Source organism: Cheilinus undulatus, linkage group 18 (genome assembly GCF_018320785.1).
Source record: "Cheilinus undulatus linkage group 18, ASM1832078v1, whole genome shotgun sequence".
Lineage (NCBI taxonomy): Eukaryota > Metazoa > Chordata > Actinopteri > Labriformes > Labridae > Cheilinus > Cheilinus undulatus.
Genome location: NC_054882.1, coordinates 36,386,143 through 36,454,812, shown reverse-complemented (window position 1 = coordinate 36,454,812; position 68,670 = coordinate 36,386,143). Strand labels below are relative to the sequence as shown.

General features: G+C 44.0%; 45 non-coding genes across 45 annotated transcripts; all 45 read right to left on the bottom strand.

The window, feature by feature from the left end:
* Positions 1-22,912: 22,912 nt before the first annotated feature.
* trnas-uga lies at positions 22,913-22,994 on the bottom strand. The gene has a single exon. It is a non-coding gene; the product is annotated as a tRNA-Ser (tRNA).
* Positions 22,995-24,065: 1,071 nt separating this feature from the next.
* trnag-ucc lies at positions 24,066-24,137 on the bottom strand. The gene has a single exon. It is a non-coding gene; the product is annotated as a tRNA-Gly (tRNA).
* A 6,462-nt stretch (positions 24,138-30,599) lies between these two features.
* Positions 30,600-30,671, bottom strand: trnag-ucc. The gene has a single exon. It is a non-coding gene; the product is annotated as a tRNA-Gly (tRNA).
* Positions 30,672-31,335: 664 nt separating this feature from the next.
* Positions 31,336-31,417, bottom strand: trnas-uga. Its single transcript has one exon. It is a non-coding gene; the product is annotated as a tRNA-Ser (tRNA).
* Positions 31,418-31,646: 229 nt separating this feature from the next.
* Positions 31,647-31,732, bottom strand: trnaa-ugc. Its single transcript has one exon. It is a non-coding gene; the product is annotated as a tRNA-Ala (tRNA).
* An 809-nt stretch (positions 31,733-32,541) lies between these two features.
* Positions 32,542-32,613, bottom strand: trnag-ucc. Its single transcript has one exon. It is a non-coding gene; the product is annotated as a tRNA-Gly (tRNA).
* A 664-nt stretch (positions 32,614-33,277) lies between these two features.
* On the bottom strand, positions 33,278-33,359 carry trnas-uga. Its single transcript has one exon. It is a non-coding gene; the product is annotated as a tRNA-Ser (tRNA).
* Positions 33,360-33,588: 229 nt separating this feature from the next.
* trnaa-ugc lies at positions 33,589-33,674 on the bottom strand. Its single transcript has one exon. It is a non-coding gene; the product is annotated as a tRNA-Ala (tRNA).
* Positions 33,675-35,216: 1,542 nt separating this feature from the next.
* Positions 35,217-35,298, bottom strand: trnas-uga. Its single transcript has one exon. It is a non-coding gene; the product is annotated as a tRNA-Ser (tRNA).
* Positions 35,299-35,527: 229 nt separating this feature from the next.
* trnaa-ugc lies at positions 35,528-35,613 on the bottom strand. The gene has a single exon. It is a non-coding gene; the product is annotated as a tRNA-Ala (tRNA).
* Positions 35,614-36,421: 808 nt separating this feature from the next.
* Positions 36,422-36,493, bottom strand: trnag-ucc. The gene has a single exon. It is a non-coding gene; the product is annotated as a tRNA-Gly (tRNA).
* A 665-nt stretch (positions 36,494-37,158) lies between these two features.
* On the bottom strand, positions 37,159-37,238 carry trnas-aga. The gene has a single exon. It is a non-coding gene; the product is annotated as a tRNA-Ser (tRNA).
* Positions 37,239-37,467: 229 nt separating this feature from the next.
* On the bottom strand, positions 37,468-37,537 carry trnaa-ugc. The gene has a single exon. It is a non-coding gene; the product is annotated as a tRNA-Ala (tRNA).
* Positions 37,538-39,076: 1,539 nt separating this feature from the next.
* Positions 39,077-39,155, bottom strand: trnas-aga. Its single transcript has one exon. It is a non-coding gene; the product is annotated as a tRNA-Ser (tRNA).
* A 229-nt stretch (positions 39,156-39,384) lies between these two features.
* On the bottom strand, positions 39,385-39,456 carry trnaa-ugc. Its single transcript has one exon. It is a non-coding gene; the product is annotated as a tRNA-Ala (tRNA).
* An 809-nt stretch (positions 39,457-40,265) lies between these two features.
* Positions 40,266-40,337, bottom strand: trnag-ucc. Its single transcript has one exon. It is a non-coding gene; the product is annotated as a tRNA-Gly (tRNA).
* A 666-nt stretch (positions 40,338-41,003) lies between these two features.
* trnas-aga lies at positions 41,004-41,085 on the bottom strand. Its single transcript has one exon. It is a non-coding gene; the product is annotated as a tRNA-Ser (tRNA).
* A 229-nt stretch (positions 41,086-41,314) lies between these two features.
* Positions 41,315-41,385, bottom strand: trnaa-ugc. The gene has a single exon. It is a non-coding gene; the product is annotated as a tRNA-Ala (tRNA).
* Positions 41,386-42,923: 1,538 nt separating this feature from the next.
* Positions 42,924-43,002, bottom strand: trnas-aga. The gene has a single exon. It is a non-coding gene; the product is annotated as a tRNA-Ser (tRNA).
* A 229-nt stretch (positions 43,003-43,231) lies between these two features.
* trnaa-ugc lies at positions 43,232-43,302 on the bottom strand. The gene has a single exon. It is a non-coding gene; the product is annotated as a tRNA-Ala (tRNA).
* Positions 43,303-44,111: 809 nt separating this feature from the next.
* Positions 44,112-44,183, bottom strand: trnag-ucc. The gene has a single exon. It is a non-coding gene; the product is annotated as a tRNA-Gly (tRNA).
* A 666-nt stretch (positions 44,184-44,849) lies between these two features.
* trnas-aga lies at positions 44,850-44,931 on the bottom strand. Its single transcript has one exon. It is a non-coding gene; the product is annotated as a tRNA-Ser (tRNA).
* Positions 44,932-45,160: 229 nt separating this feature from the next.
* On the bottom strand, positions 45,161-45,231 carry trnaa-ugc. The gene has a single exon. It is a non-coding gene; the product is annotated as a tRNA-Ala (tRNA).
* An 807-nt stretch (positions 45,232-46,038) lies between these two features.
* Positions 46,039-46,110, bottom strand: trnag-ucc. Its single transcript has one exon. It is a non-coding gene; the product is annotated as a tRNA-Gly (tRNA).
* A 664-nt stretch (positions 46,111-46,774) lies between these two features.
* On the bottom strand, positions 46,775-46,856 carry trnas-aga. The gene has a single exon. It is a non-coding gene; the product is annotated as a tRNA-Ser (tRNA).
* A 229-nt stretch (positions 46,857-47,085) lies between these two features.
* trnaa-ugc lies at positions 47,086-47,157 on the bottom strand. Its single transcript has one exon. It is a non-coding gene; the product is annotated as a tRNA-Ala (tRNA).
* An 807-nt stretch (positions 47,158-47,964) lies between these two features.
* trnag-ucc lies at positions 47,965-48,036 on the bottom strand. The gene has a single exon. It is a non-coding gene; the product is annotated as a tRNA-Gly (tRNA).
* A 664-nt stretch (positions 48,037-48,700) lies between these two features.
* Positions 48,701-48,782, bottom strand: trnas-aga. Its single transcript has one exon. It is a non-coding gene; the product is annotated as a tRNA-Ser (tRNA).
* Positions 48,783-49,011: 229 nt separating this feature from the next.
* trnaa-ugc lies at positions 49,012-49,083 on the bottom strand. Its single transcript has one exon. It is a non-coding gene; the product is annotated as a tRNA-Ala (tRNA).
* Positions 49,084-50,629: 1,546 nt separating this feature from the next.
* trnas-aga lies at positions 50,630-50,711 on the bottom strand. The gene has a single exon. It is a non-coding gene; the product is annotated as a tRNA-Ser (tRNA).
* Positions 50,712-50,940: 229 nt separating this feature from the next.
* trnaa-ugc lies at positions 50,941-51,012 on the bottom strand. The gene has a single exon. It is a non-coding gene; the product is annotated as a tRNA-Ala (tRNA).
* An 804-nt stretch (positions 51,013-51,816) lies between these two features.
* trnag-ucc lies at positions 51,817-51,887 on the bottom strand. The gene has a single exon. It is a non-coding gene; the product is annotated as a tRNA-Gly (tRNA).
* Positions 51,888-52,552: 665 nt separating this feature from the next.
* trnas-aga lies at positions 52,553-52,632 on the bottom strand. The gene has a single exon. It is a non-coding gene; the product is annotated as a tRNA-Ser (tRNA).
* Positions 52,633-52,863: 231 nt separating this feature from the next.
* trnaa-ugc lies at positions 52,864-52,934 on the bottom strand. Its single transcript has one exon. It is a non-coding gene; the product is annotated as a tRNA-Ala (tRNA).
* An 809-nt stretch (positions 52,935-53,743) lies between these two features.
* On the bottom strand, positions 53,744-53,815 carry trnag-ucc. The gene has a single exon. It is a non-coding gene; the product is annotated as a tRNA-Gly (tRNA).
* A 663-nt stretch (positions 53,816-54,478) lies between these two features.
* Positions 54,479-54,560, bottom strand: trnas-aga. The gene has a single exon. It is a non-coding gene; the product is annotated as a tRNA-Ser (tRNA).
* Positions 54,561-54,789: 229 nt separating this feature from the next.
* On the bottom strand, positions 54,790-54,861 carry trnaa-ugc. The gene has a single exon. It is a non-coding gene; the product is annotated as a tRNA-Ala (tRNA).
* Positions 54,862-55,667: 806 nt separating this feature from the next.
* Positions 55,668-55,738, bottom strand: trnag-ucc. The gene has a single exon. It is a non-coding gene; the product is annotated as a tRNA-Gly (tRNA).
* Positions 55,739-56,401: 663 nt separating this feature from the next.
* On the bottom strand, positions 56,402-56,483 carry trnas-aga. The gene has a single exon. It is a non-coding gene; the product is annotated as a tRNA-Ser (tRNA).
* Positions 56,484-56,712: 229 nt separating this feature from the next.
* trnaa-ugc lies at positions 56,713-56,784 on the bottom strand. Its single transcript has one exon. It is a non-coding gene; the product is annotated as a tRNA-Ala (tRNA).
* An 809-nt stretch (positions 56,785-57,593) lies between these two features.
* On the bottom strand, positions 57,594-57,665 carry trnag-ucc. The gene has a single exon. It is a non-coding gene; the product is annotated as a tRNA-Gly (tRNA).
* A 666-nt stretch (positions 57,666-58,331) lies between these two features.
* On the bottom strand, positions 58,332-58,413 carry trnas-aga. Its single transcript has one exon. It is a non-coding gene; the product is annotated as a tRNA-Ser (tRNA).
* Positions 58,414-58,642: 229 nt separating this feature from the next.
* trnaa-ugc lies at positions 58,643-58,713 on the bottom strand. Its single transcript has one exon. It is a non-coding gene; the product is annotated as a tRNA-Ala (tRNA).
* Positions 58,714-59,522: 809 nt separating this feature from the next.
* trnag-ucc lies at positions 59,523-59,594 on the bottom strand. Its single transcript has one exon. It is a non-coding gene; the product is annotated as a tRNA-Gly (tRNA).
* A 721-nt stretch (positions 59,595-60,315) lies between these two features.
* On the bottom strand, positions 60,316-60,387 carry trnag-ucc. The gene has a single exon. It is a non-coding gene; the product is annotated as a tRNA-Gly (tRNA).
* Positions 60,388-68,670: the final 8,283 nt, after the last annotated feature.

Below are 68,670 nucleotides of genomic sequence, written 5' to 3'. Positions count from 1 at the left end.
CTGGAAATCACTTCAGTCTTCTGTTTTTGGACTTTGAGTTTTATCCCAGTGTCCTTGTTTTTATCTCTACCAGTTATCCCTGCTGGCTAGCACTGAGCCAGCTAGTCACAGGTCTGCCAGCAACCATATTATTTTCCAGCCCCCTGACACCTACACGACTAGCCTCAAGGTCCATAGCAATCAGACTGTTGCCAAGGTCTGGCCCAGGCCTGCATCCAGTTGCCTGCTTGAGGATCTGTTGACACAAGCAACTGGTTCACCAGTTTGCAGTTCAGCCAAGCTTCTGGTCCCCCATCTTCACCTAGCCAACCCCTGATCCTGGTTCCCCCTCTACCACAGCTGAATCCTGATTCTAGTCTATTGTCTGTAGCCCAGCCTAACCCTGGTCCTGGTTCCCCATCAGCTCCCTGACCTACATCAGCTCCTGGTTCTCAGTCTGTGGATTGGCCTACATCAACTCCTGATTTCAAGGCTTGGACCACTCTGTTTTGTTGTAATCCTGGAAATCTGACACACTTCTGTTTTTGGACTTTGAGTTTTACCCCAGTGCCCTTGTTTCTCTCTCCAACAGTTGCTATCCCTGCTGGCTAGCACTGAGCCAGCTAGTCACAAGAGGCCATCCTGATTCACCCTGTCTGTATGGTTGGCTTCCTGGCCAGGGGTATTTGCCCTGACCCCCTGGTCATTCTTATGAGGACCCTTACCCCAAATTTCCATATACAGCGTGGAACACCGGCGAATTGAACTGCGGAGCACTTCGCTCCCCCTCTAGTCTATTAGAGCGTTTCCATAGCCAGTGCTCCAGACTGGCAGCAGCCTGTGCCTGGAGCGGCAGCAGCACTCCGCTTCATTTCAGATACGCTGCAGGTCTATTTCAGCGCCGGCTGCTGCCAAAACCTTGTAAATTCACTGTCGTTCACAAAACACCAACCATGGAAGTCACAAGTGTAGAACGTCCGGTTCTTTCAAAATAAAACACAATGCACGAACTCCCGATCGTAAATCATCACTATATCAACATTATGTCTCATCCTCCTGTGAGAGCAAAGGGTCACCGAGAGGTCAGTGGGTTACAGAGCTACAATGGTGCCATTGATGAGGAAAAGTTAACTTGTGGATATTTAGCCAAATAATTTTGCATAACACCACAGATCCTTTAAGCAAACATTAACTTTTTAACTTCCTAATGTACTCACTCAATGGCGGAAGCAATAACATCATGAACTTATACTGGAAAGGATGATAAATTAACCCCAAAAGGTAAAATAGTCCGCTGTTGACATGCTTTCCTGCATGAACTCGCAGTTCTCCTGTGATCTCTTCCGGCTGACCAGGGCTTGCGCGCTGCGGCGCAGCGCTCCAGACTCTCGACCAGCGGGCGAAGTCGCTGGCCTTTCAGTCGGAGCAAACCCGCGGCAAGCATGCTGTATATGGAAATTTGGGGTTACAATGTCTCTGTCCTCCCCTGTTTGTCCACCAGGGGTCGCTAGCTCAGGTCAGTCCTGCCTGCCGTGTGCCTAGATGAAGACCTGCACTGAGCCTCTGGTCTGCTCTAGAGACTCTGAAGAAGCTGAAGAGTCTGGTACTGTTTGTGTGACGTGGGATTTCTCTGCTACAACTAGAGTGAGTTATTCTGTTTTCCTGCTTTGGATCCCTTTGGCTCAGAGACTTTTAGCGTTTTCACACTCTCTACTTTGTGCTTATTTGTTGAAGTGCTGGTTTATACCTCCACTGTTATTCCTGTTTCCTAGTTGGGTCCTCTTTGCCCTTACTCCCTACCTAGTCCAAGGACTCTTGCTTCCATATCACTCAATCGAACTGTTTGTCTGTTTTTCCCCCTGTACTGACTGCTTTAAGTAAAGTTTATTGTCTGCAATCTATGCTCTCTGATGTGCTGCATTTGGCTTCAGTTCCTCCCATTACAAAATTAGATATTTAAGGTCTGTGTTTTACATTCAAAGATTACTATAGAGAAACCTATTTTACATAATAGAGATCGTTTAAAAGACAACATAACCTCTTACCAAAGTTTGTTGTGCTTATCATATTAGATAAATGGTTATCTAAAACGTAGCAGTTGCATGCACTGTATATAATTCTAATTCCCAATGATGACAGCTCTGGTAAGTGGCACAGTCGGTCTTTCTCTACCATAGAGATCCCCAATTTATGTGAAAATGCAGGGTGTAGTCAAGGGAGAGGGTTGTGATGTTCAGGTTAAGTTAGAATTCAGTCATAATTTACTCAAACTATAGTTCAACTTTGTTCCATCAGTGGGGTGTCCTTGCTTTGAAATGGTCTCAAGAAACAAAGAAGTGACCTAAAAATATTGATCTGTTTAGAGAAATAAACCAAAGAGATTATTTTCCAAGTACTTTATTACACTCTATGTAAATTAGACTGTTTTTACTAAGGAATATTTGATTCAAAATAGTGCTATTACTCGACTACATACTAAAAGTGGTCTTAGCTGATTGGTGCTTGAGTTAAAAAGCTATGATTCGGTCATCATCTATTTTATATCCCTCAAATATAAACACATATTCACACTGTATTTATTGAAGTTTCTCATCAAACATGAAACTTTCCTGATTTTTCGTGACAAAGGAACGCATCAAAACATACAGAATACAGTTGTCTAATTTACTGAGGTTACCTGAATGCATCATATTTTCCGTCTTCAGCTTGTAAAGTTTGCTAATTAAATTTAATTTTGCCAATTCCCAACACTAGATTAATATGTTAACAAACAGGACTTGCACTCTTCAGCATTTATCTGAGCAGCTGAAGAAGAAAACCGTCCTGAAGCAGCTGTAGAGAGTGGTATGACCATGGCTTGATCCCGTGTTGTTGTTAGTGTCTTTGCTAACATTAGCAAAGATGTGCTTTGCCTGAAGGTGGAACTTAAGACTCGTTGTGCTTCGGTGTAAAGACAGTTCATCACTGCAGTATGTACCCACAGTTTTGGTTTATCTTAACATTCTCCAGCTTTTCAAAAAGAAAATTGCCATTAAGCAGACCTGGGTCTGTCTCCTCACTCCTCACTGCTGGCTGTGTCTGACCCTCTCACCTCTTCGCCCCCAGGCATGAAAACATCTGCGCTGGAAGACTACGGGAGCAAGTTGTGGTCAAACTTAGTCATATGATAAAATTGCGTTTTTATTTTTTTAACCCATTAAGGTTTCAAAATGAATCATAAGCGTTAACGGTTTAATGTTAACAGCCCTAATTTAAAATAGTGTTGCCCAACATTATTTTTACTTCAATTGATTTTGTTGCTCTTGTCTAATTAAACACACACAAAGGCATTTCATCTCATTATGATGGCATACATTTTTTCTCACGATGAAACTTGGTAAAAACAACATATTTTAAGTTGCTGTGTATCTGAAAGTAGTTATCAAAATAGAGCCAAATTGAAAGAGTCAAACTAAACCTTAACAAAGGAGATAAGAGCAAACTGAGTCTCACCGCTCCTTTCAGGATATATTCTCTACATATAAAGCTCAAGTATTTGAAGGTACAGAATGTTATAAGACCCACACAAAGTATTTCTTCTCTATTTCTTATCCGTGACCTTGACCATCAGTAGCCAAAACAATATAGCTGTGGTTACTATGGATACTCAAACAAGAACTAAAGCAGGATTCCCATTCACTGACTGATCAGAGGCCTTGGTGGAAAGGATGGATTGTGTGATTTTTTGTTCTGTGGTGCTTTGCACATACATTCACTCCTCATAAACACTCAACAACAGAGGCAAACTTTTCAACCATGAAATAAAAAATTTAAAAAAAGACATTTGACTTTCTTTGCAGAACTTGTCACAATAGTACTTCATTAGAAGGACCAAGCTTGGATCATATTTTTTTGTTCTCAAATGCTAATTTTTGTTTGATACTGAAAAAAGTTTTGTTTGAATCTTTTTGACACAAATCTCATTCCATAATTTTCAGGTAAATGAAAAACACAAAACTAAGTTCGCACGTACGGTGGCCGAGAAGTCTCACACGAATGCAAATTCAAAACGCTTTGCAAAAAGAAAAAAACATGACATTTGAGAAAAGCACAAAAACTAAAGTTTACAATACAAATACAAAAACTTGCTGCAGCGCATGAATACAAACACTCAGCGCTGTGCATGGATGCGTAAACTCGGCACAGCGTGGAGGCAAACAGATTCCACAACAGCACAAAAATACAACAACTTGGTCGCCACTGTTTAATTAAACCCCCATGGTTTTCACGTCAGCATTCCCATCCAGCATAACTTGTACTGTCCCATGGATACACAGCCTGTTCAATGCGCTGATGCTACACTGTTACCCCGCCTCCCTCTCTCCTTCTGGATGTACAGTGAAGCTCGGCGTTTGACACCGTAGGCCAGTGATAGCCTACTCAGCCCGTGGCTCTCGAGCTGCATGTAGCTCTTTAGTGACCAGTTGCGGCTCGTTTAAGGCTTACTATTAAAAAATCCTCCCGAAATCCTCTATAAATATGAAAACTGTCAGCAGTAAAGACTCATTGCAATAAGTCATATCAATAAATCTAAGTCCACAGACAGAAGACAGACTTTAACTTCCAAATTCAAATGAAAACTTGTGTATTATTATTGTCAGATACGCGCTGGACGGAGAAACGTGTGTAAAAGAGCTCAGAGGAAGTCCGCTGACGGCGCGTCTTTTCATGAAGTTCATTCATGGAGGTGTGCTGTCTTGTGTGTAAAGTGGAGCTTCTTATGCCCTCGTTTTAACACATTTCTTCAATCACTTCCTGCTGATGCTCTCCCATACGCGTGTTTGATGATGACTTTTGTGATGCGCATCATCATCAACAAGCCAAACACACACAGATCACATCTTGAAATAATGTAAAATTGAGTAAAACTTGTCCAAACGTGGGTGTTTCATTTGATCTTAAAGGCACTAATAATAAATACTGTCAAAGGGCAGAAACAGAAAAATGAAAGCAACAAACAGGACAGAACGATCTGTGAGGGGGAGCTGCAGGTGTGAGACAGCGCCGGTTTTAGCCATTTGGAGGCCCAGGGCAAAGACCAATATGGTGACCCTCCCCCTTTAGCTAAAAGCAATAATAATGAGAGGAAAAAAAATAGAAAGCATAACTTTAAGTTAACAGAGTCACAGAACTACAGTTAATGTCCAAAATAAGAACTATAAATACCCAGACTCCCATGATTCATCAGCTCTTTGTAAAGCTTCTCATAGCTCTGTTGGCACATTCTGATATTTTAAAAAGACTTAATCCAGGTGGAACTTACATAAATAAAAACATATGCGTACAGACATTTTTATGTGGCCAATTTCATCCCATTTATCAACAGAATAATCCCTCAATTCACTGTTTCATTTCAACAATGGATAGATTGATCATCACATCCCCAGTTTTGGATGGTGGCTCTCGCAGAAGTATTTTTAACCCTTTGATGCGCAACATGGGTCAAAAGTGACCCGGGTGAGTTTCCTTACTTTATGAACAATCAGACCTTTTGTATTTCTACATCAAGTTTACACACACGGGTCAGAAATGACCTGCACACATAAAAGTACATAGTGGGATACTGAAATGTGTTTCAGACACTTCACAGCTCAACACAGCTGCCCTTGCACATCTGGTAGATGTAAGAATTTGTTTTTTGTTGTTGTTTACAATTATTACAACCTTACCTCTGAAAAAAAATAAAATGACAGTTCTGAAAGATTACTGTAAATAATGTGATAATTTTAGGTGACCTTAGGAGAGAGAATACATTCCTTGTCAGAGGGTGACAGTTACAACTATTAGCTAGCTAGCTAGCTAGCTAGCTGTTGACATAGGTAATCCATTTCATTTATGCTTTATTTTCTTATTTTGTTGATAACCTTTTTAGTTAGCAGGCTACTTAGAAAAGTAGCTAGCTAAGATATTTTAGCCAAACAGTGAGCTAATCCATAGTTAGCTCATTCTAATTTAGTTTCTAACATTTGCAGTTAGCTATCTACTTAGCTAAGTTTATTGCTAGACAGTTTAGAAAAGTACTGTAGTTAGCTAAGCTATTTTAGCTGGTCAGTGCGCTAATCTATCTTAGTCAAGTGGTTAGCTAGACTATTTCAAACAGTTAATCTATCATATACAGGGTTGCCAACTCTGATGCTTCTGGCGTGTGACTCACGCTTTCACCTCCTGTCTCACGCTCACACGCCACTCAATTCTCACGCTTGAATCAAACGCTTTGGCGCTCTCAGATTACTCTCTGATTGGTGGGCAATGTTTATCCCGGTGTTGACTGGACGGCTGCTCAAGCTAACGGCCCTAGGCCTGTAAATAACTAGCCAATCACAGCACAGTTGGGCGGGAGTTGACGTCCAGCCACTTCAGAACAGCGGCAGATCGCAGCAGCAATTATACCAAGGTAAACAATTAGTCGGCGTCTTATGTCATGGTTTAATTATACAGCGGAACCCAGGGCTTAACAAACTATATAATAATTGTTTTGAATAAATCAGTGGTACTCAACCCGTGGCTCTCGAGCCGCATGTGGCTCTTTAGTGACCAGCTGCAGCTCTTTTAAGGCTTCCTTTAAGAAAATCCCCCTGAAATCCGCCATAAATATAAAAACTGTCAGCAGTAAAGACTCATTTCAATAAGTCATATCAATAAATCTAAGTCCACAGACAGAAGACAGACTTTAACTTCCAAATTCAAATGAAAACTTGTGTTTTATTACCGCCGGGTGCACCCGGGACGGCGGACCGTGCGTAAAAGAGCGCAGAGGAAGTCCGCTGGTGGCGCGTCTCTTCCGTCGGTTAGTAGAGGTGTGCTGTTCTGTCTTGTGTTCAAGGTAAAGCTTCTAATGCTGTCGTTTTAACACATTTCTTCAGACACTTCCTGCCGATGCTCTCCCATGCTCGTATTTGATGCTGACTTTTGCGATGCGCATCATCATCAAAGAGCCAAACACACACGGATCACATCTTAAAACAATGTAAAACTGAGTAAAACTTGTCCAAAATGGACAATGGATGGTTTATTTGATCTTAAACAGGGCCGGTTTTTTGGAGGCCCAGGGCAAAGACCAATATGGTGACCCTCCCCCTTTAGCTAAAAGCAATAATAATGAGAGGAAAAAAAATAGAAAGCATAACTTTAAGTTAACAGAGTCACAGAACTACAGTAAATGTCAAAATAAGAAATATAAATACCCAAACAGACTCCCATGATTCATCAGCTCTTTGAAAAGCTCGTTATAGCTCTAAGTCAGCGCATTCTGATATTTTAAAAGACTTTAGTCCAGGTGGAGCTTATAAAAATAAAAACATATGCTTATTATCAGTGAAATATCTTTTCTTCTGTACAGACATTTTTATGTATTTCATCCCACTGAACAACACAATAATCCACCAATTCACTGTTTTATTTCAACTATAGATAGATTGATCATCAAATGCCCGGTTTTGGATTGGGGCTCTTGCAATAATATTTTTAAGACAGTGTGGCTCCTGGGTAGATGAAGGTTGAGTACTGCTGGAATAAATGCTCTGTAAGGTACAAAGGATAATAGCTGAACAGGCTAACAGTTAACCATTAGCTAGCTTACGTTAATGTGACCAAACATCCTCTTTTGCTCGGGTAGTAGTAAGTTTTTCTGTGCAACTGATAATGTAGCCACAATGTATGTTTTGAAGAAAGACTTACCAACCGTGTTACTGCAGATGAGCATACTGAAATACTTTAAGAAGGTGAGAGAGAGGGGAAGAGATGAGGGACTGGCGCTAGAAGACAGAGGCAGCAGGAATGGGACATTGTCAGAAAAGAGGGAAAATAAAGATGATGAGACTCAGGTACAGTCTTCAGAAATGAGACCATCGCAGGTGAACTAAGCTCACAATACCATCTAAGATTTCATAAGTGGCCGACCTAACAAGTTTTTATCCCCAATTAAATTTATGGCATTGTGAGCATGGCCTCTGCGGTCCATATCTATTTTATTCAAGGTTTGCTAGCAAATAACGAAGCACAGTAAATTGTTGTTTATCATACTCATATCCTTCAATAATTGTTGCTATTATGTGTGTATGTGTGTGTGTGTGTGTGTTAGGGCCTGTGTAAGACACATACTTTTTAAACCCTAATGGTGAAATGAGTCCGAATACGTCGCCATCATTGAGTGCGTGCACGTATAATGAACAAAATCTCACTCCAGCCAGGAACCCAAAGTTGGAAACCCTGCTATATAGCAGAGTGTCCGCTAGACTCCCTCGGTCAGAATGACCTCAAGTCCTCAAGAGTGCCGGCCATTTAGAACAACTACCAGACATTTGCTTTAACATTATTTTGCTGTATTAACAACAGCAAAACACATAAATCTGATATCTGAAGATGTGGGTTAAAAAAAAGACAACACAGCCCCCACTGCACAAACAGACTGTGATCCTTTGTGAGGCATGCAAAAATTCAGATGGTAGTTTGTGCTTTACTGAAATGCTGTGTTTAGTTGAACACAGACAGAACACAATTCAGCAGTTTTCTGTTATAAAACACAAGTTCAGTTCAGTCCAGTCGCTGCTTTATCTGTTATCTGTGCATGTGTGACAAAATTACAAATAAACATGTTGCAAATATTGATTACAAAAGTGTTTGGCCCCACTTACTGCTAAAGAAATAATACAAGATCGAATCATTCAATTATAAATCACACATGGAAGGATGGGTCATTTTTGACCCATGTGTGTAAACTTGACATTGTAATATAAAAACTGGTTCTTTTCATAGCATAAAGAGGAAAAAAAATAATGATATGTGGTAATCAAAAAAAGCATATTGAAAGAATATCTGTAGCAATTTATCTATAAAATTAATTTATTTCAAAAGATGGAACAAAGATAAACTCAGCCAGCATTAAATAGCCAGGGAAATGAGTGCGGGTCATTTTTGACCCATGTTGCGCATTGGGGGGGGGGGGGGGTACTAATGTTGCGCATCAAAGGGTTAAGAGGATGTGGCTCCTGGGTAGAATAAGGTTGAGTACTGCTGCTGTAGGCTGTTTTCACATTCATCTGCTGAAAGTGAAAAGTTTCTCTGTACTCATTGAAAACCAAAATGATTAGTCAATTAACTGGTTTGTTGCCAGCTTTTTGATTATCTGATTGTTGTAGCCTTACACCAGTTTGTTTAATCATTTTTGCATTTTGAAATGACAAAAAATTATTTGTAGTTTAATTAACTACATTTCTCATCCAATATTTTCTATGTGTATTTTGTTACGTTTTTAGCAAGTATTTGTAACAACATACTTTTTGATGTATTTGTGCCCATCCCTGCCTGTTCATTATTCATAGATTTTTCTCAGTAATGTTAAACTTTTTTCTGAGATGAGTTTTTTTCTTACATGAATTCTAACTGGTTATATTAGTTTATTGTAAGATACATGAGGAAATCCTGCCTGAATAAACTCAGTACACTGCATTAAATTTAATTTTGTATTTATTAATTACTTTTAAACACAGTAGTTAAATACAAACACAACTTTTTTTAATATATATTTTTTAATATGCCAGTGTAGAAATGAATGGAGTTTTATTATGATTTTAACATCTAATTATTAAAAATGCTACAGTAAAATAACGTGGAAAATCAGAGGGATACCTAGAGACCTACAGTGCAAGAATATGCTGGGATTTTCTAACAACTACTGCTTACAATTTGATTTTGTTATTTTATGGAATTTTGAAAACTGGAATATATGATTGTGCTTTGCTATGTCTGTCGTTTTAAAAATGCTCCAGTAATAAAAGAACAATAAGGTATGGCAAATGTCTGCATTTCTACAAAGGAAAATATCAAAAAAATATTAACTAGCCTGTTTTAAACAACCTGCCTATGATTCAAGTATATGTTAGATTTCTGACTTGCTTTTGAAAGCACCATGACGTCTCACAGGCAAAACATTTTAATGAGGTCCACCTGAGACAGCACGACCGACCGCGATTGGTGGTGGTGGTTTGGGGGGGGGGGGCAAGGTGCATCCCCCTTGTTGAAAAAAAAAACAAATAGCCTACTGCATACAACACTGCTACTCAAAATAATTTCTGTACTCACAGTATTTAATTTGTAGAGTATTTCTCGAGATTTTTAATAAGTGTAACCTCATGTACAGTTTAATATCTATGTAAACAACTATCTAAATCAAACTGTTCGAGTCCATTCATTCGTCTGGCAGCGTATGTCATGCACATTGGACCCCAAATGTAGCTGTCTGCGCTGTTTGCTGGTTAAAATTACTTCTAAAACTTATCGATTACAAAATAAAATGTGCAAGAAGTGGAGCTGACGAACGAACAGTGTTTACTTACTTTAATTACTCGATCCAAGCGTGTCTTCAGTAAGTTTGAGTTGTGGTCATAACTTTATTGCAAACCGAACCATTAGCAGGCTACCAGGTCTGTCCCTAATAACGGCTCCACTTCCGTTGATAGTTTTAATTTGCATCTGCTGCACCAAGTTGTTGTATTTTTGTGCTGTTGTGGAATCTGTTTGCCTCCGCACTATGCCGAGTTTACATATCCATATGCGGCGCTGAGTGTTTGTATTTATGTGCTGCAGCAAGTTGTTGTAGTTGTGTTGTAAACTTTTGTTTTTGTGTTTTCTCAAATGTTGTCGTGTTTTTTCTTTTTGCAAAGCGTTTTGAATTTGCATTTGTGTAAGACCTCTCAGCCACCGTACGTACGGACCCAGGTTTTGATCCCCATCGCTATGTTTGATTAGACTGGCACAACCAATAAATTTTTGTCTTTATTTTTACACAGCCTTTATACTGTGTAACATTGCATCATTATGCACATGCATGAGTAAGTAGATGCAATTCTACATTATGACTGTTTCTCCAAATAACCTTTACAAAACAGTGAAAGCTGCAGCAAGAAGATATGAGTTGGCAGGCAGATTGTACAATATGTACAATTAATGGACAATCACTGTACCATGATATCTGATTATACTTGTTTTTGCTGGAGTTAAAAAACAAACAAACAAACAAACAAAAAACTCTAATAAGCCTTCATTATTTGCACCACCTAAAGCTCTAACTGTTGGTCCTACTTTGCAGATTACCTCCAACTTTTCACCAAAAGTTGATCTAGTTAATTACAGCTGTTATTCATAAATGACAGAGTTGTGCATGAAAAAAGACCATCATTTAAAGAATTAAAAATGCTATGTGAAAGCAAAACTTAGTGCTACCTTTATCAATTGCATGCACTAGGTAGCAGTGTCAGTGTGCCTGGCCTGCTACAAAGTTTTCAGTTTGTCTTGATGGTTTTGTATTTTTGAAGAGGAGTTGTATGAGATACTTCAGTATGAGTCTGGAAGCCCACTTCCAAAATGCCAAATTACCACTTGATTTTATTGTTTCTGTGTGTAAATCTCTCAGCAGCCCAAGCTAGGGCTATCTTAGACCCCTATTGTTATCTGGGGCTTTTATCATGGCGAATGTATTCCCCAGACAAACATTTTGTGAATCAGCAGAGAATATTTAACCTGACATGCCAGATGGATTTGTTTCACACACCCATCTGGAAAACCTTCCATGGACAGCATTTTGGGAAAGGTCAGAGCCTTTGAAAAAAAACACTCGGAAGGTGACTGGATGAACGTTCTGTCCATCACATCTTACGGGAAAATCAGAACAACAAAGTACGTGACGTTGTAGCCCCAAACCGAGGTGCGCTGCTACTGGCGAATAAACTCCATAGATAGCTGCATAATGCAAACTATGGCTACTGTAGACATGTTGGTACACAACTTTTTTTTTTTTTTTTTTTTTTAAGAAAACAACTCACTGCTGTTCTTTGTTCTTCTTTTAACAAAGAAATGTCAAGTTCTGAAAAAACTTACACTTTAGCAGCATCCACATTGTCTTTCACCATAATTGCACCGGCCTCTTCTTGCTGCTTGCATATGTCACGGTTATGCCGCACCCTACAGTACTGCCCTTTGACGCTGATTGGTCCTGTCACTTTCTAACCAGGCCCAAACAGTTTAGGTGGGAGCTTTGCAAGATGGATTTGCCAGTAAGAAACATGGAAACAGGCGAATCCATCTGCTTTGCAAGGTTAGAGAATTTTAGAAACACACACTCTGAGGAATAGGACTAACTAGGGATGTGCAAATGCACACAAGTCACATCACAGGACATGTATGATGCTAGCGGTGTGATCTGATACATCAACATCCTGACTGATATCATCATCAATAATCAGAGAAATTAGCACTGTCCATGCAGTGTCTTTGTGTCTCCTACATGATTGTTCGAACTACAGGTGTCACTTAACCTTGCAAAGCAGATGGATATGCCTGTTTCCGTGTTTCTCAATGGCAAATCCATCTCTGAAAAGTTTGGGCCCTGTAAGAGAGTGACAGGACCAATCAGCGTCGAAGGTCAGTACTTTCAAGCGCGGCGGAGTTGTGATGCAAGGAAGCAGCGACAAGAGGCCGGTGCAGTTATTATCAGATTGCTCATTTTTTATTGAGGAGTCTTTTCAATCAAACCAGCACTCCACACGGTTTATTTATTAAAATGCACCAAAGCTGTTAAAAACTTACACCCTTGAGCAGCGATTTGGCCCCTTGCAATATTTAATTACCAGGGAAGAATTTTGGATAGTGACAGGTCAATGTGTGATGCTAACAGCAGCACTTTTGGTGATAACGGTGCATGTCTCAGCATTTATACTGTGCTGGGCACACTGTAATATTCAGTGGGTGCAGGCGTTATGGAAAATGCTCTGGCTCTCACAGTACATTGCCAACTAATACCCATCACTATTTCCCCATTTGGCAAAATTTAAAGGCTTGCATGGACATCTTGATAATCTTTACTGTAACTTTGACATAGAAAAATCTTCACATTTTCTTTGCTCAAGATAATGCAAATAGCGAAGGTATAAGTGCTGTGATTTTTAAAGACCCAGTCTGTATCCCAGAACAAAGAGTAAAACAAAGCAAGTACTGTTTCAGATAGAAATCAGGGAGCCAAATGCTATTTTATTTCTTACCTTCAAATGTATACGATAAAAGGTTTGAAACTTGTTATGATATTCACTTGAGAAAACCTGAGTAACCACATGTTGATGAGGAAGGAAGTCTGTGAATATCATTCTTTTTGTGTTTGCAAACCTGAGTGATCTATAAATAAATGTATTCTTTTGCCCTATTTTATTATCTCTGTAGTCCTCATCGGGACTGTTTTCTAAAGGGAAATGGAACAACAATAAAGTGTCTTTTCAATGCAAAGAAATGAAGCGATTATACTCAAAACCATCCAAAGCATGACACAGAGGAAGGAACTTTTCATAGTTTAATTGCAAGAGTTTGGTTTAACAAATCATGTAGCTGATATGGAAAGTGTCTGCCAGACAAAATTCTAATGAAAGCTTAGAACATCTCAGTACGCTGCAGACAGAGGTTCACCTTTGTGGTGTGCTATAGAGGTAAATCACAGTGCTTGTTAGTAGAAAAATAAATCACTTGGGATCCCCCCCCCAAAAAAAAACAACCCCTAAAGCAGTTTATATTTTTATTTTTTTTTACATTATTTTGTGAAATTATTAGAGAAAATTTACCCATCTGCTGTCTCGCCTCTGTGCCAGATTTCTGGCACTCTTTCTTCTTTAAAGGAGACCTATTTAACTCATTTTTCCTTTCATTATGTCAGTCTAAGATGCCTATGGAGTTGTGCAGCATCATTTGCAGGACATAAAACTCATTTGTCTCATGATGGCATTTTTAAAATCCTAATTTTTGCTGCTTTTGCCTCCGCCTGAAACGCTTCATTCTAGTCTAGAGTCCCTTACCTCAGTTGCCCACTGTCCTCTGATTGGCCAGCTCTGTGAAAGCTGCAGGGCTCAGGCCCATGGGCAGTACCCACATGCAGTCCACAGATTGTTAGCACCGCCTCTCCAGTCATGACCGGTTACAGACTTTTCAGCTAAACTTAAACTTTATTTTATTTAGCTTAGCCTTCGTTAACAATGGGAAATTTGGTAATAGGTCCTACCGCACTCAGTCAGACCCGGAGACTTTGTTGACGGAACAGCAAGAAAATCCGCCTTGGCAAAGGAGAATCATCCCCACTTTCCATATACAGCGTGCATGCGGCGGAACGCCGACGAATCGTACTGCGGAGCACTTCACCCCTCTCTAGTCTATTAGAGCATTTTCATAGCCGGCACTCCAGACCGGCAGCGGTGCGTGCCTGGAGCGGGACTTCGCTCTGCTTTGTTTCCGATACACAGCAGGTCTATTTTCAGCACCGGCTGTTGCCAAACCTCGTAAATTCACTGCCGTTCAGAAAGCACCAACCATGGAAGTCACAAGTGTAGAACATCCGGTTCTTTCAAAATAAAACACAATGCACGGATTCGTGATCATAAATCAACACTATATCAACATTAAATTTAATCCTGCAGCAAGAGCAAAGGGTCAACAAGAGGTCAGTGGGTCACAGAGCTACAATGGCGCCATTGATGAGGAAAATTAATTTTTGGGGATATTTAGCCAAAGAATTTTGCATAAAACCACAGATCCTTTAAGCAAACATTAACCTTTGAACTTCCTAATGTACTCACTCAATGGCGGAAGCAATAATATCATGGACTTATACCGGAAATGATGATAAATTAACCCCAAAAGGTAAAATAGATCGCTGTTGACATACTATTCCTGCCTGAACTCGCAGTTCTCCCGTGATCTCTTCCTGCTGATCAGGACTGCGCGCTACAGTGCTGCACTCTAGACTCACTTCCAGTTGGCGAGGTTGCTCTCCTTCGGTCGGAGCAAACCCGGAGCGCTTCGGTGTGTGGTGTGCATGCTGCATATGGAAATTGGAGGTAACACAAGACGTGCCAATGTGGTAAGTGTAACAGTTGGAGTAACATGTTTATATACAGATTATATGTGGAAATTTAGTTGAATTCAAACAATATTTCAGTTTTTCTAACAGCGTAAAACTAAGTGCAGACCAAAGATTTCCTACAGTGCTATTTAAAACTTACAACTGCTTGCGACAGTCTGCTGTGTAATGGTCATGGCACTGAAACTGTATACAGGATGTTGTTTCCATAGCACTGTCTCATCGTCACTCAGTTTAAAGTTACTATGAATGCAAAATAATCTGTCCGCAATAAGGACAGTACTGCATTTCACTTTTCACTGTCTCATCTGTCACTGTCATTTCACTGTATGATCATGCAAAGTAGTTTGGGTATATGAATAAACCATATATATTTATATATATATATATATATACATTCATATATATTTATGAATTAGACCTGTCAATATTAAAGCATTCATGCTCATGATCAACCCAGAAAGCTTAACACTTTAATAAAATAAAAACGCAATTTAATCATATGACTAAGTTTGACCACAACTTCCTCCCGTATTGTTCCTGCGTAAATTAATAAATAAGGGCGGGTCAAACGAGTGACTATCGAGTAAGGAGACAAACCCAGGTCTGCTTAATGGCAAATTTTGATTTAAAAAACTGTCTAATGGAAGTCTGGATGAAACAAAAGTTGTGTGTACATACTGCAACGATGAACTGTCTTTACACTGAAGTACGTCTGAAGGACCACCGTTGGGCAAAACACATCATTGCTAATGTTAGCAAAGACGCTAACAAATACACTGGTTCAAGCCATGAAAGCCAATGTTGCTAATGTTAGCAAAGATGCTTACAACAACACAGGATGTGATTCTGCTGACTCAGCAGGTCTCCTCTATTAGACTGTGCCAGCAAATACTCCTCAACAATACGCTCACCTGTTAAAAAATGTTAAAATCTATGACTGTGGGTGGGTGTGGTCTCAAAAGAATGTCTGATGCCCATGCTTTTCTTAATAATCTTACCAGTGGGTTTACCGGGGGCATGATTTCTGGAAGAGGTGTGAGGACTCTGTTGCTGAGAACATTCAGATTAGACATCAATCGTACATCATAGATTTTCATTTGTGATATACCACTCATATTCGAAGCTTAATGAGCACGATTGATGTTCCATCTGGATGCACCCTCAAGCATGTGTGTGCAGAGCATTGCATCTCCACCCTTGCAAAACAAAGAAGAAATGATAATTATTTTTTTACCTTGTGATGACCAGTGTTAATTTTGTTGACTAATTATTTTTGTTATAGTTTTCGTCAATAGCCTTTTTTCCCCAGACAAAAACTAGACAGTAACTAATAAAAACAAGTGCACATAGACAAAAACTAAAAGAAAATTAATTGACATTTAGTCAACAAATAGAAACGAAACGAACTGTTTGACAGAGACTTTATCCATTCAGACCTAATTTTGTCATGTAGAAAGTAGGGGCAAGTTAGGCATATATCCAATCACAGCTACTTTGGCTGCGTGGAAAAGTGGGATGAGATACGAGGGAGATCCAATCACAATTGCTTTTGCTGCATGGTGGCACGGTAAGTTGGGGAGAGATCCAATCAGTCAACTAAATTTACGGTAACTTTCATCGACTAAAATGTTGGGAAGTTTCGTCAACTAAAAACACTAAAACTGAAAGATATTTTTGGCAAAAGAGAGGGGCTGTGTCAGAAATCACTCACTCATTCCCTACTCCCCATGTAAGGTTTCACTATATAGACTATGTAGTGAGCTCATTAACAACAGCTTTCGGACACTACACGACGCGCTGTTAATGACGTCACTGCTGTCGCACCATTACGGCATCAAACTGCTGATGCGGCTCCCCCCTGGTTATCCTATTATAATTTCCACATTAAAACATTTTGTAAACAAATATGTGTTATGTTCATGAAATAATTAAATCAACTTATGTTAAAAAAAAAAAAAGTTTCATATTTTCACACCGAAACTCAAAAATGTGTCTCGCGCTCGGCATTCAAAGCATAAAACAACCAGAAATACGGCTTTCATTTGCAAGCTGCTTTACCTATCACAGCTATATTTGACCCCTGAAAATGACACCTCATAGGCCTCTGAACCTTTCAGTGTTTGCACTCATCATTTATCTGTTGTTTTTGATAAGAAACCAACGTAATATTGAATTACGGCAGAGAAGACTGAGACGTGCTGTTCTTGCTACACTTGCAAGACGTTGTCAAATTGTAAGTAAAAATATCAAACAATGGTGGGCTTTTTCATTTTTATCAACATAACATTTTTTTTGGAAATGAAATGTTTATATTTCACTTTCTACTGAAACAAACAGAACAAAATTCCAAACTTCCATAAAACTTAACATATACATATATTTGTTTTTATTTGATATATTAGGTGTTTCAGGTAACTGATAATCCACTTGAGGGCATTTTCATCATTTTTCAGATTGTATTCAGAAGTTTTTTTAAGTATTTTATGCTCATATTGATTAGATAAATGTATCATAAAGGTTTGTATCAAATATGCGACAACAGGCTTTAAGGGGTTAAAGCAGTGACACACTGCTCAAAGTCATACAGCTAGGTCCTGTATTGTTTGAAAAATGCCATTTCAATTTATCCAGCTTGTCAGTGTCCAAATGAAGAGTTAATTTGCAAAAACTGGTAACTCCATCTTTTTCTTTTATCATCAAGAAACAGGATTTATGAAAATGTACACAAATGCAGTTATCAGTTTTTGCAAATGAAGTCTTCAAATAATACTGGACCTAACTATCTTACTTGTACTTTCAGCGTGAACATCCATCTTAGTATTGTCAAATAAACCACCACGTTCCTGTGTTGACCATGTACTATGATGGCCAAAGTGATCTCCATCCAGACTTCCGCCTCTCTCGATGCACAATCGGCCATCTCATCCAGATCCTCCGCTCTCTGTTCGACCATGGCTGGGGTCATGACCTGGAGGTTCTGGTCTACCTGTTCTGGCTGGCAAGTACTACCTCATACCATGTTGTCTCCCGGGCATTCAGCATTCCACGCTCCACGGTCCATGACCTAATCCACAGGGTAACAGACAAATTAATAAAAATAAAAAACAGGGTCATCTATTTTCCACCATCTGATGACCTCCCAACAATTGGTGCCGGCTTTTAACAATTTAGCTGGATCTGAAGCGTTCGCCAGGGTCATGGGCAGTATTGACGGCTGCCATGTGAGAATCAAGCCCCCAAGTGCAGATGCCCAATGTTACTTCAATAGCAAGTTGTTTTATTTGATCCAGATGCAGGCCGTGTGTGACCACCAGTGTCAGTTTGTGGACATATTCGTGGGTTATCCTGGCTCAGTCCACAATTCCAGGGTACTGAAAAACAGCCCTCTGTATGTGCAGAGTCTGTACCCACCTGAAGGCTACTGTATCCTGGGAGATGGTGGCTATGCCTGCATGTCACAACCCGTCACCCTTGTGACACCTTACAGGGAGCCAGTCAGAGTTGCAGTGGCAGCCAGATTCAATAGGCACCATGCAAGGGCACGCTGTGTCATTGAGAGGGCGTTTGGCATCATGAAGACCAGGTGGAGATCCATATTTTTCAAGGCCCTGGTAGTGCACCCTGCCTTTGCTGTAAAGGTCATTGCTTGTTGTGCCATTTTGCACAGCTTCTGCCTGCGAGATTGGGAACACACTTGAGCCTGTGGAGGAGGCCCTTCAGCCAGACGATGGAGACTGTGAGCCTCAGCCAGACCTACAGTGTGGGGAACAACTGCGTGAGTGCATGGCTGCTGTTCTTTCAGCACCTCAAACCCCTCATCCAGCTCTACAAGAGCATGACTATTAAAAACACTTACAAATGTACTGCATGTGAGCCATATGTGGCTATGATGTGTGTGCTGCCTGTTAGTTTGTATATTCTGCATATATTTATGTATCATTTCATATTAAGAAATTACAGTGCTTAACAAATGTATTAGACCACCCTAACCCTAACCAAAATAAGGTTTATGCCACAGCTGCACTAAAGTAACAGCATTGGTAATTACAAACTTCATTTTTTATGTTTCTGCAATGGCTAATACACCAATATGTAGAAGCTCTTTAACCCAAATTATATTTTTAATGCTAAAATATAATTATTATTGTTCTCCATGAATTTTCAAATGTACTGATTTACAAAAAACTTGAAAAAATAGTAAAGCACATTAATATTTCTTGATGAATATGTCAAATTATAGTTATTTACTGGCATTCCTGAACAGAAAAATGAGTTTTAATGGTTGAATGTTATGCTTGATTCTCAGAGAAGCCCAGTGAACCGGCTCATATTTGGGTGAATTCAGTTCGAAATCCCTCATTCCTGTTTAAAATGGTAAAACGGGGAGAGCTCACTGAAAATGAACGAGTCCACATTAAAGCACTTCATGATGCTGGATGGTCTCTGAGACAAATACGACAGGTGGTCTAATAAATTTCTTAAGCACTGTATATTTATAATATTAATCGGTTATCATAGTTAGATTCCAGATTTGTTGATACCTTAGAATAAGCTGTGTAGATAAGTAGAATTAACTGTGTTGATATATAGAATTAACTGTGTAGACATGATGGAAAAAGCTGTGTAGATATGTAAAATTATAAAAAAAACAGTGTAATGGTCAGTGCCTGTTGTTTATGGAAATACATTATTATTGAAAACAAACAAGCTTCTGTGTTTCTCACATTTATTTCCCTATTTAAATTTTTTCCAAAATTCTTTCGAGCACACCTAATGTTCTCTCCTCCCTGGCCTCACTTCTCCTAGCCCTTTCCTCTGCCCTCTCCTCGGCCCTCACCAGCAGCTCCACCATTGGGTCAGACCGCCTCCTCTTAGCTGGCCTTGCTCCTCCCTCTTCTGACCCTGATGCTGCCTCTGGAGTTTCATCTGTGTCAGATGGCACTGAATCAGAGGAGATGGGCCTAGATGTGGAAGGGTCCTCACTCCAGGCTGAGGCAATAAGGCATGGAGGCCATATAAGATGGCCTCCCACCTATTGCCTCTTCCATCAGTGAGAACCACTTCCACGTTGCAGCATAGGGCTCCCCTGATTCAGTGCCAGATCCTGTCGGTGGGCTCATCTGTTCCTGTTCACATTGCAATGAATATAAAGCATTTGTATTGCACATTGAATGTACTGTTCAATTCAAATGCCAAACACAACTAAGATTATACTCAAAGAACAGTAACCAGTTGATGCTACGTCTTCTTTAAATTCTCCCACTTTTTTGCTGCCCAGGCTGGAGTTACAACCCCAGTGGGCCCCATGTCTTTCAGTACTGCTCCGTAATGACACCAAAAATTAGAGAAGCAAACAAACTTTGTAAACTTTGTTTACTATTGTCGCAACGGTTGTAAATTGTATATACGTACTGTATTCTTTTATTTAGTTATATCGTTCAATTCTGTTGTGTTTTTACCACCTGTTTTGTGGCTGCAATGCCAGAATTTACCCTCTGGGGGTCAACAGTCTTATCTTAAATACAGGTCAATAGACCATCCTCCGCACAAAACTCGTCAAAACGGTAACTCACTACCATCCAGTGGCAGAGGCAAATCTTTTGCCTGTAAACAGAGAGCTCTCCTCCGCTCTCAGGCGTATGAATCTGCCGACGTCTTCGTCAGTCCCTGAGGAGAATAAAACACACCCGATATTTTCCAGTGCTTCTATGACACATAAAACTGTAAAGTTGCCGCATCTGGCAGAGTTCAAATTCTTAAGTAAAAGGAGCATCAATGGGTGTTACAGTGGTTACGATTACCTGCTAGCTAGCGTTAGTTAACGTTGCTAGACAACTTTTGCTACAGAAGCGTCATAGTACATTGCTATAAACTGCAATATATATAAACTACTATAAACTTGATAAAACATACGCCAACAATCGAAACTTGATTAAAGTACTTAGATTTGTAAGACAAATTTCCACTCTCCAGTAACCTGTCCATCCTGTTACTCCATTTTTCTCCTTCTTCTTCGGTGGGACTGCAGACGCAATGCATGATGGGATATCCACTACTCGGTGAGTGACCGTCGGATGGTCACTACTTTTTGCGATGCTTTGTGGGAAATTTTGAGTCCCCTATATAGGGCATTGAATTTGATCACTACGTATTCGGACACCACTACAAAACGGCGTATTCACTATATAATGCACTATACTGAATAGGGAGTGATTTCGGACACAGCCTATAACTAAAACTAAATTAAAAAGTGCTGTCAAAATTAACACTGGTGATGACAACTTCAGTAGTAGTCATAAAATGAAATGTTTCAAAGATATCCAGTTTCTACTTGCCTGGGATGAAACTGCACTGGTGACGATGGAAGCTTTCAGTGATGGTGACCCTCTGCCACATCTCAGGACGCCAAGTGTTTTGTCACCCTTCTGTAACTTTGAGCCAATATTTGTGTACAGTTGCACACCGGGTGGATCTTGGATGCAAGGTAAGTGTTTTTGTTGCACCTCCCACACACGTGTCATGCTCTCTTGATTTATGAGGTGTAGACCTGTGGTGTCAGTCAGTTCCCTCATGAAGTCCAGAAGATTTTGAATGAGGGTATGAGTCTCTTCAACCCCTCGTGTTCTTCTGAGGCAGTGCTGGGACAATTCACTGGAGCTGAAACTGGCCAGAACTTGTGCATCTGTGGGAACATGACCTGGATGCTCTTGGATGAACTCTGCCTTCTTAGCTTCTTTGAGATTCCTTATGTTATCTTTGTCCCATTCAAAAATACTGCTGGACAATTTTGAGCAAAATGTACCATAGAGTGGATGATTCGCAGTTGTCAGACCATTGGTGAATTGCCTCATAAAATGGAAAACATCAAGTCTCACTTTGGATTTCCATGGTCAAAACCAAGTGAGAACTGGGCTTACACCTGTACAAATGAAAATGCACTGTCAATATATACATTTCCACAACATTAAAAAACTGTGAGTTGCATTTAAAGAAATGTTTCAAACAGACAACTGGCACCAACCAGCAAAGATTGCTTAAGATGTACATTCTTCCAAAAAATAAATAAACTGCTTTAAAACTGTAATGAACTTATGTCTGTCTTTATACATACAATGAAGGTCACACACCTGTTTCATTGCAGCAGTCTCTGTCCACATAAATAGCATCTGGCTCTGGGTCTCCAGCATCCTTGTACCTTTTGACAATCCCTTGACACAAGTCATCTATGCCAGCACCCTCACCAGTGGTCAGCACACAATTTAGAACTTGACCAAATTGGTTACCAATGTTCGTCATCCATGTTGCTGTGTCTTCAATGCCACCAGCAAGTTTTTTTGTGATCTTTGACAAAAATCATAAAAATAATTACATACAACTAGGGTGAACCCTAACCCATACGGCTTAAATCAAGATCAAATAAAGTTTACTTTGCTTCATATATAACTTCTCAGTAGAGTTTTAGGACTCTTGATATGTTGATGTAATGACACCTTTAAGCTCATCAAGAGGATGATGCTGCCTACATAATCCATGCTGATGACACACTGGAAAGGAGAAGACAAATCAATTGTATGCTCTGGCTGAGAAGAACTGGCTTCAATAGCTGACAATGGAACCCAGGTCAACTGCTTCCAATGCAACTATGATCAACACTCTACCACCGCGAAGACAAAAGTTTTGTTTGAATTTCTGCAACAAACTACGTATTTGGATTGGACTGCCAAAACTACTCTTGATGAAATCACCAATGACCTATACTTTATGAGACAGAGCAAGAAAAAGCACATGGTTAGACACAAATGGAAAAGCAATCTTTGGCATGAGGAACTGAAGCGACACAAGTGAGCTTGTTTAAAAGACATTCATAATGTCTTCAACACATTTCAATACAGGTTGAGTCAAGTCTACTTTCTGCATCTGATGCAGAAACCTAAATGTATTGCAACTCCAAAGTATCTGTTGTTTGAGACCTGGTCTCTGGGAGAAGTCAAAAGACTTCAACGTTGTTGGCAGGACTCGAACCTGCGCGGGGAGACCCCAATGGATTTCAAGTCCATCGCCTTAACCTCTCGGCCACAACAACCACAGCAGATGCTTTTTCTGGACGTATTGTACAAACCAACACATTGTTGTCAAATACAGGAAAATATGTGGTGTCAGGGCAAGAAAAGCACCAAGAGCAAGAGCACCTGTCTTGCTAAGAGTCAGAGGCCTGAAGTGGACAGGAGATGTGGCTGGCTGCTCATGTCACTGACACCCTTGTTGAGACTGGAGACACACCAGCAGGGGCCTCATACATGCAAAGCATGCCCTCTACCACTGAGCTACATCCCCTCTGCCTGTACAGAACAGATGGAGCACTAGAGCTGGCAATCTTTGGGCCGGAGCTGACCTTGTGCATGACTTGTCGGAAGGACTGTTGCTGTTGCTGTTGCTAACCATAGAGGGTTTGGAAAAGATTAACGAGGCCTATGTGTGAGAGTCATTGCCCATCTGAGTGAGGGATATATATCTGTCCAACAAGTGGGAGGCTAGCTGGAGTCATGAGAGTGATGTGGGCATGACTTTGTTGCTGTGAGGGCATTGTTATCTGAATTCCTTGGTGAGCCACTTGTCTGCTTATCAGGAATAAACCTCCACTGTCAGATGCACACATACTTCCCAATCACTATTGTTGGTGGAACTCGAACCTGCACGGGCAAAACCCCAAAGGATTCCAACCTTTTAAACCATTTGGCCAGGACAAAACCACCCCTTGCCTGGAGCACCCCCCCCCTCGTCTTGGGTACTTTGCACCTAATGACTGCAGGCTGCAAAGTGGGTGATAATGACACACATTGGAATGGAAAACAAGTTTAGGCTCTGAGGAAATGGGACAAATTGGCAGAAAGAAAGCAAGCAAAGCAGAGTGACGGGGCAAGAGTCCAGAGGTACGCAGTTTGGCCCGTGCAAAGTTTTCATCTGCTAGAACTCTCAGGGGAAGCCCATGCAGTGGTGAGTTCATTCTCTTCCAAAGTCATGAAGCAAGCATGGAAAAATGAGTGGCAGACGCCAGACCCTGAATTGCCATTCCAGTATAGTGCAGGGCACAGCTGCAGTGACACGAAAGGATGAAAATCTTTCGAGCTTGCTACATACAATGCACTCCGCTATCTGCGATGGCCGGGAATCGAACCCGGGTCAACTGCTTGGAAGGCAGCTATGCTTACCACTATACCACCATCGCTTGTTGAGCCCCCAAACCATACTGCACACAAACCATTGAGGAGCGTACCTGAGGGGAAGATTGACAGATGAAAACACTTGGGAACTGCTGTTACTGCTCCCATGGCCAGTGCCAAAAATTTCCATGATTAGCACCATGGCAACGAGCATCATACACAAACTACTGTGTGAAGCAACCACCGTAACACAGCCATGCAAGACAGTAAATTTGCAATTCCAGTATAGTGCAAGCCACACTGACATGAAAGGATGAAGATCTTACGAGCTTGCTACATACAAAGCTCACCACTATCTGCGATGGCTGGGTTAGCCATTTGGCCAAACCATTTGGCCAGGACAAAACCACCCCTTGCCTGTTTTTTCTACACTCATGGAAATTAGTCTTGGTCTCAGTGTAGACACTTAAGATCTGCAGTTGTGCAGTATGTACATAACTATCTTACATTTTTGGTGACATTTTCTGGTCATTTTAATCAAATATGGATCACAATATCACTGAATGACAATTAGTTTTACTACCTGCTGTGATGTGCAAGGTCCACTTGTGGCGTTGTTGCCAGGACTGTCAGGACCGGAGGGGACTGTGAGAGACTGAGTCATATGTGAGAGGAAAGCAGCTAAAAGAAAAGGAAGTCACAAATTGCAAAATCCACTGGTTTATGAATGTTGAACCAAAAAAAGACAAATTCCAACATCAGCTCAGGTATTATGGTAAGTATTTTTCTCTTTACAGATGTTTTGATAGCTAAAACTCCCAGTGAGTAATTTTCTTTCCACAGGTAACCATTTTTCTCTTTACAGGTGTTTTGATAGCTAGTATTGCCAGTGAGCAATCTTTCTTTCCACAGGTAAATATTTTTCTCTTTACAGGTGTTTTGATAGCTAGTATTGCCAGTGAGCAATCTTTCTTTCCACAGGTAAGTATTTTTCTCTTCGAGCCAAGGTAAACAAATATTCAAATAGTGACCATAACTAATTCATGTTTTATAACATTAATGCTGCTCCTGCAGTCAGTGCACCTGAGGTGATGTGCAGGGTCCAAAATCAACAACTGGAGTCTGAGGAGATGACACGTCTGGGTGATCTTCTCTCATGAGGGCTTCAGGTTGGTTTTCAGCCAGAATGTCAGATGGGTCACTCATGGTGGCATCAGGATAGTCGTCCTCAACTTCATCCTGCATGTCTGGCAGTGTGATGTCCAGTTCCTTGTGGGGTTGCAGTTGCAGCATGTCACCTCTGCCAGACTGAGCCAGCAGATACTCCACAGCAATGTGCTCATCTATGGACAAAAGGCAACATGAAAAAAAAAAAAAAAAGAATGTATGTCATTCAAAAAAATAACACAATTTTTCATTCTAATATACAAGAACAGGAAGAGATGTTTGTTGTTGGTAATATCATCTTCTGTAACATCTCACCAGTCGGTCTCCTGGGTGGAATAAACTCTGGAACGAGTGACCGGCCAAGAACTCGATTACTGAGGGAACTGAGGTTGCACGTGAGGCGGACATCATAGAGTCTGGAGTGCATTGCACTTCTTAGATGCACAGCTTCCCGAGCACGGTTGATGTTCCATCGGGTCCCCCGCTCAAGCATGTACATTTGTGTGTGCATTGCATTGGATCTCCACCCTGCAAAATACAAACAAACAAACAACATGATTAAGATCAGTGAAACCGTGGCATTCATTCAATGATGTGCATAACTATAATGCACCACTATCAATGAACAGGACTATTTATTTTGATTCACCTGGAATGAAGGTACACTGGTGGCGATGAAAACTTTCAACAGAAGAGGACCCCCTGCCACATCTCAGCACATCCAAAAACTTGTCTACCTTCTGCACACCTGAGCCAAGTTTGGTATAAAGCTCAATGCTGGGAGGATCTTGAATACATGGCAAGTGCTTCTGTTGCACCTCCCACACGTGTCATGCTGTCCGGGTTAATTAACCGCAAACCTGATGTGTCCGTCAGTTCTCACATGGATGACAACAAGCCCTGAATTGAGATTCTTATTTACTCCACCCCTCGAGTTCTCCTCCTGCAGTGCCTTGCAAGTTCCTTGGAGCCGATGCTGGATAGAACTTGTGCTTCAGTTGGAGGTTGACCACCATGTTTCCTCTTCAGTTCTGACCGCTTGGCATCCTTCAGACGACTGATGTCATCCTTGTCCCACTCAAAAATACAGCTGGACAGCTTTGAGCAGAAGGTCCCATAAAGCAGATAGTGCTCCGTGGTGAGACCAGATGTAAATCTCCGTATGAAATGGAAGATGTCCAGCCTGACCTTTGTGCTCCATGGCCGAAAGAAAACAAGGACCGGGGGTTCACCTGAATGGAAGAACAAGAAGGCCCAGTGTTTTTTTAATAAGAGCCTATCTACATTTCCAATGTGTTTTATGGAAATCAGCAACTGACCATAAATACAAAGTATTACTGAATGTATACCATTTAAACGACATCGTAAGACAAGTTACGGATCTGACAAACCTCTCTCACTGCAACAGTCTTGATCAACATAAATGACCTCTGGCTCTGGCTCCCCAGCATCCCTGTAGCGCGAAACAATCCCTTGGCACATTTCATCCAGGCCATCTCCTTCTGCAGTAGTTAGCACACAGTTGAGTATCTGACCACATTCATTGCTGACATTGGTCATCCAGGTAGCTGTGTCTGAAATGTTGCCAGCCAGTTTCTTAGTGATCTGGGGAAAAAAGACAATATTTCAGTGTCATCGTGTTATGAAAGAAAAAAATTCTGATTGATGATAAAACAAGATTTTTCAAAGTTAACATAGATTTGCCAGTACCTTTTTATTGGAGTCGAGCTTCAAGATTCTACCATATGTTGAAGTAATGACACCTTTCATCACTCCTCTTCTTATGAAGCTCACAGTCAGACAAGTACTCAATTGTGCTTCCTCTAATGCCTGCTGGAGGTAGCTGGAGCTGTTTCCCAGAGTTCGAGGCTTAAGCACAGTCACACACTTCCTGTCCAGGGCAAGTTGTGTTGTTAAAACTGCAGGAAACTTGTTTCTGTGTGCAGGGTCTAACTGGCTTAATACCTCTGAACTCCAGGGACAAACAGGGATCACACACCTACTGCATCTAGGATAGTCACCACCAACCAAGTAATATCTCGAGTCAACGTCAATTACCTCCCTTACTTTGGTGTAAATCCCCAAGTGGTGCATTTTTGCGTTGCACTGATGGCACTTGAGAGGAACGCCCACATGTGCATGGGTGCCCACAGAAACATTTGCTGCATAAAGTACTTCCCTGGATCAGGCGCTGCAGCTGTCAGCTTTGGTGGATTGGGTGGGTTGAACCAGTTCTGGGTGAACCGTTGCCTCAACTGTCCAGTGGGCTCATACAGGCACTGGGCAATCCACTCCCAGTCAGCTGGTTTGATGACCCGCAAGAAATGACTGGGGAGAAAACTCCCCCAGTTAACTTCAGGTGGCCTCAAATATGACCATGTGGCAGGGGGAGGAGAAGGGAGAGGAATATGTTGAGCCAATTTTGATGGCAGCTGTCTTGGCTGTAGTGGCCTTGGTGGGGGTGGCTGTAGTGGCATTGGTGAGGGCGGCTGTAGTGGCAATGGTGGGGGTGGCTGTAGTGGCGTTGGTGGGGGTGGCTGTAGTGGCTTTGGTGGGGGCAGCTGTAGTGGCGTTGGTGAGGTTGGCTGTAGTGGCTTTGGTGGGGGCGGCTGTAGGGGCATTGGTGAGGGTGGCTGTAGTGGCTTTGGTGGGGGCGGCTGTAGGGGCGTTGGTGAGGGTGGCTGTAGTGGCTTTGTTGGGGGCGGCTGTAGTGGCGTTGGTGGGGGTGGCTGTAGTGGCTTCAGTGTTGGACGTTGTGGTTGTGGTGGTAGTGGATGTTGTGAATGTTGTACTGGTGATAGTGGTAGGTGCTCTTGTGAAGCATTACACACACTACTTTCCAGAAGATGGCCTTCTTCAATGTGGAGAAGCAGCTCAACTGCACCACTGACCTTTTTCCCACACAGGTCACAACTCTCCTCTGCATGAAAGTCAGATAAATGTTCAGTGAACTGTTCAACATTAACATCCTCACTACAAAGAGAACATTTTATATTTTGAGAAGCCCCTGAGCTGCTCTGTGTGGCTGTGTCTGCCGGGGGTCTCCCTGAGCTGTTCTGTGCAGCTGGGTCTGCATGGGGTCTTCCTGAGCTGCTTTGTGTGGCTGGGACTGCCGGGGGTCTCCCTGATTTGCTCTGGATGACTGGGTCTGCCGAAGGACTCCCTGAGCTGTTCTGTGCGGTTGGGTCTGCATGGGGTCTCCCTGAGCTGCTTTGTGAGGCTGGGACTGCCGGGGGTCTCCCTGGTCTACTCTGGGTGGCTGGGTCTGCCGGAGGACTCCCTGAGCTGCTTTGTGTGGCTGTGTCTGCCGGGGGTCTCCCTGAGCTGTTCTGTGGGGCTGGGTCTGCCGGGGGTCTCCCTGAGCTGCTCTGTGCGGCTGGGTCTGCCGGGGGTCTCCCTGAGCTGCTCTGTGCAGCTGGGTCTGCTGAAGCTCTCCCTGAACTTGAGCTGCTCTGTGTGGCTGATGAGCCTGTCTGCAGGGCAGACTGGGGAAAAATAAAGTTTACTTTTTTCCTTAGCATTATCACAGGTTTTAACTTCATCGTAAAATTTAGTGATTAGTGCAAGTAGTAAGGAAGCAAAACAGATGTGAAAACAATGAATTTTCATTTTCAATATGGGAACTGCAGATCAGAAAAGTTCACACAATATTTTATGACACTACCAGTCAACAAGAATATCTACATTAAATAAAAAAGATCATCACTTACCCTATGATATCCACACCTGCAAGGATTTTTTTTTTTTTTTTTTACCAAAGATGTCATATTCACAGACTCTCTGGTTGAAAACAGAAGTTAATGGACGAGTGTCAATGCGCTGAATGGCAGCTTTCCACCTCTTGGCCCCTGGCTTCTTGCCTGTTGAAAACCGGTATTTGCCTTGGGCATACAGGGATAAGACACCTGCCCAGTATTCATCTGGTTTTCCTGTCTTCGTCATTTCTAGAACTGTAAGGCACAGTGTGAGAGTCAAAGAGCAAAAATAGGTTGTATTTTTTTCAACAGTTAGCATGTATAGGTATATGCAGTTAATTATTTCACTGTAATGCACTGATTGAACATCAAGAACAGCAAAACTTTTTCAACCACTATTGCTCTGCAGTGCACCCTCTACAAAAACATAACTGAAAATGTACTGTTGATCTGCAGAAGTTGGCTGTATAAATGTCTGGTGGGCACACTACCAACACGGACCTCAGCTCTGCACAGTAACAACACACAGAAAGTAGAATAATGAGAATTAAGTGTATGATTACAGTATGAATAGAATTGAATAGATTTTATTGTATATATACCTGGGCTGAACAATTTGAGAAAATAATCTAGTTGCAATTTTTTCCCCCAACATTGCAATCGTGATTTGATATGCAATTATTTCTGAAGTTCCTAATCTTATTTATTTTCCAACAAACACAAGCAATAAATTGTTCTATACTATAACAATACAATTTTAGGTAAAAAAATAAAAATAAAAAATATCCAATTATGATGATTTAGACTCCTATTGCATGAATTCTTGTACTGAAGGGAGTGATAATTTTCATGTCATTCTCATATTTGATTAGAAAACGTACAAAAATAAAGAAAGTACGATTTTTTTGTAGGACTGTTCATTAAAAAACTGCGCTTGGATGATTGCATGGCATGTAATGCATAATATCTTTGCTGCAGAAAAAGGTTTTAAACGGGTATTTTCAAGTCAATGAAACATTGCACCTTCTGCGATTTAATTTAATTTGTGATTAATTGCCCAGTCCTAATACAGACATATGTCAACATTATGAAATCTGGAAGAAGTTTTTCACTTCAAATTACTACTGAAGACCAGAGGGAGACATGTTCACGCCAAGACAATTGGGCTTTATAATGATATATGCCAGCATAGACTGCCAAATGTTTGTTTTTATTATATAAATGACAGTATGATAATTAAATAAAATGTATGTTCATTAGCTTAAAGTGAACGGGAATGTAAACACACCTGACAACAAACTTAACTACGGACAGTTAACGTTACAAATACACTCAAGCTACGAACTATATCAACATATAAATACCAAGCGCAGCTATTAAAATGCAAGGGAATACATAAACTTGATGTTTTACTACCAAAGCATACCTTTTATCCAAAAGCAAAAGACTCTCTCAGCAGATGCTTTTTCTGGACGTATTGTACAAACAAACACATTGTTTTCCAACACAGGAAAATATGTGGTGTCAGGGTAAGAAAAGCACCAATTCCTGCAAGAGCATGTGTCTTGCTGAAGGATGTTACTAAGAGGCAGCAGGCCTGAAGTCAACAGGTCATGTGACTGCCCGCTTGTGTCGAGCTTGCTACATACAATGCGCCCCGCTATCTGCGATGGCTGGGAATCGAACCCGGGTCAACTGCTTGGAAGGCAGCTATGCTTACCACTATACCACCATCGCTTGTTGAGCCCCCAAACCATACTGCACACAAAGCATTGAGGAGCGTACCTGAGGGGAAGATTGACAGATGAAAACACTTGGGAACTGCTGTTACTGCTCCCATGGCCAGTGCCAAAACTTTCTATGATTAGCACCATGGCAACGAGCATCATACACAAACTACTGTGTGAAGCAACCACCGTAACACAGCCATGCTGATGACACACTGGAAAGGAGAAGACAAATCAGTTGTATGCACTGGCTGAGAAGAACTGGCTTCAATAGCTGGGAATGGAACCTAGGTCAGCTGCTTCCAATGCAACTATGATCAACACTCTACCACTGCCAAGACAAAAGTGTTGTTTGAATTTCCGCAACAAACTACATATTTGGATTGGACTGCCAACACTGCTGTTGATGAAGTCACCAATGACCTATACTTTATGAGACAGTGCAAGAAAAAGCATATGGTTAGACACAAATGGAAAAGCAAGTTTGGGCATGAGAAACTGAAGTGACCCAAGTGAGCTTGTTTAGCAAACATTCATTATGTCTTCAACACATTTCAATACAGGTTGAGTCAAGTCTCTACTTTCTGCATCTGATGCAGAAACCTAAATGTACTGCAACTCCAAAGTAGCTGTTGTTTGAGACCTGGTCTCTGGGAGAATTCAAAAGACTTTCACGTTGTTGGCAGGACTCGAACCTGCGCGGGGAGACCCCAATGGATTTCAAGTCCATCGCCTTAACCTCTCGGCCACAACAACCACAGCAGATGCTTTTTCTGGACGTATTGTACAAACCAACACATTGTTGTCCAACACAGGAAAATATGTGATGTCAGGGTAAGAGAAGCACCAATTCCTGCAAGAGGACCTGTCTTGCTGAAGGATGTTGCTAAGAGGCAGCAGGCCTGAAGTCCACAGGTCATGTGGCTGCCCGCTGGTGTCACTGACACCCTTGTTCAGACTGGAGACACACCAGCAGGAATGTTGTTGGAGATGTCAGGGATTGAACCTGGGGCCTCAAACCCGGGGCCTCATACATGCAAAGCATGCGCTCTACCACTGAGCTACATCCCCTCTGCCTGTACAGAACAGATGGAGCACTAGAGCTGGCAATCTCTGGGCTGGGGCTGACCTTGTGCATGACTATTCGGAAGGGCTGTTGCTGTTGCTAACCATAGAAAATTTGAAAAGGTTAACGAGGCCTATGTGTGAGAGTCTTTGCCCATCTGAGTGAGGGATATACTTCTGTCCAACAAGTGGGAGGCTAGCTGGAGTCATGAGAGTGATGTGGGCATGACTTTGTTGCCGTGAGGGCGTTGTTATCTGAATTCCTTGGTGAGCCAATCGTCTGCTTGTCAGGAATAAACCTCCACTGTCGGGTGCACACATACCTCCAAATCACTGTTGTTGGTGGAACTCGAACCTGCATGGGCAAAACCCCAAAGGATTCCAGCCTTTTAAATCATTTGGCCAGGACAAAACCACCCCTTGCCTGGAGCACCCCCCTCGTCTTGGGTACTTTACACCTGATGTCTGCAAGCTGCAAAGTGGGTGATACCGACGCACCTTGGAATGGAAAACAAGTTTAGGCTCTGAGGAAATGGGACAGATTGGCAGAAAGAAAGCAAGCAAAGCAGAGTGACGAGGCAAGTGTCCAGAGGTAGGCAATTTGACCCTGCAAAGTTTTCATCTGCCAGAACTCTCGGGGGAAGCCCATGCAATGGTGAGTTTGTTCTCTTCCAAAGTCATGAAGCAAGCATGGAAAAATGAGTGGCAGACGCCAGACCCTGAATTGCCATTCCAGTATAGTGCAGGGCACAGCTGCAGTGACACGAAAGGATGAAAATCTTTCGAGCTTGCTACATACAATGCACTCCGCTATCTGCGATGGCCGGGAATCGAACCCGGGTCAACTGCTTGGAAGGCAGCTATGCTTACCACTATACCACCATCGCTTGTTGAGCCCCCAAACCATACTGCACACAAAGCATTGAGGAGCGTACCTGAGGGGAAGATTGACAGATGAAAACACTTGGGAACTGCTGTTACTGCTCCCATGGCCAGTGCCAAAACTTTCTATGATTAGCACCATGGCAACGAGCATCATACACAAACTACTGTGTGAAGCAACCACCGTAACACAGCCATGCTGATGACACACTGGAAAGGAGAAGACAAATCAGTTGTATGCACTGGCTGAGAAGAACTGGCTTCAATAGCTGGGAATGGAACCTAGGTCAGCTGCTTCCAATGCAACTATGATCAACACTCTACCACTGCCAAGACAAAAGTGTTGTTTGAATTTCCTCAACAAACTACATATTTGGATTGGACTGCCAACACTGCTGTTGATGAAGTCACCAATGACCTATACTTTATGAGACAGTGCAAGAAAAAGCATATGGTTAGACACAAATGGAAAAGCAAGTTTGGGCATGAGAAACTGAAGTGACCCAAGTGAGCTTGTTTAGCAAACATTCATTATGTCTTCAACACATTTCAATACAGGTTGAGTCAAGTCTCTACTTTCTGCATCTGATGCAGAAACCTAAATGTACTGCAACTCCAAAGTAGCTGTTGTTTGAGACCTGGTCTCTGGGAGAATTCAAAAGACTTTCACGTTGTTGGCAGGACTCGAACCTGCGCGGGGAGACCCCAATGGATTTCAAGTCCATCGCCTTAACCTCTCGGCCACAACAACCACAGCAGATGCTTTTTCTGGACGTATTGTACAAACCAACACATTGTTGTCCAACACAGGAAAATATGTGATGTCAGGGTAAGAGAAGCACCAATTCCTGCAAGAGGACCTGTCTTGCTGAAGGATGTTGCTAAGAGGCAGCAGGCCTGAAGTCCACAGGTCATGTGGCTGCCCGCTGGTGTCACTGACACCCTTGTTCAGACTGGAGACACACCAGCAGGAATGTTGTTGGAGATGTCAGGGATTGAACCTGGGGCCTCAAACCCGGGGCCTCATACATGCAAAGCATGCGCTCTACCACTGAGCTACATCCCCTCTGCCTGTACAGAACAGATGGAGCACTAGAGCTGGCAATCTCTGGGCTGGGGCTGACCTTGTGCATGACTATTCGGAAGGGCTGTTGCTGTTGCTAACCATAGAAAATTTGAAAAGGTTAACGAGGCCTATGTGTGAGAGTCTTTGCCCATCTGAGTGAGGGATATACTTCTGTCCAACAAGTGGGAGGCTAGCTGGAGTCATGAGAGTGATGTGGGCATGACTTTGTTGCCGTGAGGGCGTTGTTATCTGAATTCCTTGGTGAGCCAATCGTCTGCTTGTCAGGAATAAACCTCCACTGTCGGGTGCACACATACCTCCAAATCACTGTTGTTGGTGGAACTCGAACCTGCATGGGCAAAACCCCAAAGGATTCCAGCCTTTTAAATCATTTGGCCAGGACAAAACCACCCCTTGCCTGGAGCACCCCCCTCGTCTTGGGTACTTTACACCTGATGTCTGCAAGCTGCAAAGTGGGTGATACCGACGCACCTTGGAATGGAAAACAAGTTTAGGCTCTGAGGAAATGGGACAGATTGGCAGAAAGAAAGCAAGCAAAGCAGAGTGACGAGGCAAGTGTCCAGAGGTAGGCAATTTGACCCTGCAAAGTTTTCATCTGCCAGAACTCTCGGGGGAAGCCCATGCAATGGTGAGTTTGTTCTCTTCCAAAGTCATGAAGCAAGCATGGAAAAATGAGTGGCAGACGCCAGACCCTGAATTGCCATTCCAGTATAGTGCAGGGCACAGCTGCAGTGACACGAAAGGATGAAAATCTTTCGAGCTTGCTACATACAATGCACTCCGCTATCTGCGATGGCCGAATCGAACCGGGTCAACTGCTTGGAAGGCAGCTATGCTTACCACTATACCACCATCGCTTGTTGAGCCCCAAACCATACTGCACACAAACCATTGAGGAGCGTACCTGAGGGGAAGATTGACAGATGAAAACACTTGGGAACTGCTGTTACTGCTCCCATGGCCAGTGCCAAAAATTTCCATGATTAGCACCATGGCAACGAGCATCATACACAAACTACTGTGTGAAGCAACCACCGTAACACAGCCATGCTGATGACACACTGGAAAGGAGAAGACAAATCAGTTGTATGCACTGGCTGAGAAGAACTGGCTTCAATAGCTGGGAATGGAACCTAGGTCAGCTGCTTCCAATGCAACTATGATCAACACTCTACCACCGCCAAGACAAAAGTGTTGTTTTGAATTTCCGCAACAAACTACGTATTTGGATTGGACTGCCAACACTGCTGTTGATGAAGTCACCAATGACCTATACTTTATGAGACAGTGCAAGAAAAAGCACATGGTTAGACACAAATGGAAAAGCAAGTTTGGGCATGAGAAACTGAAGTGACCCAAGTGAGCTTGTTTAGCAAACATTCATTATGTCTTCAACACATTTCAATACAAGTTGAGTCAAGTCTCTACTTTCTGCATCTGATGCAGAAACCTAAATGTACTGCAACTCCAAAGTAGCTGTTGTTTGAGACCTGGTCTCTGGGAGAATTCAAAAGACTTTCACGTTGTTGGCAGGACTCGAACCTGCGCGGGGAGACCCCAATGGATTTCAAGTCCATCGCCTTAACCTCTCGGCCACAACAACCACAGCAGATGCTTTTTCTGGACGTATTGTACAAACCAACACATTGTTGTCCAACACAGGAAAATATGTGATGTCAGGGTAAGAGAAGCACCAATTCCTGCAAGAGGACCTGTCTTGCTGAAGGATGTTGCTAAGAGGCAGCAGGCCTGAAGTCCACAGGTCATGTGGCTGCCCGCTGGTGTCACTGACACCCTTGTTCAGACTGGAGACACACCAGCAGGAATGTTGTTGGAGATGTCAGGGATTGAACCTGGGGCCTCAAACCCGGGGCCTCATACATGCAAAGCATGCGCTCTACCACTGAGCTACATCCCCTCTGCCTGTACAGAACAGATGGAGCACTAGAGCTGGCAATCTCTGGGCTGGGGCTGACCTTGTGCATGACTATTCGGAAGGGCTGTTGCTGTTGCTAACCATAGAAAATTTGAAAAGGTTAACGAGGCCTATGTGTGAGAGTCTTTGTCCATCTGAGTGAGGATATACTTCTGTCCAACAAGTGGGAGGCTAGCTGGAGTCATGAGAGTGATGTGGGCATGACTTTGTTGCCGTGAGGGCGTTGTTATCTGAATTCCTTGGTGAGCCACTCGTCTGCTTGTCAGGAATAAACCTCCACTGTCGGGTGCACACATACCTCCAAATCACTGTTGCTGGTGGAACTCGAACCTGCATGGGCAAAACCCCAAAGGATTCCAGCCTTTTAAACCATTTGGCCAGGACAAAACCACCCCTTGCCTGGAGCACCCCCCTCGTCTTGGGTACTTGACACCTAATGTCTGCAAGCTGCAAAGTGGGTGATACCGACGCACCTTGGAATGGAAAACAAGTTTAGGCTCTGAGGAAATGGGACAGATTGGCAGAAAGAAAGCAAGCAAAGCAGAGTGACGAGGCAAGTGTCCAGAGGTAGGCAATTTGACCCTGCAAAGTTTTCATCTGCCAGAACTCTCGGGGGAAGCCCATGCAATGGTGAGTTTGTTCTCTTCCAAAGTCATGAAGCAAGCATGGAAAAATGAGTGGCAGACGCCAGACCCTGAATTGCCATTCCAGTATAGTGCAGGGCACAGCTGCAGTGACACGAAAGGATGAAAATCTTTCGAGCTTGCTACATACAATGCACTCCGCTATCTGCGATGGCCGGGAATCGAACCCGGGTCAACTGCTTGGAAGGCAGCTATGCTTACCACTATACCACCATCGCTTGTTCAGCCCCCAAACCATACTGCACACAAACCATTGAGGAGCGTACCTGAGGGGAAGATTGACAGATGAAAACACTTGGGAACTGCTGTTACTGCTCCCATGGCCAGTGCCAAAAATTTCCATGATTAGCACCATGGCAACGAGCATCATACACAAACTACTGTGTGAAGCAACCACCGTAACACAGCCATGCTGATGACACACTGGAAAGGAGAAGACAAATCAGTTGTATGCACTGGCTGAGAAGAACTGGCTTCAATAGCTGGGAATGGAACCTAGGTCAGCTGCTTCCAATGCAACTATGATCAACACTCTACCACCGCCAAGACAAAAGTGTTGTTTTGAATTTCCGCAACAAACTACGTATTTGGATTGGACTGCCAACACTGCTGTTGATGAAGTCACCAATGACCTATACTTTATGAGACAGTGCAAGAAAAAGCACATGGTTAGACACAAATGGAAAAGCAAGTTTGGGCATGAGAAACTGAAGTGACCCAAGTGAGCTTGTTTAGCAAACATTCATTATGTCTTCAACACATTTCAATACAAGTTGAGTCAAGTCTCTACTTTCTGCATCTGATGCAGAAACCTAAATGTACTGCAACTCCAAAGTAGCTGTTGTTTGAGACCTGGTCTCTGGGAGAATTCAAAAGACTTTCACGTTGTTGGCAGGACTCGAACCTGCGGGGAGACCCCAATGGATTTCTAGTCCATCGCCTTAACCTCTCGGCCACAACAACCACAGCAGATGCTTTTTCTGGACGTATTGTACAAAGCAACACATTGTTGTCCAACACAGGAAAATATGTGATGTCAGGGTAAGAGAAGCACCAATTCCTGCAAGAGGACCTGTCTTGCTGAAGGATGTTGCTAAGAGGCAGCAGGCCTGAAGTCCGCAGGTCATGTGGCTGCCCGCTGGTGTCACTGACACCCTTGTTCAGACTGGAGACACACCAGCAGGAACGTTGTTGGAGATGCCGGGATTGAACCGGGGCCGCATACATGCAAAGCATGCGCTCTACCACTGAGCTACATCCCCTCTGCCTGTACAGAACAGATGGAGCACTAGAGCTGGCAATCTCTGGGCTGGGGCTGACCTTGTGCATGACTATTCGGAAGGGCTGTTGCTGTTGCTAACCATAGAAAATTTGAAAAGGTTAACGAGGCCTATGTGTGAGAGTCTTTGCCCATCTGAGTGAGGGATATACTTCTGTCCAACAAGTGGGAGGCTAGCTGGAGTCATGAGAGTGATGTGGGCATGACTTTGTTGCCGTGAGGGCGTTGTTATCTGAATTCCTTGGTGAGCCACTCGTCTGCTTGTCAGGAATAAACCTCCACTGTCGGGTGCACACATACCTCCAAATCACTGTTGCTGGTGGAACTCGAACCTGCATGGGCAAAACCCCAAAGGATTCCAGCCTTTTAAACCATTTGGCCAGGACAAAACCACCCCTTGCCTGGAGCACCCCCCTCGTCTTGGGTACTTGACACCTTATGTCTGCAAGCTGCAAAGTGGGTGATACCGCCGCACCTTGGAATGGAAAACACGTTTAGGCTCTGAGGAAATGGGACAGATGGGCAGAAAGAAAGCAAGCAAAGCAGAGTGACGAGGCAAGTGTCCAGAGGTAGGCAATTTGACCCTGCAAAGTTTTCATCTGCCAGAACTCTCGGGAAGCCCATGCAATGGTGAGTTTGTTCTCTTCCAAAGTCATGAAGCAAGCATGGAAAAATGAGTGGCAGACGCCAGACCCTGAATTGCCATTCCAGTATAGTGCAGGGCACAGCTGCAGTGACACGAAAGGATGAAAATCTTTCGAGCTTGCTACATACAATGCACTCCGCTATCTGCGATGGCGGGAATCGAACCCGGTCAACTGCTTGGAAGGCAGCTATGCTTACCACTATACCACCATCGCTTGTTCAGCCCCCAAACCATACTGCACACAAACCATTGAGGAGCGTACCTGAGGGGAAGATTGACAGATGAAAACACTTGGGAACTGCTGTTACTGCTCCCATGGCCAGTGCCAAAAATTTCCATGATTAGCACCATGGCAACGAGCATCATACACAAACTACTGTGTGAAGCAACCACCGTAACACAGCCATGCTGATGACACACTGGAAAGGAGAAGACAAATCAGTTGTATGCACTGGCTGAGAAGAACTGGCTTCAATAGCTGGGAATGGAACCTAGGTCAGCTGCTTCCAATGCAACTATGATCAACACTCTACCACCGCCAAGACAAAAGTGTTGTTTTGAATTTCCAACAACAAACTATTTGGATTGGACTGCCAACACTGCTGTTGATGAAGTCACCAATGACCTATACTTTATGAGACAGTGCAAGAAAAAGCACATGGTTAGACACAAATGGAAAAGCAAGTTTGGGCATGAGAAACTGAAGTGACCCAAGTGAGCTTGTTTAGCAAACATTCATTATGTCTTCAACACATTTCAATACAAGTTGAGTCAAGTCTCTACTTTCTGCATCTGATGCAGAAACCTAAATGTACTGCAACTCCAAAGTAGCTGTTGTTTGAGACCTGGTCTCTGGGAGAATTCAAAAGACTTTCACGTTGTTGGCAGGACTCGAACCTGCGGGAGACCCCAATGGATTTCTAGTCCATCGCCTTAACCTCTCGGCCACAACAACCACAGCAGATGCTTTTTCTGGACGTATTGTACAAAGCAACACATTGTTGTCCAACACAGGAAAATATGTGATGTCAGGGTAAGAGAAGCACCAATTCCTGCAAGAGGACCTGTCTTGCTGAAGGATGTTGCTAAGAGGCAGCAGGCCTGAAGTCCGCAGGTCATGTGGCTGCCCGCTGGTGTCACTGACACCCTTGTTCAGACTGGAGACACACCAGCAGGAACGTTGTTGGAGATGCCGGGGATTGAACCCGGGGCCTCATACATGCAAAGCATGCGCTCTACCACTGAGCTACATCCCCTCTGCCTGTACAGAACAGATGGAGCACTAGAGCTGGCAATCTCTGGGCTGGGGCTGACCTTGTGCATGACTATTCGGAAGGGCTGTTGCTGTTGCTAACCATAGAAAATTTGAAAAGGTTAACGAGGCCTATGTGTGAGAGTCTTTGCCCATCTGAGTGAGGGATATACTTCTGTCCAACAAGTGGGAGGCTAGCTGGAGTCATGAGAGTGATGTGGGCATGACTTTGTTGCCGTGAGGGCGTTGTTATCTGAATTCCTTGGTGAGCCACTCGTCTGCTTGTCAGGAATAAACCTCCACTGTCGGGTGCACACATACCTCCAAATCACTGTTGCTGGTGGAACTCGAACCTGCATGGGCAAAACCCCAAAGGATTCCAGCCTTTTAAACCATTTGGCCAGGACAAAACCACCCCTTGCCTGGAGCACCCCCCTCGTCTTGGGTACTTGACACCTAATGTCTGCAAGCTGCAAAGTGGGTGATACCGACGCACCTTGGAATGGAAAACAAGTTTAGGCTCTGAGGAAATGGGACAGATTGGCAGAAAGAAAGCAAGCAAAGCAGAGTGACGAGGCAAGTGTCCAGAGGTAGGCAATTTGACCCTGCAAAGTTTTCATCTGCCAGAACTCTCGGGGGAAGCCCATGCAATGGTGAGTTTGTTCTCTTCCAAAGTCATGAAGCAAGCATGGAAAAATGAGTGGCAGACGCCAGACCCTGAATTGCCATTCCAGTATAGTGCAGGGCACAGCTGCAGTGACACGAAAGGATGAAAATCTTTCGAGCTTGCTACATACAATGCACTCCGCTATCTGCGATGGCTGGGAATCGAACCCGGGTCAACTGCTTGGAAGGCAGCTATGCTTACCACTATACCACCATCGCTTGTTCAGCCCCCAAACCATACTGCACACAAACCATTGAGGAGCGTACCTGAGGGGAAGATTGACAGATGAAAACACTTGGGAACTGCTGTTACTGCTCCCATGGCCAGTGCCAAAAATTTCCATGATTAGCACCATGGCAACGAGCATCATACACAAACTACTGTGTGAAGCAACCACCGTAACACAGCCATGCTGATGACACACTGGAAAGGAGAAGACAAATCAGTTGTATGCACTGGCTGAGAAGAACTGGCTTCAATAGCTGGGAATGGAACCTAGGTCAGCTGCTTCCAATGCAACTATGATCAACACTCTACCACCGCCAAGACAAAAGTGTTGTTTTGAATTTCCGCAACAAACTACGTATTTGGATTGGACTGCCAACACTGCTGTTGATGAAGTCACCAATGACCTATACTTTATGAGACAGTGCAAGAAAAAGCACATGGTTAGACACAAATGGAAAAGCAAGTTTGGGCATGAGAAACTGAAGTGACCCAAGTGAGCTTGTTTAGCAAACATTCATTATGTCTTCAACACATTTCAATACAAGTTGAGTCAAGTCTCTACTTTCTGCATCTGATGCAGAAACCTAAATGTACTGCAACTCCAAAGTAGCTGTTGTTTGAGACCTGGTCTCTGGGAGAATTCAAAAGACATTTCGCGTTGTTGGCAGGACTCGAACCTGCGCGGGGAGACCCCAATGGATTTCTAGTCCATCGCCTTAACCTCTCGGCCACAACAACCACAGCAGATGCTTTTTCTGGACGTATTGTACAAAGCAACACATTGTTGTCCAACACAGGAAAATATGTGATGTCAGGGTAAGAGAAGCACCAATTCCTGCAAGAGGACCTGTCTTGCTGAAGGATGTTGCTAAGAGGCAGCAGGCCTGAAGTCCGCAGGTCATGTGGCTGCCCGCTGGTGTCACTGACACCCTTGTTCAGACTGGAGACACACCAGCAGGAACGTTGTTGGAGATGCCGGGATTGAACCCGGGGCCTCATACATGCAAAGCATGCGCTCTACCACTGAGCTACATCCCCTCTGCCTGTACAGAACAGATGGAGCACTAGAGCTGGCAATCTCTGGGCTGGGGCTGACCTTGTGCATGACTATTCGGAAGGGCTGTTGCTGTTGCTAACCATAGAAAATTTGAAAAGGTTAACGAGGCCTATGTGTGAGAGTCTTTGCCCATCTGAGTGAGGGATATACTTCTGTCCAACAAGTGGGAGGCTAGCTGGAGTCATGAGAGTGATGTGGGCATGACTTTGTTGCCGTGAGGGCGTTGTTATCTGAATTCCTTGGTGAGCCACTCGTCTGCTTGTCAGGAATAAACCTCCACTGTCGGGTGCACACATACCTCCAAATCACTGTTGCTGGTGGAACTCGAACCTGCATGGGCAAAACCCCAAAGGATTCCAGCCTTTTAAACCATTTGGCCAGGACAAAACCACCCCTTGCCTGGAGCACCCCTCGTCCTTGGGTACTTGACACCTAATGTCTGCAAGCTGCAAAGTGGGTGATACCGACGCACCTTGGAATGGAAAACAAGTTTAGGCTCTGAGGAAATGGGACAGATTGGCAGAAAGAAAGCAAGCAAAGCAGAGTGACGAGGCAAGTGTCCAGAGGTAGGCAATTTGACCCTGCAAAGTTTTCATCTGCCAGAACTCTCGGGAAGCCCATGCAATGGTGAGTTTGTTCTCTTCCAAAGTCATGAAGCAAGCATGGAAAAATGAGTGGCAGACGCCAGACCCTGAATTGCCATTCCAGTATAGTGCAGGGCACAGCTGCAGTGACACGAAAGGATGAAAATCTTTCGAGCTTGCTACATACAATGCACTCCGCTATCTGCGATGGCCGAATCGAACCCGGGTCAACTGCTTGGAAGGCAGCTATTCTTACCACTATACCACCATCGCTTGTTCAGCCCCCAACCCATACTGCACACAAACCATTGAGGAGCGTACCTGAGGGGAAGATTGACAGATGAAAACACTTGGGAACTGCTGTTACTGCTCCCATGGCCAGTGCCAAAAATTTCCATGATTAGCACCATGGCAACGAGCATCATACACAAACTACTGTGTGAAGCAACCACGAACACAGCCATGCTGATGACACACTGGAAAGGAGAAGACAAATCAGTTGTATGCACTGGCTGAGAAGAACTGGCTTCAATAGCTGGGAATGGAACCTAGGTCAGCTGCTTCCAATGCAACTATGATCAACACTCTACCACCGCCAAGACAAAAGTGTTGTTTTGAATTTCCGCAACAAACTACGTATTTGGATTGGACTGCCAACACTGCTGTTGATGAAGTCACCAATGACCTATACTTTATGAGACAGTGCAAGAAAAAGCACATGGTTAGACACAAATGGAAAAGCAAGTTTGGGCATGAGAAACTGAAGTGACCCAAGTGAGCTTGTTTAGCAAACATTCATTATGTCTTCAACACATTTCAATACAAGTTGAGTCAAGTCTCTACTTTCTGCATCTGATGCAGAAACCTAAATGTACTGCAACTCCAAAGTAGCTGTTGTTTGAGACCTGGTCTCTGGGAGAATTCAAAAGACATTTCGTTGTTGGCAGGACTCGAACCTGCGGGAGACCCCAATGGATTTCTAGTCCATCGCCTTAACCTCTCGGCCACAACAACCACAGCAGATGCTTTTTCTGGACGTATTGTACAAAGCAACACATTGTTGTCCAACACAGGAAAATATGTGATGTCAGGGTAAGAGAAGCACCAATTCCTGCAAGAGGACCTGTCTTGCTGAAGGATGTTGCTAAGAGGCAGCAGGCCTGAAGTCCGCAGGTCATGTGGCTGCCCGCTGGTGTCACTGACACCCTTGTTCAGACTGGAGACACACCAGCAGGAACGTTGTTGGAGATGCCGGGATTGAACCCGGGGCCTCATACATGCAAAGCATGCGCTCTACCACTGAGCTACATCCCCTCTGCCTGTACAGAACAGATGGAGCACTAGAGCTGGCAATCTCTGGGCTGGGGCTGACCTTGTGCATGACTATTCGGAAGGGCTGTTGCTGTTGCTAACCATAGAAAATTTGAAAAGGTTAACGAGGCCTATGTGTGAGAGTCTTTGCCCATCTGAGTGAGGGATATACTTCTGTCCAACAAGTGGGAGGCTAGCTGGAGTCATGAGAGTGATGTGGGCATGACTTTGTTGCCGTGAGGGCGTTGTTATCTGAATTCCTTGGTGAGCCACTCGTCTGCTTGTCAGGAATAAACCTCCACTGTCGGGTGCACACATACCTCCAAATCACTGTTGCTGGTGGAACTCGAACCTGCATGGGCAAAACCCCAAAGGATTCCAGCCTTTTAAACCATTTGGCCAGGACAAAACCACCCCTTGCCTGGAGCACCCCCCTCGTCTTGGGTACTTTACACCTAATGTCTGCAAGCTGCAAAGTGGGTGATACCGACGCACCTTGGAATGGAAAACAAGTTTAGGCTCTGAGGAAATGGGACAGATTGGCAGAAAGAAAGCAAGCAAAGCAGAGTGACGAGGCAAGTGTCCAGAGGTAGGCAATTTGACCCTGCAAAGTTTTCATCTGCCAGAACTCTCGGGGGAAGCCCATGCAATGGTGAGTTTGTTCTCTTCCAAAGTCATGAAGCAAGCATGGAAAAATGAGTGGCAGACGCCAGACCCTGAATTGCCATTCCAGTATAGTGCAGGGCACAGCTGCAGTGACACGAAAGGATGAAAATCTTTCGAGCTTGCTACATACAATGCACTCCGCTATCTGCGATGGCCGGGAATCGAACCCGGGTCAACTGCTTGGAAGGCAGCTATGCTTACCACTATACCACCATCGCTTGTTCAGCCCCCAAACCATACTGCACACAAACCATTGAGGAGCGTACCTGAGGGGAAGATTGACAGATGAAAACACTTGGGAACTGCTGTTACTGCTCCCATGGCCAGTGCCAAAAATTTCCATGATTAGCACCATGGCAACGAGCATCATACACAAACTACTGTGTGAAGCAACCACCGTAACACAGCCATGCTGATGACACACTGGAAAGGAGAAGACAAATCAGTTGTATGCACTGGCTGAGAAGAACTGGCTTCAATAGCTGGGAATGGAACCTAGGTCAGCTGCTTCCAATGCAACTATGATCAACACTCTACCACCGCCAAGACAAAAGTGTTGTTTTGAATTTCCGCAACAAACTACGTATTTGGATTGGACTGCCAACACTGCTGTTGATGAAGTCACCAATGACCTATACTTTATGAGACAGTGCAAGAAAAAGCACATGGTTAGACACAAATGGAAAAGCAAGTTTGGGCATGAGAAACTGAAGTGACCCAAGTGAGCTTGTTTAGCAAACATTCATTATGTCTTCAACACATTTCAATACAAGTTGAGTCAAGTCTCTACTTTCTGCATCTGATGCAGAAACCTAAATGTACTGCAACTCCAAAGTAGCTGTTGTTTGAGACCTGGTCTCTGGGAGAATTCAAAAGACATTTCGCGTTGTTGGCAGGACTCGAACCTGCGCGGGGAGACCCCAATGGATTTCTAGTCCATCGCCTTAACCTCTCGGCCACAACAACCACAGCAGATGCTTTTTCTGGACGTATTGTACAAAGCAACACATTGTTGTCCAACACAGGAAAATATGTGATGTCAGGGTAAGAGAAGCACCAATTCCTGCAAGAGGACCTGTCTTGCTGAAGGATGTTGCTAAGAGGCAGCAGGCCTGAAGTCCGCAGGTCATGTGGCTGCCCGCTGGTGTCACTGACACCCTTGTTCAGACTGGAGACACACCAGCAGGAACGTTGTTGGAGATGCCGGGATTGAACCCGGGGCCTCATACATGCAAAGCATGCGCTCTACCACTGAGCTACATCCCCTCTGCCTGTACAGAACAGATGGAGCACTAGAGCTGGCAATCTCTGGGCTGGGGCTGACCTTGTGCATGACTATTCGGAAGGGCTGTTGCTGTTGCTAACCATAGAAAATTTGAAAAGGTTAACGAGGCCTATGTGTGAGAGTCTTTGCCCATCTGAGTGAGGGATATACTTCTGTCCAACAAGTGGGAGGCTAGCTGGAGTCATGAGAGTGATGTGGGCATGACTTTGTTGCCGTGAGGGCGTTGTTATCTGAATTCCTTGGTGAGCCACTCGTCTGCTTGTCAGGAATAAACCTCCACTGTCGGGTGCACACATACCTCCAAATCACTGTTGCTGGTGGAACTCGAACCTGCATGGGCAAAACCCCAAAGGATTCCAGCCTTTTAAACCATTTGGCCAGGACAAAACCACCCCTTGCCTGGAGCACCCCTCGTCTTGGGTACTTTACACCTAATGTCTGCAAGCTGCAAAGTGGGTGATACCGACGCACCTTGGAATGGAAAACAAGTTTAGGCTCTGAGGAAATGGGACAGATTGGCAGAAAGAAAGCAAGCAAAGCAGAGTGACGAGGCAAGTGTCCAGAGGTAGGCAATTTGACCCTGCAAAGTTTTCATCTGCCAGAACTCTCGGGGGAAGCCCATGCAATGGTGAGTTTGTTCTCTTCCAAAGTCATGAAGCAAGCATGGAAAAATGAGTGGCAGACGCCAGACCCTGAATTGCCATTCCAGTATAGTGCAGGGCACAGCTGCAGTGACACGAAAGGATGAAAATCTTTCGAGCTTGCTACATACAATGCACTCCGCTATCTGCGATGGCTGGGAATCGACCCCGGGTCAACTGCTTGGAAGGCAGCTATGCTTACCACTATACCACCATCGCTTGTTCAGCCCCAAACCATACTGCACACAAACCATTGAGGAGCGTACCTGAGGGAAGATTGACAGATGAAAACACTTGGGAACTGCTGTTACTGCTCCCATGGCCAGTGCCAAAAATTTCCATGATTAGCACCATGGCAACGAGCATCATACACAAACTACTGTGTGAAGCAACCACCGTAACACAGCCATGCTGATGACACACTGGAAAGGAGAAGACAAATCAGTTGTATGCACTGGCTGAGAAGAACTGGCTTCAATAGCTGGGAATGGAACCTAGGTCAGCTGCTTCCAATGCAACTATGATCAACACTCTACCACCGCCAAGACAAAAGTGTTGTTTTGAATTTCCGCAACAAACTACGTATTTGGATTGGACTGCCAACACTGCTGTTGATGAAGTCACCAATGACCTATACTTTATGAGACAGTGCAAGAAAAAGCACATGGTTAGACACAAATGGAAAAGCAAGTTTGGGCATGAGAAACTGAAGTGACCCAAGTGAGCTTGTTTAGCAAACATTCATTATGTCTTCAACACATTTCAATACAAGTTGAGTCAAGTCTCTACTTTCTGCATCTGATGCAGAAACCTAAATGTACTGCAACTCCAAAGTAGCTGTTGTTTGAGACCTGGTCTCTGGGAGAATTCAAAAGACATTTCGCGTTGTTGGCAGGACTCGAACCTGCGCGGGGAGACCCCAATGGATTTCTAGTCCATCGCCTTAACCTCTCGGCCACAACAACCACAGCAGATGCTTTTTCTGGACGTATTGTACAAAGCAACACATTGTTGTCCAACACAGGAAAATATGTGATGTCAGGGTAAGAGAAGCACCAATTCCTGCAAGAGGACCTGTCTTGCTGAAGGATGTTGCTAAGAGGCAGCAGGCCTGAAGTCCGCAGGTCATGTGGCTGCCCGCTGGTGTCACTGACACCCTTGTTCAGACTGGAGACACACCAGCAGGAACGTTGTTGGAGATGCCGGGGATTGAACCCGGGGCCTCATACATGCAAAGCATGCGCTCTACCACTGAGCTACATCCCCTCTGCCTGTACAGAACAGATGGAGCACTAGAGCTGGCAATCTCTGGGCTGGGGCTGACCTTGTGCATGACTATTCGGAAGGGCTGTTGCTGTTGCTAACCATAGAAAATTTGAAAAGGTTAACGAGGCCTATGTGTGAGAGTCTTTGCCCATCTGAGTGAGGGATATACTTCTGTCCAACAAGTGGGAGGCTAGCTGGAGTCATGAGAGTGATGTGGGCATGACTTTGTTGCCGTGAGGGCGTTGTTATCTGAATTCCTTGGTGAGCCACTCGTCTGCTTGTCAGGAATAAACCTCCACTGTCGGGTGCACACATACCTCCAAATCACTGTTGCTGGTGGAACTCGAACCTGCATGGGCAAAACCCCAAAGGATTCCAGCCTTTTAAACCATTTGGCCAGGACAAAACCACCCCTTGCCTGGAGCACCCCCCTCGTCTTGGGTACTTGACACCTAATGTCTGCAAGCTGCAAAGTGGGTGATACCGACGCACCTTGGAATGGAAAACAAGTTTAGGCTCTGAGGAAATGGGACAGATTGGCAGAAAGAAAGCAAGCAAAGCAGAGTGACGAGGCAAGTGTCCAGAGGTAGGCAATTTGACCCTGCAAAGTTTTCATCTGCCAGAACTCTCGGGAAGCCCATGCAATGGTGAGTTTGTTCTCTTCCAAAGTCATGAAGCAAGCATGGAAAAATGAGTGGCAGACGCCAGACCCTGAATTGCCATTCCAGTATAGTGCAGGGCACAGCTGCAGTGACACGAAAGGATGAAAATCTTTCGAGCTTGCTACATACAATGCACTCCGCTATCTGCGATGGCTGGGAATCGAACCCGGGTCAACTGCTTGGAAGGCAGCTATGCTTACCACTATACCACCATCGCTGGTTCAGCCCCCAATCCATACTGCTCACAAACCATTGAGGAGCGTACCTGAGGAAGATTGACAGATGAAAACACTTGGGAACTGCTGTTACTGCTCCCATGGCCAGTGCCAAAAATTTCCATGATTAGCACCATGGCAACGAGCATCATACACAAACTACTGTGTGAAGCAACCACCGTAACACAGCCATGCTGATGACACACTGGAAAGGAGAAGACAAATCAGTTGTATGCACTGGCTGAGAAGAACTGGCTTCAATAGCTGGGAATGGAACCTAGGTCAGCTGCTTCCAATGCAACTATGATCAACACTCTACCACCGCCAAGACAAAAGTGTTGTTTTGAATTTCCGCAACAAACTACGTATTTGGATTGGACTGCCAACACTGCTGTTGATGAAGTCACCAATGACCTATACTTTATGAGACAGTGCAAGAAAAAGCACATGGTTAGACACAAATGGAAAAGCAAGTTTGGGCATGAGAAACTGAAGTGACCCAAGTGAGCTTGTTTAGCAAACATTCATTATGTCTTCAACACATTTCAATACAAGTTGAGTCAAGTCTCTACTTTCTGCATCTGATGCAGAAACCTAAATGTACTGCAACTCCAAAGTAGCTGTTGTTTGAGACCTGGTCTCTGGGAGAATTCAAAAGACATTTCGCGTTGTTGGCAGGACTCGAACCTGCGCGGGGAGACCCCAATGGATTTCTAGTCCATCGCCTTAACCTCTCGGCCACAACAACCACAGCAGATGCTTTTTCTGGACGTATTGTACAAAGCAACACATTGTTGTCCAACACAGGAAAATATGTGATGTCAGGGTAAGAGAAGCACCAATTCCTGCAAGAGGACCTGTCTTGCTGAAGGATGTTGCTAAGAGGCAGCAGGCCTGAAGTCCGCAGGTCATGTGGCTGCCCGCTGGTGTCACTGACACCCTTGTTCAGACTGGAGACACACCAGCAGGAACGTTGTTGGAGATGCCGGGGATTGAACCCGGGGCCTCATACATGCAAAGCATGCGCTCTACCACTGAGCTACATCCCCTCTGCCTGTACAGAACAGATGGAGCACTAGAGCTGGCAATCTCTGGGCTGGGGCTGACCTTGTGCATGACTATTCGGAAGGGCTGTTGCTGTTGCTAACCATAGAAAATTTGAAAAGGTTAACGAGGCCTATGTGTGAGAGTCTTTGCCCATCTGAGTGAGGGATATACTTCTGTCCAACAAGTGGGAGGCTAGCTGGAGTCATGAGAGTGATGTGGGCATGACTTTGTTGCCGTGAGGGCGTTGTTATCTGAATTCCTTGGTGAGCCACTCGTCTGCTTGTCAGGAATAAACCTCCACTGTCGGGTGCACACATACCTCCAAATCACTGTTGCTGGTGGAACTCGAACCTGCATGGGCAAAACCCCAAAGGATTCCAGCCTTTTAAACCATTTGGCCAGGACAAAACCACCCCTTGCCTGGAGCACCCCCCTCGTCTTGGGTACTTTACACCTAATGTCTGCAAGCTGCAAAGTGGGTGATACCGACGCACCTTGGAATGGAAAACAAGTTTAGGCTCTGAGGAAATGGGACAGATTGGCAGAAAGAAAGCAAGCAAAGCAGAGTGACGAGGCAAGTGTCCAGAGGTAGGCAATTTGACCCTGCAAAGTTTTCATCTGCCAGAACTCTCGGGGGAAGCCCATGCAATGGTGAGTTTGTTCTCTTCCAAAGTCATGAAGCAAGCATGGAAAAATGAGTGGCAGACGCCAGACCCTGAATTGCCATTCCAGTATAGTGCAGGGCACAGCTGCAGTGACACGAAAGGATGAAAATCTTTCGAGCTTGCTACATACAATGCACTCCGCTATCTGCGATGGCCGGGAATCGAACCCGTTTAAACTTCTTGGAAGGCAGCTATGCTTACCACTATAACACCATCGCTTGTTCAGCCCCCAAACCATACTGCACACAAACCATTGAGGAGCGTACCTGAGGGAAGATTGACAGATGAAAACACTTGGGAACTGCTGTTACTGCTCCCATGGCCAGTGCCAAAAATTTCCATGATTAGCACCATGGCAACGAGCATCATACACAAACTACTGTGTGAAGCAACCACCGTAACACAGCCATGCTGATGACACACTGGAAAGGAGAAGACAAATCAGTTGTATGCACTGGCTGAGAAGAACTGGCTTCAATAGCTGGGAATGGAACCTAGGTCAGCTGCTTCCAATGCAACTATGATCAACACTCTACCACCGCCAAGACAAAAGTGTTGTTTTGAATTTCCGCAACAAACTACGTATTTGGATTGGACTGCCAACACTGCTGTTGATGAAGTCACCAATGACCTATACTTTATGAGACAGTGCAAGAAAAAGCACATGGTTAGACACAAATGGAAAAGCAAGTTTGGGCATGAGAAACTGAAGTGACCCAAGTGAGCTTGTTTAGCAAACATTCATTATGTCTTCAACACATTTCAATACAAGTTGAGTCAAGTCTCTACTTTCTGCATCTGATGCAGAAACCTAAATGTACTGCAACTCCAAAGTAGCTGTTGTTTGAGACCTGGTCTCTGGGAGAATTCAAAAGACATTTCGCGTTGTTGGCAGGACTCGAACCTGCGCGGGGAGACCCCAATGGATTTCTAGTCCATCGCCTTAACCTCTCGGCCACAACAACCACAGCAGATGCTTTTTCTGGACGTATTGTACAAAGCAACACATTGTTGTCCAACACAGGAAAATATGTGATGTCAGGGTAAGAGAAGCACCAATTCCTGCAAGAGGACCTGTCTTGCTGAAGGATGTTGCTAAGAGGCAGCAGGCCTGAAGTCCGCAGGTCATGTGGCTGCCCGCTGGTGTCACTGACACCCTTGTTCAGACTGGAGACACACCAGCAGGAACGTTGTTGGAGATGCCGGGGATTGAACCCGGGGCCTCATACATGCAAAGCATGCGCTCTACCACTGAGCTACATCCCCTCTGCCTGTACAGAACAGATGGAGCACTAGAGCTGGCAATCTCTGGGCTGGGGCTGACCTTGTGCATGACTATTCGGAAGGGCTGTTGCTGTTGCTAACCATAGAAAATTTGAAAAGGTTAACGAGGCCTATGTGTGAGAGTCTTTGCCCATCTGAGTGAGGGATATACTTCTGTCCAACAAGTGGGAGGCTAGCTGGAGTCATGAGAGTGATGTGGGCATGACTTTGTTGCCGTGAGGGCGTTGTTATCTGAATTCCTTGGTGAGCCACTCGTCTGCTTGTCAGGAATAAACCTCCACTGTCGGGTGCACACATACCTCCAAATCACTGTTGCTGGTGGAACTCGAACCTGCATGGGCAAAACCCCAAAGGATTCCAGCCTTTTAAACCATTTGGCCAGGACAAAACCACCCTTGCCTGGAGCACCCCCTCTTGGGTACTTTACACCTAATGTCTGCAAGCTGCAAAGTGGGTGATACCGACGCACCTTGGAATGGAAAACAAGTTTAGGCTCTGAGGAAATGGGACAGATTGGCAGAAAGAAAGCAAGCAAAGCAGAGTGACGAGGCAAGTGTCCAGAGGTAGGCAATTTGACCCTGCAAAGTTTTCATCTGCCAGAACTCTCGGGGGAAGCCCATGCAATGGTGAGTTTGTTCTCTTCCAAAGTCATGAAGCAAGCATGGAAAAATGAGTGGCAGACGCCAGACCCTGAATTGCCATTCCAGTATAGTGCAGGGCACAGCTGCAGTGACACGAAAGGATGAAAATCTTTCGAGCTTGCTACATACAATGCACTCCGCTATCTGCGATGGCCGGGAATCGAACCGGGTCAACTGCTTGGAAGGCAGCTATGCTTACCACTATACCACCATCGCTTGTTCAGCCCCAAACCATACTGCACACAAACCATTGAGGAGCGTACCTGAGGGGAAGATTGACAGATGAAAACACTTGGGAACTGCTGTTACTGCTCCCATGGCCAGTGCCAAAAATTTCCATGATTAGCACCATGGCAACGAGCATCATACACAAACTACTGTGTGAAGCAACCACCGTAACACAGCCATGCTGATGACACACTGGAAAGGAGAAGACAAATCAGTTGTATGCACTGGCTGAGAAGAACTGGCTTCAATAGCTGGGAATGGAACCTAGGTCAGCTGCTTCCAATGCAACTATGATCAACACTCTACCACCGCCAAGACAAAAGTGTTGTTTTGAATTTCCGCAACAAACTACGTATTTGGATTGGACTGCCAACACTGCTGTTGATGAAGTCACCAATGACCTATACTTTATGAGACAGTGCAAGAAAAAGCACATGGTTAGACACAAATGGAAAAGCAAGTTTGGGCATGAGAAACTGAAGTGACCCAAGTGAGCTTGTTTAGCAAACATTCATTATGTCTTCAACACATTTCAATACAAGTTGAGTCAAGTCTCTACTTTCTGCATCTGATGCAGAAACCTAAATGTACTGCAACTCCAAAGTAGCTGTTGTTTGAGACCTGGTCTCTGGGAGAATTCAAAAGACATTTCACGTTGTTGGCAGGACTCGAACCTGCGGGGAGACCCCAATGGATTTCTAGTCCATCGCCTTAACCTCTCGGCCACAACAACCACAGCAGATGCTTTTTCTGGACGTATTGTACAAAGCAACACATTGTTGTCCAACACAGGAAAATATGTGATGTCAGGGTAAGAGAAGCACCAATTCCTGCAAGAGGACCTGTCTTGCTGAAGGATGTTGCTAAGAGGCAGCAGGCCTGAAGTCCGCAGGTCATGTGGCTGCCCGCTGGTGTCACTGACACCCTTGTTCAGACTGGAGACACACCAGCAGGAACGCGTTGTTGGAGATGCCGGGATTGAACCCGGGGCCTCATACATGCAAAGCATGCGCTCTACCACTGAGCTACATCCCCTCTGCCTGTACAGAACAGATGGAGCACTAGAGCTGGCAATCTCTGGGCTGGGGCTGACCTTGTGCATGACTATTCGGAAGGGCTGTTGCTGTTGCTAACCATAGAAAATTTGAAAAGGTTAACGAGGCCTATGTGTGAGAGTCTTTGCCCATCTGAGTGAGGGATATACTTCTGTCCAACAAGTGGGAGGCTAGCTGGAGTCATGAGAGTGATGTGGGCATGACTTTGTTGCCGTGAGGGCGTTGTTATCTGAATTCCTTGGTGAGCCACTCGTCTGCTTGTCAGGAATAAACCTCCACTGTCGGGTGCACACATACCTCCAAATCACTGTTGCTGGTGGAACTCGAACCTGCATGGGCAAAACCCCAAAGGATTCCAGCCTTTTAAACCATTTGGCCAGGACAAAACCACCCCTTGCCTGGAGCACCCCCCTCGTCTTGGGTACTTTACACCTAATGTCTGCAAGCTGCAAAGTGGGTGATACCGACGCACCTTGGAATGGAAAACAAGTTTAGGCTCTGAGGAAATGGGACAGATTGGCAGAAAGAAAGCAAGCAAAGCAGAGTGACGAGGCAAGTGTCCAGAGGTAGGCAATTTGACCCTGCAAAGTTTTCATCTGCCAGAACTCTCGGGGGAAGCCCATGCAATGGTGAGTTTGTTCTCTTCCAAAGTCATGAAGCAAGCATGGAAAAATGAGTGGCAGACGCCAGACCCTGAATTGCCATTCCAGTATAGTGCAGGGCACAGCTGCAGTGACACGAAAGGATGAAAATCTTTCGAGCTTGCTACATACAATGCACTCCGCTATCTGCGATGGCTGGGAATCGAACCCGGGTCAACTGCTTGGAAGGCAGCTATGCTTACCACTATACCACCATCGCTTGTTCAGCCCCAAACCATACTGCACACAAACCATTGAGGAGCGTACCTGAGGGAAGATTGACAGATGAAAACACTTGGGAACTGCTGTTACTGCTCCCATGGCCAGTGCCAAAAATTTCCATGATTAGCACCATGGCAACGAGCATCATACACAAACTACTGTGTGAAGCAACCACCGTAACACAGCCATGCTGATGACACACTGGAAAGGAGAAGACAAATCAGTTGTATGCACTGGCTGAGAAGAACTGGCTTCAATAGCTGGGAATGGAACCTAGGTCAGCTGCTTCCAATGCAACTATGATCAACACTCTACCACCGCCAAGACAAAAGTGTTGTTTTGAATTTCCGCAACAAACTACGTATTTGGATTGGACTGCCAACACTGCTGTTGATGAAGTCACCAATGACCTATACTTTATGAGACAGTGCAAGAAAAAGCACATGGTTAGACACAAATGGAAAAGCAAGTTTGGGCATGAGAAACTGAAGTGACCCAAGTGAGCTTGTTTAGCAAACATTCATTATGTCTTCAACACATTTCAATACAAGTTGAGTCAAGTCTCTACTTTCTGCATCTGATGCAGAAACCTAAATGTACTGCAACTCCAAAGTAGCTGTTGTTTGAGACCTGGTCTCTGGGAGAATTCAAAAGACTTTCACGTTGTTGGCAGGACTCGAACCTGCGCGGGGAGACCCCAATGGATTTCTAGTCCATCGCCTTAACCTCTCGGCCACAACAACCACAGCAGATGCTTTTTCTGGACGTATTGTACAAAGCAACACATTGTTGTCCAACACAGGAAAATATGTGATGTCAGGGTAAGAGAAGCACCAATTCCTGCAAGAGGACCTGTCTTGCTGAAGGATGTTGCTAAGAGGCAGCAGGCCTGAAGTCCGCAGGTCATGTGGCTGCCCGCTGGTGTCACTGACACCCTTGTTCAGACTGGAGACACACCAGCAGGAACGTTGTTGGAGATGCCGGGGATTGAACCCGGGGCCTCATACATGCAAAGCATGCGCTCTACCACTGAGCTACATCCCCTCTGCCTGTACAGAACAGATGGAGCACTAGAGCTGGCAATCTCTGGGCTGGGGCTGACCTTGTGCATGACTATTCGGAAGGGCTGTTGCTGTTGCTAACCATAGAAAATTTGAAAAGGTTAACGAGGCCTATGTGTGAGAGTCTTTGCCCATCTGAGTGAGGGATATACTTCTGTCCAACAAGTGGGAGGCTAGCTGGAGTCATGAGAGTGATGTGGGCATGACTTTGTTGCCGTGAGGGCGTTGTTATCTGAATTCCTTGGTGAGCCACTCGTCTGCTTGTCAGGAATAAACCTCCACTGTCGGGTGCACACATACCTCCAAATCACTGTTGCTGGTGGAACTCGAACCTGCATGGGCAAAACCCCAAAGGATTCCAGCCTTTTAAACCATTTGGCCAGGACAAAACCACCCCTTGCCTGGAGCACCCCCCTCGTCTTGGGTACTTTACACCTAATGTCTGCAAGCTGCAAAGTGGGTGATACCGACGCACTTGGAATGGAAATCAAGTTTAGGCTCTGAGTAATTGGGACAGTTTGGCAGATAGAAAGCATGCAAAGCAGAGTGACGAGGCAAGTGTCCAGAGGTAGGCAATTTGTCCCTGCAAAGTTTTCTTCTGCCAGAACTCTCGGGAAGCCCATGCAATGGTGAGTTTGTTCTCTTCCAAAGTCATGAAGCAAGCATGGAAAAATGAGTGGCAGACGCCAGACCCTGAATTGCCATTCCAGTATAGTGCAGGGCACAGCTGCAGTGACACGAAAGGATGAAAATCTTTCGAGCTTGCTACATACAATGCACTCCGCTATCTGCGATGGCTGGGAATCGAACCCGGTCAACTGCTTGGAAGGCAGCTATGCTTACCACTATACCACCATCGCTTGTTCAGCCCCAAACCATACTGCACACAAACCATTGAGGAGCGTACCTGAGGGAAGATTGACAGATGAAAACACTTGGGAACTGCTGTTACTGCTCCCATGGCCAGTGCCAAAAATTTCCATGATTAGCACCATGGCAACGAGCATCATACACAAACTACTGTGTGAAGCAACCACCGTAACACAGCCATGCTGATGACACACTGGAAAGGAGAAGACAAATCAGTTGTATGCACTGGCTGAGAAGAACTGGCTTCAATAGCTGGGAATGGAACCTAGGTCAGCTGCTTCCAATGCAACTATGATCAACACTCTACCACCGCCAAGACAAAAGTGTTGTTTTGAATTTCCGCAACAAACTACGTATTTGGATTGGACTGCCAACACTGCTGTTGATGAAGTCACCAATGACCTATACTTTATGAGACAGTGCAAGAAAAAGCACATGGTTAGACACAAATGGAAAAGCAAGTTTGGGCATGAGAAACTGAAGTGACCCAAGTGAGCTTGTTTAGCAAACATTCATTATGTCTTCAACACATTTCAATACAAGTTGAGTCAAGTCTCTACTTTCTGCATCTGATGCAGAAACCTAAATGTACTGCAACTCCAAAGTAGCTGTTGTTTGAGACCTGGTCTCTGGGAGAATTCAAAAGACTTTCACGTTGTTGGCAGGACTCGAACCTGCGCGGGGAGACCCCAATGGATTTCTAGTCCATCGCCTTAACCTCTCGGCCACAACAACCACAGCAGATGCTTTTTCTGGACGTATTGTACAAAGCAACACATTGTTGTCCAACACAGGAAAATATGTGATGTCAGGGTAAGAGAAGCACCAATTCCTGCAAGAGGACCTGTCTTGCTGAAGGATGTTGCTAAGAGGCAGCAGGCCTGAAGTCCGCAGGTCATGTGGCTGCCCGCTGGTGTCACTGACACCCTTGTTCAGACTGGAGACACACCAGCAGGAACGTTGTTGGAGATGCCGGGGATTGAACCCGGGGCCTCATACATGCAAAGCATGCGCTCTACCACTGAGCTACATCCCCTCTGCCTGTACAGAACAGATGGAGCACTAGAGCTGGCAATCTCTGGGCTGGGGCTGACCTTGTGCATGACTATTCGGAAGGGCTGTTGCTGTTGCTAACCATAGAAAATTTGAAAAGGTTAACGAGGCCTATGTGTGAGAGTCTTTGCCCATCTGAGTGAGGGATATACTTCTGTCCAACAAGTGGGAGGCTAGCTGGAGTCATGAGAGTGATGTGGGCATGACTTTGTTGCCGTGAGGGCGTTGTTATCTGAATTCCTTGGTGAGCCACTCGTCTGCTTGTCAGGAATAAACCTCCACTGTCGGGTGCACACATACCTCCAAATCACTGTTGCTGGTGGAACTCGAACCTGCATGGGCAAAACCCCAAAGGATTCCAGCCTTTTAAACCATTTGGCCAGGACAAAACCACCCCTTGCCTGGAGCACCCCCCTCGTCTTGGGTACTTTACACCTAATGTCTGCAAGCTGCAAAGTGGGTGATACCGACGCACCTTGGAATGGAAAACAAGTTTAGGCTCTGAGGAAATGGGACAGATTGGCAGAAAGAAAGCAAGCAAAGCAGAGTGACGAGGCAAGTGTCCAGAGGTAGGCAATTTGACCCTGCAAAGTTTTCATCTGCCAGAACTCTCGGGGGAAGCCCATGCAATGGTGAGTTTGTTCTCTTCCAAAGTCATGAAGCAAGCATGGAAAAATGAGTGGCAGACGCCAGACCCTGAATTGCCATTCCAGTATAGTGCAGGGCACAGCTGCAGTGACACGAAAGGATGAAAATCTTTCGAGCTTGCTACATACAATGCACTCCGCTATCTGCGATGGCTGGGAATCGAACCCGGGTCAACTGCTTGGAAGGCAGCTATGCTTACCACTATACCACCATCGCTTGTTCAGCCCCCAAACCATACTGCACACAAACCATTGAGGAGCGTACCTGAGGGGAAGATTGACAGATGAAAACACTTGGGAACTGCTGTTACTGCTCCCATGGCCAGTGCCAAAAATTTCCATGATTAGCACCATGGCAACGAGCATCATACACAAACTACTGTGTGAAGCAACCACCGTAACACAGCCATGCTGATGACACACTGGAAAGGAGAAGACAAATCAGTTGTATGCACTGGCTGAGAAGAACTGGCTTCAATAGCTGGGAATGGAACCTAGGTCAGCTGCTTCCAATGCAACTATGATCAACACTCTACCACCGCCAAGACAAAAGTGTTGTTTTGAATTTCCGCAACAAACTACGTATTTGGATTGGACTGCCAACACTGCTGTTGATGAAGTCACCAATGACCTATACTTTATGAGACAGTGCAAGAAAAAGCACATGGTTAGACACAAATGGAAAAGCAAGTTTGGGCATGAGAAACTGAAGTGACCCAAGTGAGCTTGTTTAGCAAACATTCATTATGTCTTCAACACATTTCAATACAAGTTGAGTCAAGTCTCTACTTTCTGCATCTGATGCAGAAACCTAAATGTACTGCAACTCCAAAGTAGCTGTTGTTTGAGACCTGGTCTCTGGGAGAATTCAAAAGACATTTCGCGTTGTTGGCAGGACTCGAACCTGCGGTTGGAGACCCCAATGGATTTCTAGTCCATCGCCTTAACCTCTCGGCCACAACAACCACAGCAGATGCTTTTTCTGGACGTATTGTACAAAGCAACACATTGTTGTCCAACACAGGAAAATATGTGATGTCAGGGTAAGAGAAGCACCAATTCCTGCAAGAGGACCTGTCTTGCTGAAGGATGTTGCTAAGAGGCAGCAGGCCTGAAGTCCGCAGGTCATGTGGCTGCCCGCTGGTGTCACTGACACCCTTGTTCAGACTGGAGACACACCAGCAGGAACGTTGTTGGAGATGCCGGGATTGAACCCGGGGCCTCATACATGCAAAGCATGCGCTCTACCACTGAGCTACATCCCCTCTGCCTGTACAGAACAGATGGAGCACTAGAGCTGGCAATCTCTGGGCTGGGGCTGACCTTGTGCATGACTATTCGGAAGGGCTGTTGCTGTTGCTAACCATAGAAAATTTGAAAAGGTTAACGAGGCCTATGTGTGAGAGTCTTTGCCCATCTGAGTGAGGGATATACTTCTGTCCAACAAGTGGGAGGCTAGCTGGAGTCATGAGAGTGATGTGGGCATGACTTTGTTGCCGTGAGGGCGTTGTTATCTGAATTCCTTGGTGAGCCACTCGTCTGCTTGTCAGGAATAAACCTCCACTGTCGGGTGCACACATACCTCCAAATCACTGTTGCTGGTGGAACTCGAACCTGCATGGGCAAAACCCCAAAGGATTCCAGCCTTTTAAACCATTTGGCCAGGACAAAACCACCCCTTGCCTGGAGCACCCCCCTCGTCTTGGGTACTTTACACCTAATGTCTGCAAGCTGCAAAGTGGGTGATACCGACGCACCTTGGAATGGAAAACAAGTTTAGGCTCTGAGGAAATGGGACAGATTGGCAGAAAGAAAGCAAGCAAAGCAGAGTGACGAGGCAAGTGTCCAGAGGTAGGCAATTTGACCCTGCAAAGTTTTCATCTGCCAGAACTCTCGGGGGAAGCCCATGCAATGGTGAGTTTGTTCTCTTCCAAAGTCATGAAGCAAGCATGGAAAAATGAGTGGCAGACGCCAGACCCTGAATTGCCATTCCAGTATAGTGCAGGGCACAGCTGCAGTGACACGAAAGGATGAAAATCTTTCGAGCTTGCTACATACAATGCACTCCGCTATCTGCGATGGCCGGGAATCGAACCCGGGTCAACTGCTTGGAAGGCAGCTATGCTTACCACTATACCACCATCGCTTGTTCAGCCCCCAAACCATACTGCACACAAACCATTGAGGAGCGTACCTGAGGGGAAGATTGACAGATGAAAACACTTGGGAACTGCTGTTACTGCTCCCATGGCCAGTGCCAAAAATTTCCATGATTAGCACCATGGCAACGAGCATCATACACAAACTACTGTGTGAAGCAACCACCGTAACACAGCCATGCTGATGACACACTGGAAAGGAGAAGACAAATCAGTTGTATGCACTGGCTGAGAAGAACTGGCTTCAATAGCTGGGAATGGAACCTAGGTCAGCTGCTTCCAATGCAACTATGATCAACACTCTACCACCGCCAAGACAAAAGTGTTGTTTTGAATTTCCGCAACAAACTACGTATTTGGATTGGACTGCCAACACTGCTGTTGATGAAGTCACCAATGACCTATACTTTATGAGACAGTGCAAGAAAAAGCACATGGTTAGACACAAATGGAAAAGCAAGTTTGGGCATGAGAAACTGAAGTGACCCAAGTGAGCTTGTTTAGCAAACATTCATTATGTCTTCAACACATTTCAATACAAGTTGAGTCAAGTCTCTACTTTCTGCATCTGATGCAGAAACCTCGTTTCGAGCACCCCCCTCGTCTTGGGTACTTTACACCTAATGTCTGCAAGCTGCAAAGTGGGTGATACCGACGCACCTTGGAATGGAAAACAAGTTTAGGCTCTGAGGAAATGGGACAGATATCTGCGATGGCCGGGAATCGAACCCGGGTCAACTGCTTGGAAGGCAGCTATGCTTACCACTATACCACCATTGCCTGTTGAGCTCTGAAAACCATACTGCACACAAACCATTGAGGAGCGTACCTGAGGCTAAGAAGGACAGATGAAAACACTTGGGAACTGCTGTTTCTGCTCCCATGGCTAGTACCTAAATTTCCATGATTAGCACCATGGCAATGGCCCATCCAAGATTCCCCACGACCACATTTGTATAAGACTAGCATGTCAGAATTTGTCTTACATTGTTGTCTAGTTTGACACCATGACCAGACGTCAACGACGTGAATCCTAAAGCCTTCCAACAGGAGGGCATTCAGTCCTTATCTTTGCATCATCATTTACAAGATTCACCACATTTTATCCCCTTTTATTCTCTAAAAGTAATATGCAAATGTTATTTTATTTTATGTAAGTTATTACATGCATACCTTAAGTTCTATCCGAAGGAGAGCCAGTCCATATTGTTCTCCTCTTAAGACATCCATAAGTGTCCTATTTTCCTTTCCTTTTTTTTTTTTAGCAAAAAGACCGCTACAATCACATATAGCGCTTCTGTTATAGTGTAACTGACACTCCTTGAGCAGCCACCGTCAACCTGTGAGCACGCACTCAGTTGCAGAGACAGTGGTGATGTTAGCATATGGTGAGCGGTCACAAGCCATGAAAGCTAATGTTGCTAATGTTAGCAAAGACGCTCCATCGGCGTGTCTGTTGTGCGTCTTTGGGCAGACACTTTTGGCTTCATGTCGTTAGCAACACAGTGACACAAAAACTACCACTGCTCATGTACAGACAAACACAAGCTAATGTTTAGATGGTGAAAACTTGAGGCTTCTATCTGCAGAGGAGAAAAAGATTCAACACAGAGCTGAACTTTTCACCTGCTTTTAAGCTCCTCTCTGACCAGGGCGCATACGTGCATCAATGCTGTCTATATGAGTAACCACTCTTGTCTTCCCTCTCTCCTTGGCAAGCTGCAAACTGTTAAATTGTCATTTTATTAACATACTTTAACATGGTGACACACAATTATGATTAAAACTCAAACCAATGTTTGTTGTCACAGCCTAAGATAAAGAGTTTTAAAAAAGCTGGACACATTTTTTTCTTTAGACTCAATATTAAGGAAGTCCACAAAAAGAAATTGATACCCTTAAAAGTTTTGTATTTAATAATGTGGTGAAATATTCTCAGTGATAAAAAGCTTACAGAAAGACTCCAAAGCTTTTTTCATCTTGTATTAATTCTCTGCTGGTGTGAGATGATATGTGGTGTGACTATAAACCACAAATAAAATATTTTGGTTATCAAAATGTTCACTAATAGCTGAGAAAAAAGCAGCTTGCTTGTGTGTTTATGTCCTCCCCAATGTTTACAGTCAACAGAGGCCTTTCTAAATCAGTCTAACGAGATTCTCTCTCATCGGATGCTCTCATGTCTGATTGGAGATGGGGATAATTGTCACAGCCGCAGAGGAGAAATGATGAGAATACAAATTGTTGCTGGATGGGGGGTGATGATTGCTATCACACACAAAAAGAAAGAATTATCATCTTAATCAGAACCAATTGATGTGCCGCTGTACACAGAGGTTCACTTAAATAATCAAGTCACATGAACATTACACTGTAGGACCTGGGAGATCATCCAAAATAGGCGTCCAATTCAGTTTTTTTCCATATGGAATTACTTTCACAGCGACAAACCCAGACGATTGAGAATTTCAAAGTGCCTCCATGAAATTAGATAGTGCTGTTTTATTTGTCTCCAAAGGTCCTTGACTCTAAAGGCAAGAATATTTCCCTAAAAATATTCCACCTCAAAGGCAATTTGGCTTTGTTTCCCTGTTGGATGATCGAGGTTATACCACAAAATGCTGTAAGAATTCAACTGAAAATGACAAAGTGATTGTTTTTCCATATTCTTTTCTTTTATCTGTTTCAAGCCCAAAAGGATTATTGAAATGTGTAAGGTTGTCTGATTGGTTGAAATGAAAATATTTGCGTTACTCTTATGAATACCTTTATTTAGTATGACTTTCTTAATAATACGCAAACATTTGGTTCCACAATTTCATATTTTTTAAAATCTTTTTTAAAGATGAAACTGGACTGGAAAACTGTTTTCTAAAAAGAGGCATACATACTTATACAACGCAGAGTATTTACCAGATTTACAGAGTGAAACTGATTTTTTTCTTGATAATTATTTACTTTCTCTTTTACATTTGTTCAAGCATCATCACATAAACCAGTCTATGGGCAGGAAATCAAAACGGTTTCTGCCTTCACAGTAAACATTTACTTTTGTAGATGAGTCTTTCAATCTCATGTAATTAGTAATAAACTGACAAGGCACTTCTAAGTTTATCTCATTTTCTATTAGTTCATTCTTTCAGTTCTAAATAACAGTATTAAAGTGTAAGTGAACCCCAAGCTCATAACTAACAATGCCCACTTCAGAAAAATGCACAAAAAATGAGCAGTTTGGTGCTTAGAGGAGGGAGGGTACAAGGACGGGGTTTTCCAGATGAGGCAGGAGTGACAGTAACAGCCCCTTGCCAGAAAGTGAGAGAGTCCTGCAGCACTGCTGCCTCAGAGCGATCTTTTGAGTTGGAGGATTTTTCCCCTCCAGAGTCCCCTGAAGCAGGCTGTGGAGTGGTGGTGGACTGTTGTGGTCCTGAGCACTACCTGTTTGGGCTGTTGGCTCCAGCACCGGTGTTACTAAAGCTGGAACTCTCTGAGCAGAGGCACTGCAGGTGCAGGAGAGGATGGGCGTGGTCTAAGAGGCTGGTTTGAGGCTGCGACATTGTACCTTTTATATAAAGTTTGTGACATAGACGTCACATAAACCTCACTTTTTCAGAAAGGATTTTTCAAAGCAGATGTCCGTTTGAGCTAATTAAAAGCCATATGATGCGTTTTTATCAGGTTAGTGAAAATGTCAGAAATAACAGCAGCATCCGTAGTTATGGAGGAGTGGATCACATTTGTCTGCTGCTGGGCCGTCTTCTCTCTGACATGTACGACTCTGGCAGGGAGTTTTCAGAAAAAAAAAGTCCATGCCCAGGCAAATCACAGATTCTGGGTGGAGTGTCTGGGATTTTTAAATCTTGGCTTTTCAACAACACTTGGGTCATGCCATTAGCTGCATGCTTAGTTACTGCCGCTATTACCTTGGAATCATCATGGCGCATATTTTAACAGTTACCATGTTTAGTCCAACCTCTTCTTTTTTAAATCTGAACCACAGTCAGATGACAGATCCAGTGCTGCTACTCGTTGTTTGTCTCTGAACGCAGCTAACTCACCGCTAACTTGACTCGCTGCTCTGTTTACTTCCTTCCCTCTGCCATGCTTCTCTCTCCTCTACTGATACAAAATAGCGCAGGCAGATAGGAGAGTTTCTGGATGGGTGGGGGAGTGAGCTCTCTGCTGTGAGAGAGATGTGTTCAGGGACAATAGGAGAAGCGAAACTCCAGCGAGAAATGCACTATGATGGCTCAAAACTTCCACATAATTTATACTCGATGTTCGGGATATGGTCATTTTAAACATAGTGCGTGGCAAAAGCCCCGATACATAGAGTATACTCAATATATCACCCAGCTCTAATCACACGTAGCACAGTTTAAGGCAATCTGGTCAGTGTTCTTTATAGTTGTATGTCTTCTTCACTGACAGAGCAGATCATAAGGCAGAGTGAGGCCAAGTTTGCAGCACTGAAAAGGTTTTAGCGTAATTAGAAATGTCAATACCAACATCAAGACTATAAAATGTAGGTCAGGGGTGTCAAACTAATATTGAGTCCAGGACCAGATTTGCTCCGATGAGAAGTCCTGAGGGCCGGACTATTTAGGTCAGGATTGTGAAAGTCAATTCTGGATTCTCAATTTAGGCCTCACCTAAGAGCCTAACAAGGTCAACATTTAAACATAAACTGTCAACCTCATTGTCAACATTATTAAATATGAAAAAATATAAATAGCACTGATAATAAATCATTCTGAGATGAAAAAAGTCAAAATGATACGTTTTAAAGCTTAAAGACTGAGATAAAAAGTCAAACTTATTAGTTCAAAAGGTCAAAACACAAAATTTAAAGGCAAAATAACTGTTTTATAAGGCAAATAAATGAGATGGAAAGTCGAAATCACAAATTTAAAAGGTAAGTCAGAATTGTGAGATGCAAAATTGAAAATAAAAAATGACATTAATTAATTTTCCCACCTTCCTGACATTTATCTAATTTCTTTAACTCTTTACTTTTTCAGATTTTTATAATTTAACAAGGATGTTTTAAATCATTAAGGTAAAGTTTACATGTTTACTGGAAGAAATCTGCAGACCTCATACTGGTGGGCCAGTTATAATAAAAAGATCGTATGATCTTGAGGGCCGAATACAACTATACCATGGGCCACATTTGGCCCCTGGGCCTTGAGTTTGACACCTGTGCTGTAAGTGGCCAATTACCCTAGATGTTTAATTAATGCGATAACAAGCTAGGACTTTGTCTTCATGTTTTCTGTTCTTGTGAAGTTCGTCACTCTGGATATAGTTGGAAAAATGCCACTGCTATTGGTGAAATAAACTGAGATTTGCTCTTTGATACCAGTTACTGCCCCTATACTATTATCCTTCTCATTGTGCCAAACAGCTCTACTGACAATTATGAATCAAAGAGACACAGAGATGAAGAGGTCCAACAAACGCTATCAATATGCAGGCCTTATAAGAGTCCAGGACCTTTCTGAATATATATGCTTGACTGGATTCTCCCTGAGGGGCAGACGGGCCTGGAAGAGAGGTCCATAAATGACGAGGTCATGTGTGTCATCCACTAGTGTGTGGGTATGTGTCTGTGTGTGAGAAATGTGGCCCTATAAATCATGCCAAATGTTAGCTGTTAATATTGATAAGGTACTGTAAAAAAGAGGGGATATGAGCTGCATGCTAAACATGAGCACACACACACAGCACATCCACAAATAAAACACACACCACTGTACATATGTGGATATTTTCAAGCACTACAATAGCTGCCAAAATTAACACAGATTGCTATTATACTGATATCATAGTTGTTGGTCTGTTCAGAATAGTTTTAATTTTTTTGTTCTGTATGTGTTCAAATTTAGAAAATCAGCAGATAATTATTTACAAATTTAACCTGCATGGGATGGAATGTGTCATATATTCATTGCATGGATATAAAACAGGAGTGCATAAATGGATCAATAAAAAAAGAAAGGCTAAAAAAGCCAAGCAGAGCCAAAACCCAGGGAGTAAAAGTGCATTTTTAAGTTTGATTTAAAGACAGGCAGCGAGGGATGCAGGCGAACATGAAGAGGAAGAGCAATCCAGAGCTTTGGCACAGCTACTGAAAAAGCACGGTCACCCCTGAGCTTCAACCTCGACCTCGGGACAGCCAGAAGACACTGGTCAGAGGATCTGAGAGTCTGAGGCAAAATATGGGATTTTAGAAGGTCAGAAAGATAGGGAGGAACTAAACCATTTAGAGATTTATAAGTTCATAAGAAAACTTTAAAATCAATCCTAAAACACACAGGAAGCCAGTGAAGAAAGGCTAAAATGGGTGAGCAGAGGCGAGCTGCAGTGTTTTGAACAAGCTGTAAATGATGAAGAAAGGCTTGGCTGGCACCAAAGTAAAGAGCAAGACGAGACGTGATAAAAGCATGCACAATCTTCTCAAAATCATTAAAAGATAAAAAGGACTTGACCTTGGATAAAAGACAAAGATGATAAAACTGGCTTTTACAGCTGCATTTATCTGTAGATCAAATTTAAAATCTCTGTCCATTATCAACCCAAGATTTTTGCAGAATCGTTAAAGAAAAGGCTCAAGAGTGGACAGATCTGCACTGGTTTCTCAAAGTCCAGAATCCCTCCTTTGTGGAAGGATCCTCCGAGTCAGGTCCCAGAGGCAAGGCCAGAATCCTCCCTGGCAACTCTTGAACACACATTTGGAACAGGCTAGTCAGTGTCATGATTGCGTCATAGGAGGGGTCACACCTATGTACGCAGCGGAGGCAGAAATTGTACAAAGTTCTACCCTGCACCGTCTAATAAGCTATCACATCATCATACAATCATGATATATAATTTATAATAATATGATCATATAATCATATTTATAATTTAATATAATCATATAACATAATTATATAATAATATTATATTACGCTTCTTTAACCCGTCCAGCTTTACTTTGATGACATGAAATAATGATGACAACATATTTACAGTGGAGTGCTCTAGGACCTGGCTTTCTCCTGATATTACACTACTTCTTTTTTTTAAGAGAAGCAAGAGAAGGATACACATGTGCATCCTTGAAAATTTTCTGTTTGAAGGACTCAGTCCTTGGAAAAATTTTGATTGGAACAGTCCTCCGATGGCAGTTGACGTAGTATCCTTCAAAAACGGCCATCCTTCCTTGGATGACCAACGCTGACAGAGAAGCTCCTGTCAGCCAGGTAAGACCTAAAACACTCTAGGCACTCCATCTGCTCTGCAAGGTGAGCACTAACTTAGCCTAATTTTTATGAGGTATTCAAAATCAAGTTTTGTGTTTATCAGCATAATTCCAGTAATTTACTTAATTGATCAGTAATTAGCAGTAAGCATTTACAGTATATTGCATTTTGGCCTTTCTAATTTCAAACTGTAATCGATTCTAGGAGAGATTTTTTTCTGTCATTTTATGGCTTTGTATGTACTTCATCTTGAGTGGGGATAAGTTTGTCTTCCTAGGCCAGCCCTCCCTTAGCCAAGCATTAGTCTCCCCCAATCCAACACTGAAGTAGTGTTATGGAGTATAAAAGTCACCCATACACAGAAACAAAATAAGCAAACACACACACACACAGGTCTATGTGTAGGTGCAAAGAACAGCCCTCAGGATAGTCATGTATCAGCGACCCACTGCAGAGTGTGAAAAAACAGATAATACACTCTTAGACACTTGGGTTAACATTCACATACTGCTCCACTGCTCGTCAAGATGTAATGCTCAGACACACACAGGTACAAATGATGTCTGTAGTGCATGGTGGAGTGAAGGTAAATGTAAGGAGATTAGGAGCACAGAGAAAGGTGTGCGTCTAGAAAGAGATGATTTCTGCTCTGGTATGTGGGGGTTGTTTGTAACAGGATTCTAAACTAGCTGACCAGTCATTCTCCCTGCGGCGATTTTGACCGTCATCCATCTAAACAGCTGCACTGATTCAAAATGCAACTTATAAATCATAACCAAACTGTGGTGTGTGTCTGATATGTGTGTTCATTTACTGCGTCCCTGGCCTCCTATTGTCCAAGTCTCTGCCTCATTGCCTTCCAAACTGCACTTGATTAATGGCTGGACATTGTTTTCTACAGCCTGAATGGACACACAGATACTTAAGCTAGCCTACTTTATCTGTACGAGTTTGTTTGCCTCTGCATTTTTTTCTGCACGTATGCATGCATGCACACTGGAGCCAGCGTTCTTGAAGGAGACTTTGGATACAAACAGAAAAAACTTCCATCTCTCAGTCTGGACCAGGTTTGAGATGATCAAAGGTGCAATTGTTTTCTGCATCTTTCAGGTAGAGAGGTGCCAGCTTTGGGCTTCACCTCTCCATTATAAGACACCCCTGGGTGTTAACGGCTGTGCAAATTAATTTGCACTAGGGCTGTCAGCATTAATGCTTTATCATAATGCTATGTAAGGTCAATAAGTAGTGTATTTTTTTATTGCAGTAATTGCATGTGCTACTGTCACTTTAAGAACAATCTGATTAAGCCACTCTAAAGGCCAGCTCAGACTACACGATTCTTTTGGTTGTTCACGATGACACCATGCCAGACTATGCGACCAAAATCTTGTCCCATCTTGGCTGACAGTCTGGCCACACCACAAGACTGGTCAGGACCGCTCAGCGTATGGTGATGTCACCACTGTCTCCACAACTGAGTACGAGTTCACAGATTGTTGGGGGGGCGAGCCAAAGAGTGTCAATCACTCTACAACAGAAGCACTCTGTGTGACTGTAGCGGTCTTTTTGAAAAAAAAAAAAAAAAAAAAGAAACAATTATGGATTGGATTATGGATAATAAGTATGGATGTATCAAAAGGAGGACAATATGGACTGGCTCTCCTTCAGATAAAACTTAAGGTATGCATGTGATAACGTAAATAAAATAAAATAAAATGTACACATTAGTTTTAGGGAATAAAAGGGGATAAAAGTGGTAAATCTTGTAAATGATGATGCAAAGATAATAAGCAAATGTTCTCCTGTTCTTAGATGTCAG